This window comes from Dermacentor andersoni, chromosome 7 (genome assembly GCF_023375885.2).
Source record: "Dermacentor andersoni chromosome 7, qqDerAnde1_hic_scaffold, whole genome shotgun sequence".
Lineage (NCBI taxonomy): Eukaryota > Metazoa > Arthropoda > Arachnida > Ixodida > Ixodidae > Dermacentor > Dermacentor andersoni.
The window spans coordinates 28,219,164-28,280,505 of record NC_092820.1 but is presented as its reverse complement, the minus strand read 5'-3'; the positions used below and the strand labels follow the sequence as shown (position 1 = coordinate 28,280,505).

At 44.8% G+C, this 61,342-nt stretch overlaps 1 protein-coding gene across 6 annotated transcripts; it reads left to right on the top strand.

Moving 5' to 3' along the window:
- Positions 1 to 794: 794 nt before the first annotated feature.
- Positions 795 to 53,988, top strand: LOC126535434 (uncharacterized). Of its 6 annotated transcripts, none has more exons than XR_008613415.2 (5): positions 795 to 1,576; positions 32,310 to 32,455; positions 33,182 to 33,279; positions 40,217 to 40,333; positions 42,526 to 42,614. XR_008613415.2 is itself a non-coding variant. In XM_055073122.2 (5 exons), exons 1-5 carry the CDS (start codon positions 1,264 to 1,266, stop codon positions 52,685 to 52,687), a joined length of 717 nt encoding a protein of 238 aa, XP_054929097.1. In that variant the 5' UTR covers positions 806 to 1,263; the 3' UTR covers positions 52,688 to 52,780. The 6 variants fall into 6 exon arrangements, 3 of the variants coding, with proteins under 3 accessions (XP_054929097.1, XP_054929096.1, XP_054929098.1); XR_008613417.2 differs by having other exon boundaries at positions 797 to 1,576; positions 40,262 to 40,333; XR_008613416.2 differs by having other exon boundaries at positions 797 to 1,576; positions 40,259 to 40,333.
- Positions 53,989 to 61,342: the final 7,354 nt, after the last annotated feature.

Genomic DNA, 61,342 nt, shown 5'->3' with positions numbered 1-61,342 from the left:
CAGATCAGGAAGGAAGCGTTTTATGATAACTCAAGAGGCAGTGCCCTACTCTTTGAAGCTAGATCAGGATGTCTTAGAACGCGGAGCTATAAAAAGAAATTTACCGAAGAAGAAGACACATGTACTGTGTGTGGTAAATATGTAGAAACAATGGAACACCTCATACTAAAATGTGATGGTATCAACCCCGATGTCGATGCGGCCACAGTCACCCTTCCTGAGGCCCTAGGGTTCAGAGATAATGATAGTCATGTAAATGAAGGTGCGGTGGAAATTAGCAAAAGGCGATTGGAGGATTGGTGGCTCAAAAGCAGAGAGGTGACATAAGGTTAAAAGGATAGGAAGACGTATTTAAAGAAAATCGAGAAATTCAATAACACACAACACAGATAAAAATAAAAATTAAAGGCAAAATAAAAATCTGAGCATGGTGGCAACTGCCATCGCCCCGTTTCAAAGGGGACGCTCCTACCTTCCATCAATCCATCCCTAAATGATGCTGTCCCTAGGCACCTAGGATCAGGTCACGTGAGAGATTTTTGTACGACAAATAGACGCACGCCGTCTGCGTAACGGTGGCAGAATTGAAAAGTGCATGGGTGCGTGTTGTCAGCTCCGAAGTCTGTTTCGTGTGCCTGTTTCGTGAGTTTCGTGTGCCTCGCGAAATTCGTTGTTTCGGCTGTGTGCCCCGCAACATTCTCTGTTTTTATGAATAGACATCGTCGGTCTGCAGCGAAGTGAGCCAGCGTGAGTGTTTCTTCTCCTGTTGTCTTTTTCAAACCTAGGGTCTTGCGCCCGGCGAAAAGCATGCTCGCACTCATATGTGCTTTTCGTTATTTAACCAATTTTCGTTCATTACACTTATGCTCCGAAGGCTGTTTGCCCACCGCCTACAGTGATATTGTGGTTCCTGTTGTTACAACCTAAGATTACACTGAAGCAGGGTTTGGATACGGGCTAGTTGGTATTCCAACTAGCCCGTTGGAAGTCGGCGCTTGTCATCGTTGTTCTTTTGGTCCCTGTCTATGTACGCGCTGTAAGTGATGTTTGAAACTAAGATTACAAGCTTAAGTGTCCCGAACGCAACCCTGTCGTTCAAGCAAAGCGCGCATGCATTGCGCTTGTTTGAGCAGTCAAATTTTTAATTGGCCTGTGTGTTGAATTTTTTTTTCGATTTGCCACCGAAATTTTGACATTCTGTAGTTTCCGCCCCCTGCGTCATTCCTTACGGTTTAGCGTGGCTCATGTAACTTCATAGCCCGAATGTTATTTCATACGCCGCGCCTATTTTGCCGGCAAAAAATTATTGAGCCCTTCTTTGCCGGCAACCATCATTGTGGGCAAGGCGAAAGTTACCGGCAGTTTCTTCCCGTAGTAGCTGTGCGTCACCACGTGAGTTGTACGCCGGCGCATTTCCGCGGGGGCGCGAAGGGGGCTTCTGCCTCCAAAAGGCAGAGGCTGTTTTCATGTGGCTGCGGTAATCAGTTCACCGTGGCTAGTCACCGCGCATATGGTGTAACAGTCTGTCGCCTGTCTAGCAGCGTCAACATACTCTACGGTTGGGTGGTCTTGAAAGGTGCGTGCCAGTTTTTTCTGCCTTTTAACCGTGTTCTGGAACGATTCAGTTTCCGAGGAATTCAGTTTGGCGGTGGCGTCACATTTGGGCGGTCCGCCGACGTAATGAAAATGAGAGGAAGGACAGAGGCCAATCGGCGCGCAGTTTTTTTTTTTTTCTTCTGGAAGTGAACGTCACAAACCAAGCGAAATTATAGCAAATTGGGAATGCTTCTTGGTTACAGTTCCTACAAATAATTTGTTGACTATGTTGATGAGGTTTGCCTTTCATTATGAAACGTGCTGTAGCACAGGGCATCTGTTTGGCTGCTTTTTATTCCTACCATGTTTTTCTCTCGCAGCCCCTTCGCATTGTGCATTGGCAATTGAGCACTAAAAGTGCCCATCGCGAAATTTTTTCTCAACTAACCACTCTCTTTTTGTGCCTGGGTGGCAGGCATGATGCTTGCTGGCATTAAAATTTGGAAAGAAAAGTAGGCTTTGTTATCAGTGCGCTTACTTGTCTGCTTTTCTGCAGGTGAGACAATGGACCGACCAAAAATGACGCGCAAGGGCTAATCCAGCGTTCATCAGAATGCACACAAATATGGCACATTAGCAAATTCCCTGTAACTATATTCTCAATCAGAAGAGCAACAAAAGGGGCGAGTTCATAAAACACTAATCAAATGCACTAAGTTGGACAGATGATAGCCAAGTGAACATGGCAAGCGTTTGTTAAAATAAATGCACTGAATTGAGTCATATGACCATTAACCCTTTAATGACAACAGGTGTAAACACCTGAAAAAAATGCATATTTTCTATCACAATGTGCAAAAAACATCAAGAATAAGCATAATCAAGGAAAGGAAAAATTTTGCAGCGCCTTTTCCAGCAATAAGATCCACGATGGTTGCTTAGTGGCTGTGGTGTTGGCCTGCTAAACACAAGGTCGCAGGGTCGAATCCCAGCCACGGCGGCTCCATTTCGATGGGGGCAAAATGCGAAAGCGCTCATGTACTTAAATTCAGGTGCACATTAAAGAACTCCAGGTAATCCAAAATATTGCAGAGCCTCCCACTACGGCATGCCTAATAACTAAATCGTGGTTTTGGCACGTAAAACCCCATAATTTAATTCCTTTTTCCCCAGCAATAATAGAGTGGAAGTCAGGCAGCAAACTAGAAGTGGGCTTCACCCCAAGCCACCTATGGCTTTGTTTTGGAATTTGTACAGGCAGTTGTCATATGTGAACCAAAGGTGTACATTTTGTTTGCTTTACATCATGTGTGTAACACCACTTTAGGCAGAGATCTTGCATTGGTATGTCTTCTCTGACCATGCTGTCAAAAGAAAGCAAGTCTTGTGCCAAACTTCTTTTTTTTTTTTTTTTGTATTGTTCCTGCTCAATACCGACAAATTGCACCTGCTGCCTGTCAGTCGGCATTGGCTGAAGACATTAGCTAAAAACTTCACCCTCAATACCAAAACTTGGCAAGAAAAAATAAATTTGTTCTGGTGTGCTGCCCATAGGAAACTCCTTATTGAAGGGTTAATGTGTTCCCTTGCAGCCAGTATGTATTTGATTAGTTCAAGGTTTCTTGCTCAGTCTACTTACTCTGGTATGAAGAATGCTACTTCTTCTATGACTTAGTCTGCTATGGAACTTTTTTTTCACACAAAGAGCCACTAAATTTTTCTTGCACTTAATATTTAACGTAAAACCACACGATTCATTCATTCATTGCCATTTCTTTTGCAGAATGTCAGGCCAATTCAGACAGCAAAAAGAAATGTGATAAACCCACAAATGAACAAGGTTATGTGCCTAGAATTTAAGCGTGTGTATTTCACTGATCAATAGTGAAATTAAAATTGAAAAAAGAAAAATTCACACAGTTTTCAAGGGAGCTATGCCTGTTGACAGTGGTCTTAAGCTTCCCGTTGATGCTTTCTGCGCGATTGTTTGTTGACTTCATGAAATTCCTGCATGACCCCTTGATTGCCATAATCCATTCGGCATGAATATTGTCGCAATCTCAATAATAGGGGGTGTAGAGCACTATTCAGAAAGCACAGCGGCAGGTCCCCTCTTTAATTCTGAGCGCAATCACGACTTCTTCAGTGCGCTTTGATAAAAACTCGTGTATCTGCCTTCAGCAAGACCAAGATGCAGAATGATACAATATTTAACACAGGTCCGTTTTCTACACTCCCGGCGACAAAATATGGGCCTGGATACCCATACGCCATTGTGGACTTTCCAAAAAAACTGCCAAGACTGTACTTCGGGTCGTACAGTGTGAGCCTGAGTGACACTAGTTACGAGGTCATTCCTGACAGTGACAGTAGCTCCAGTCAACGCAAGCATTTACCTTAAGTGGTGCATCGGGTACAGATAAAGCCGTACCCGCCAAACTGTTTTTTTTTTTGCTTTTTTTTTTTCCGTGTTATTCAGTGCTGTTGTACACCGCCCTCATATTCCTAAACTGCGCATCGGGATGATTTTCCTTCGGAGGGACACAAATGCCACGCCTCTTCTCTGATGAAGAGGACAATGCGATTGTGTGACCATTCCTTACAAGGTGCAGTGAAGAAGCCACGGTTGCGCTTGGTATTAAAAAGGCGACCTGCCGCTGTGCCTCTTGAATACTGCTCTACGACCCACGTTTTTGACGTGACAATATCGTGCCAGTTTGAGTTGAGGCAGTTCACAACAACCGGTGGGGATGAGGACTTAAGTGTCTGTACAAAAGGTCATGCTCCTCCTCACTTTGTGCATATACCATTCGCTTGAAGCAGTTCAAGAGCTGTCTCCTGAACCGGCCTTGATATGCTACATCTCTGGATGCTGACTTCTTTTGGAAACGCTTGAATCATTTGAGGAAGGAGCTCATTCAGAACCTGTCATTCTGTTAGGTCTTTGTCAGCTATAATTACACGAACTGAGGGCCAGCTCTTGTTGAGCTCTTCGAATGTATTACAAAAAAGACCAGAGAGTTCAGTCTTCAGTCGCCAACGGGTCAGCAGCCACAATTTCACTCTGCTCATTGCCTCTTCTATGATGACAAGAAAGCAGGACATTCTTATCTCCAAGAGTTTGTGTGTATCTATAAAAATGACTTCGGAGTAGTTTTTAAATGGCGTCCTCATGGCTTCATCCTGGAAATACATGGCTCTCAGTTCATCCTTTTCATCAACAAGGAGGCGGACTGAAGCGCCATACTTGTTTTGAAGCAACTGAGACTGTTCCTCCCAGGTGGCATGCATGATTCTTGGCCTTTGCTGCAAGGTTGTCGCAATATTTCGGCGCAACTGTCTTATGACTTTCTTTTTCGAGCTGCTCTCTGACAAGCTTTTTGTTTGCCTTGAGTTGGAGCATCAACTTTGCTTTTTCCTCTAAATCGGGTGGAAGCTTTATTTGTTAGTGTGTCCAAAAAGAGCAACTGTCATATTGTGGTCGTGGCTAAGAGAAAGGCTCCTGGCATCCAGGTGTGTGCTATCTTTGGTAGCTGCCAAGTAGATTTCGAATGCAGTCCTTCTTGAAGGTCTGGCACTAAAAGCATATTTTAAAACAAAACAATTGAAAACAATGCTCCAACAAGTTGACTGCTCAAGAAAACTACTTGTTTATACATTTCGCATGCACAGAGAGAGAGTTTACCATTGTTGTGACCCCCCGCAGGGGCGTCTGTGTCAGCAGGTGTTTGGTGTGTTGCGACACCACGGACCCGAGCACACGAGGGTTGACCCTCCCGCGTGAAGCCGTGCGCGGCTTAGCCGTGTCTGGGGAAAGGGAGATCCTGGGGGTTGAGCCGATGCTGGGTGTTTGGACCTTTAAGGCCCCCCCCCCCCGGCGGAGGCAACACACCTCTTCGGCCTCGGCTTCACATAGACGGCACCTCCAGACTGACCCACTTGGAGGAAATAATCGGCAGTCGCCTTTTCCTGTCTCTCTCTTCCTACAGCCTTCGTCTTTCCCTTACTTTCCACCTTTCCTGTCTCCTTCTCTCTTCTATTTACTTCCTTCTTCTTGGCGGCAAGGGTTAACCCTGTGTGGTTATCTAACCTTGGGTACACCATATTTGGTTATAGTGGTGGCGAACGACTGGCGTCGTGCAGACTTGCATGCAAGCTCTGCCGCGTCCCCTCGTTGGGCTCCATGGTGGGCGGTCGGCGCTGTTGCCTAATTTTTATATACTTTCATGGAAACTTCTTTCCCCAAACTTCCTGATCGCCCTCAGAAACGAGGGCGCACCGAAGATGTATTTCAGTTCTTTCGACACCAAATCCAGAATTTTCCCCGGTTCCATGTTATTCACTCTCAAAAGCCAAACAAAGCAGTGCGAAATATTTTTCCATTCCTTGTGTCAAAATCCTTGACTGATGTTTTTGGTCCAGGTTACAAGGTGTCCAGGATGGCAAGCGGTGACCTACTCTTGGAGCTCCGCGATTTGAAACAATATCAAAAACTACCGAAACTGGTGTCATTTGGGGAGACCCACATAACAGTAACCCCGCACCGTACAATGAACACCACCCGCGGTGTTGTGTCGGATGATGACTTGCTTGAGCTGACTGAAGCGGAACTCTTGGAGGGCTTCAGCGAACAAAATGTGATCAACGTCAGAAGAATTAAGATGAGGCGAGATGGTAAAGAGATTCAGACGAAGCACTTAATAATCACCTTAGGTTCAAGTGTCCTGCCAGAGTCAATCGAGGCCGCGTACATCAAGCTCAGTGTTAGGCCGTACATGCCAAACCCACTCCGTTGTTTCAAATGCCAGCGCTTCGGCCACAGCTCGCAGAGCTGCCGAGGCCGCCAAACTTGTGCTAAATGCAGTGCCAAAGACCACACCACTGAAACTTGTGAGAACGCTCTCCACTGCGTGAACTGTGATGGGGAGCACGCCGCGTACTCGCGGTCGTGCCCATCCTGGAAGAAAGAAAAAGAAAATATCTCATTCAAGGAGGCACGCAGGCGGGTTGCATACCTTCCTAAGGCCAGCTTTGCCGAAGTGGTGCGTCAGGGGGCAGCGTCACAACGGCCTCCGGCGGCTGTCCGGCCCACAAACAGTGAGTCGGCAGTTACGCCATCTGCCCCCGCGGCGGTTGCAGCTAGTGCTGCTCCGTCAACCGAGGAGAAGGGACCATCGACCCCGAAGGTGGGCGCAGCTGAGGCTGCCTCAACTTCCCAGGTCCCTTCCAGCGCTGGCAACGGCCGGCGCAGCCAAATCCCCCAGGGAGCCCCATCGACCTCCGGGCTCGTGGGCGCAGGGGTCTTGCCCTCCAAGGCGGGACCCTCGCTGGTAACTTCCCGCTCGCAAGAGCACGTGTCCGGCGCCTCACAAGAGGCAATGGACACTACACCCATCCTCAAGGCGCACCAAGCGCCTAAGGAGTGGCGAGGCTCCCTCGAACGCTCCAGAAAGAACAAAACCCCTATTACAGGGCCTCGAAAGGGCTCTGTAATCTAAGGCATCCCTTCCGTTTCCGTAAACACAGCACCAATTTATTTTAAATATGGATACGCAAATCATTCAATGGAACATCAGAGGTCTCCTTAGAAACCTTGATGATTTGCAAGAACTCATCCACAAACACAATCCAAAAGTGCTGTGTTTACAGGAAACACACTTAAAACCAAAACACACAAACTTTCTTCGACAGCACGTTGCTTTTCGCAAAGACCGCGATGATGCTGTTGAATCATCGGGCGGTGTTGCCATTGTAATTCACAAAAGCATAGCGTGTCAACGTTTACAGCTACGAACGGCCCTCGAAGCAGTGGCGGTTTGAGTTGTCCTGCAAAACAAACTCATCACTATTTGTTCGATTTATATACCCCCACATTACAAATTAAACAAACCTGAATTTCAGTCCTTCATAGATGAATTGCCAGAACCTTATGCTGTTCTTGGCGATTTCAATGCACACAGCAGCTTGTGGGGAGACTCTCGCATCGATGCGCGAGGTCGTCTCGTTGAACAGTTCCTTTTTTCTTCTGGAGCGTGCCTTCTCAATAAGAAGGAACCTACATATTACTCTCTTGCAAACAGAACCTTTTCGTCAATAGATCTTGGTACAGTTTCCGCGTCTATACTGCCCGAACTGAAATGGGAAGTTACGAGCAATCCTTACGGGAGCGATCAGTTCCCCGTACTGCTAAGAACATCTAAAGAAAATGAATTTCCCCCACAAGCTCCTAGGTGGAAGATAGATACAACCGAATGGGAGAAATTTCGAACTCTATCTAGCATCTCATTGGCTGATGTCTTCTTTGGAAATTGATGCGGCTCTGGAATATTTTACAGCGTTCATAATAGATGCCGCATCTAAATGCATATCTGAAGGAAGTGGCTTGGCATGCAGACGGCGTGTACCGTGGTGGAACGACGAATGTAGGATCGCTCGTAAGAAACGGAACAAAGCGTGGGGGCTGCTACGCGCTTCCCCCACTGCAGAGAATCTTATAAGCTTTAAGAAAGTAAAATCTCAAGGCAGGAGAACCCGCAGGCAGGCCAGAAGAGAAAGTTGGCAGAACTCTTTATCGAGTAATAACTCGTTTACAGATGAGGCCAAAGTCTGGAACCGGGTAAATAGAATAAGAGGTCGACCAACGTACTCGCTCCCTCTGGTAAATACACAGGGCGATACACTGCAAGATCAGGCAGACTCACTTGGGGAGCACCTTGAGAGCGTGTCAAGTGCCAACAATTACTCGCAATCCTTTCTGAAATATAAACAAATACAAGAATGTAAGCCACTCGTAAGAAAATGTCGACAGAACGAACCATACAACTGTCCTTTTAGTATTGCCGAGTTCAGAGCTGCCTTGAGATCATGCAAAAGCTCCGCACTGGGTTCTGACAGAATCATGTAGGAAATGATCAAAAACCTACACATGACACCCAAGTTACACTACTCACAATTTTCAACACCATCTGGGCTGCATGATGCTTTCCAACTGCGTCGAAAGAAGCAATTGTGGTCCCTGTTTTGAAGCAGGGGAAAGACCCATCCATGGCAGCAAGCTATCGCCCGATAGCTCTTACAAGCTGCCTGTGTAAGGTTCTTGAAAAAATGATTAATCGCAGACTCGTACATTTCCTTGAACTCAACAATATACTTGATCCCCATCAGTGTGGCTCAGAGAAGGCCGGTCGACAACAGATCACCTTGTACGCATTGAAGGATATATTCGGGACGCATTTGTACATAAGCAGTTTTTCATATCAATATTCCTTGACATGGAGAAGGCATATGACACAACATGGCGCTACGGCATCTTGCAGGACTTGTCGGAAATGGGCATCTGTGGCAATATGCTGAAAATAATTGAAAGCTATTTGTTGAATCGCATCTTCCGAGTGAAAATCGGCAACGTATTGTCGCGACCTTTCACACAAGAAACAGGTGTACCACAGGGAGGCGTGCCGAGTTGTACGCTCTTCATCGTGAAGATGAACACGCTTCGTGCTTCGCTACCACCTGCCATTCTTTATTCTGTCTACAATGATGCTGTAAGAAAATGCCACAATGCTGTGATTGTTTTGTATATCTGGCACGTCCTGTGGCAATTAATGCACGGTGTCAATTTAAATAAGTACATGGGCTGGTCGAAATGCTTGGGACTTGAAAAACTAGTTGAAAAACTTTAGATGTGAAGTTGTTTAGTACTTCTGTGACAACCACTGTTTCTTGTCGTGAGTTCTTGCTAAGTGCTGTTAAGAAGAGTTGTTAAACTTTCAGCGAATTCCCTGCCTGGTGTTTCAAGCCGCACGGTAAGTCACATTTTGGAGTCTTTCTTTCACTGTCATGCGCACGAAATCTGCAGGCATTCCAGCATGTAAGATGTCTTGCATTTTACAGCGTCCCATACAAACTCTTGCCAAATGCCACGACAGGATCTTTAGCTCTGAGGGCAAATCCTACTGATGCTTTTATGGCGCTTCTTTTGTGAGTCTCGAATAAGTTTACTCTTGCTGCCCTTGAATAGTTCATTGTATGAACATGGAGCATGTGAGAGGAATTAATGCCGTCGCCAACATGCACTTGTTCATTTGACTTCAGTCATGGAGATAGCAGCTCCCGTTTTCAATGAGACCGCTGCCGCAGCAGAACAGACAAGTCTCATTACTATAAGAAGTCATATTTAGTATCTGTGTGTGAACATGGCTTCTGTAGGATTTCGCGGAAATATAGAAGGCATTTGGAAGAGGAAGACGGTCTTTTCAGCTTTTGGCTAAGATCACTCTATTTGTAATCAAAGGGAATAAAATACATTAAGGCTATTAACAGTAACAGGCATTGAATGCTTAAAAATAACGGGATGAACATTAGCACTCATGTTGTGTCCTCTCGCTTTGTCCTCATTGTTTGAAGTGTTTTGTCTCACTATATGCCAATAAGGCCGAACCAATATCAATAAGGCCAAATACCAACCTTTGTCAGCACTACGAACTTGGGACCCAAGCACTCTGTCCATATATCAGTCTTATACTGGATGTTCTTAACATTAACCTTTTTAAAGAGCTCATCACCAGTTTTGACCATTTTAAACAGACTCGCGCAGCATATCCATTACGCTCTGACGATTGTGTCTAAGTTCTACAGCACCGCGCATCCACAAAAACAGCTGAAATTCCAAACCAGACGTCTCACGCCCTGCCTCTTGAGGAGGCTCCGTGTCCAGCCAGAGAGTCGGGTCACACACGCAACTGGCCTGACATAAGACGACTGCTAACAAGGTGACTCGCCATTATTCGTGGCTTCGAGTAATCGTCCCTTGCAGAAGGCACAATGTTGCCGTGCATCAAAATGGGAGGAGAAAAAGGAATGTGGGGGGAGGCAGGGCTCGACGCGTGAACATACCCGTGGCTCCAGTACAGGAGAAAGGCAGGGAAGGAGCACCGCTTCCTTATGGTACCTGAAGCAAATGGAGTCTGTGTCTTCGTTAGCAGTGACATTTGCCTCTTGGTGGCGTGCTAAAAGGACAGGCAATTTCTTCTATCTCCTGCAATAATGAACTAATTTGAAAAATTTCAGTAGAACCCTTCTCAGATGGAGTTTTATAACTTCCAGTGTATAACCAAATTTTCAATGTAAGGGGTTCATTAAAAATTGTTTGTGGCATGTAGCACGCATCTAATTATCGCGCTGTTAGTTGAAAAGCCAGCCCTTACTTACACTGGTAATGAAAATCCATAACTAATTAGCAAATTCACTGATAAGCTTGTAGAACTTCAGCATACGTATTTCAATACACGAATTGAAGCCAGTGATTTCATAACTCATCCATTCGGGACAAACTAGCACCAGTTTTGAGGTAAGCGCATTCGAGCTTGCGGTAACAATGCACTCTTATTTCACCTACTCTTTTTGCCAAAATGTCTTATGTATTGAATTACTGGATCATCGATCCATTTCGTCGCCATCTTTGGAACACATCTCTCAATGAGTGTCATTATTTGTTCCAATTGGATGTGACTGAAATATGTGCCATTAAGAAATTAGTTTAAAAGTTCATTAACAAAAGAATAAGTCGAATATTTGCTTAGATTTCTCATGCAAGTGATGTCTGAATCCGATAGTAATATAATTCAAGAAATGAAAGGGTGCTACATACCAGCGGTATTATTTAAATATGCTAATGATCAAAGAACAGCCCCTACAAAGAGTTCGTGTAACAAGACCTATCAAAACTGTGGTTTCAGACACCTGCAGATTATCCAGTGGCCAGAAAATCTTTGTTCAGACTGTAATGAAATAAATGAATGTGCATGTGTTAAGCTAGACATAGGTAGTTTACATGTGTTCTTGGTACAGCACACAGTATGCTGATGGTGGAGCTGCTCTGATGGACGCTGTTGGTCCACCTTGCTTGCTAGCTCCAGCTGATGGTGGCAAGCAAGAGCAGTCCATATGGTGTAAACGAAGCTTTCTTTGGAAACTTTTTTTTTTTTTTTTAGAGAAACTTCACCCTCTGCAGCTGTTGTCCTCGTAATTTATCTCAGTAACCAGATTCTTGTTGCTGTGGTTACACAGTAAGGACTTAAAAGCAAGGTTGTTAGAGCAGTGAGCTGTCTAGTGGCTTAGCAGCTTGGATCTTTTGTTCAAATTTGGGGTGGGCCTTGGCATTGCAATTTGATGTAGGCTGATTGACTGCTGTTTAGTTAAATTAAATTGTGGGGTTTTACGTAAAAAAAACACCACAATCTGATTATGATGCATGCCATAGTGGGGGACTCTGGAAAAACTTGGACCACCTGGAGTTCTCCAACGTGCCCCTAAATCTAAGTATATGGGTTTTTTCTGCATTTTATGCCCATCTAAATGTGGCCGTGGCTGGGATTTGATGCCGTGACCTCATGCTTAGCAGTGCAACACCATAACCACTAAGCAACATGGCAGGTTTGTTGTTTTGTTCTCTCTAGCTTGTAAATTTTCATGACCCAGAGATAAAATGAACTAGCATAATAAAATGGGCTGTTCAGTGTGTAAAGAAGTTGGAAAACTGGACAAGCTGTTTTTGGTTCATGGCTCACTGAAAAAAATGAAGGAAGGCATAGACGCAACACGACTGTGTATGTTGTGTCTGCGCTTTCCTTTGTCTCAGTTTTCAGTGTGCTTTTATAGCCACATTCAATATGCTGTAGTGCATCCAGAAGAACCTCTAATCCTTCAGAATTGAGTGCGTAGAGTTAATTGCTTGGAGAACTGTAACGGAGCTTAAAAAAAATGCCAGAATGCAGATGTTAATGCAGAAGTTCTAACCTTTCCCTAGCTTTGTCATCTGCTACAGCTATATCGCAGGCAGTATATCACCTAATACCACACGGCATCCAGTTACAGCAGATCGCACGGTAGCGTCTGTTGCACCAATTGCGTATAGACACCACCATTTAGTCAGTGTGGAAACCAAATGACAGTTGGAAACACCGTATGTGCAACTACAAAAGTCTGCTCAATTGAGGCATGCTCGTACATTTGATGTGTGCATGATGTTGTCCCTGCAGATCATGCTTGACATGGAATGCATTGACAGTGGGGCAAAATGAAAACTGGTCCAATTATATTCCAACCTTTTCTGGTTCTTTTTGGTGGGTACTTGGTGAGCTAACCGCTTTTGATGTGAAAGCATCGAATGGCTCATTAAGCGAAAAAGCTAGCGTACCGAGTCAGTAGCAGCACCTATATTCCCATTGGGCGAGGGGAGAGGGTATTGTTGCAACAGTGCTTGTCTGGGGTATTTGTTTCCTTGCGTCCTTGTTTTATTCGCACTGTTCAACCTCAGTTCTAAATATGAACCAACTAGCCCTTATCAAGATCTTACTAAAGCCAAATCACCTTCGTTCTTGGAAGCCAGTGTTATCTGCACATTCCTTGTCTCCACGCGAACTCCCACCTGCATTGCGACTGTGCGTTGGCAAGGCCAAATCAAAATGCGCCATGCGTCAAAACATGCTCGCTTGCTCGCGAGGAGTTCACATCTCTAAGCACTGCCCAGCGACATTCACTTGGGACATTAACGCTTTTCCATTCACAACTCCTAAATGCTAAGGTGTCCTTGGATTTTGCCATTCAGTACCTTTCACGCATCTCTTAAACAGCAAGTTCCTTTTAGCCTTAGAGAATGATTTGTGAGAGTATTATGAAGTCCTTAAAAACCTTGTTTCTTTCTCTTTTTCATGAGACTTGCTTCGGGTCATAGCTACAGATTGCTGTTCAGCGAAAATCGCACTTCATGGTCACACTTCAGTTGATACTGAAGTACATTCGAAATTGTGTAAAACTTGCATTGTTTACCATCGTGTATATTGACAACAATGATTGTCATTTAGTTCAGTTTAGTTCAGAACACGTTGCCTCAAAAGAATACAAATACAGCCGGCACAGGTTGTTAGAGCGCATTTTTTAGACTTACTCTATCATTAAGGCCTTCTCACAGCAGACAAAGCTTCACTAAACTGCGCATAATGGCAAGTGAAATTTTGCATGCTGTAAATATTTTATAGAAATTGAATATTTTTGTTTATCTCTGGTGCATATAATTCCTTCTGCGAAAATGGAGCAGGGTGCCTATTCACGGGTTGCATACTGGACGATATCTGCAAGTACTTTTAAGCAGTCAACTTCTTGAGTTATAAAACCTTTGAGCCCTTCAGCATCTTATTGGCTTTGAATCCAGTATTATTTAATGTAGGCAGGTGTGAGTGCATGTTGTAAAATATGCCAGCGGGTTCTGGTTGGTTTTTTGTGTTCGACTATATGCAGGAACCACAAGACAGGAAGAGGTGTCTATTCTTTGATCCTGTTAGAGTAAGTGTGCATATTGGCAGTTTCATGTCTTTTGTTATCTGCTCTAATTTTAGTGCATGAATGTGTTTGTGCATAACTGAACCTTCATTTAAAGGATGCTCTTGCCTCTCCTGTCTTTGAATCTTGTGCACCATAACGCGTAGGAATCAGTTAGTCCAGCAACAAGAACAATTGGTGTTTTACTGGTTCTGCAGGCAGGATCAGTGCGCAAGCTGCGCTCGCCCACCAAGCGGCCAGCTGTGCCAGGCTTCGGTGGGCTTCGAAGAAGTGTCAGCACTACTGACATCAGAGAAAACCAGGTGAGCTTACTGCATTTTAATTACATCCAGAGGTGACCTTGCCTACAATATTGTTATGTACTGACAGTGAAGGTCCTGTCAATGCAAAAGCTGCGAGTTACAAATATAGCTCTTATTGGGTGAACTTCTGGCCAGAAATACAAGTAATGCTCAAAACACGCTAGCGGCCAGCACAACTGTCGGGACGTCAAAATTCAATCTATGGATGAAGTGCATTGGCTATTTATGACTCGTATATGCCAGTGCAGTTATTTGTGCCTGCATACATTCCAGAATGTACTCCACTATTTGCTTCGTGTACACAACCTGGTTCAAGTTTCTTTCGCTATAGCTCTGGGACAACCCAGAAAGTTGATACGTGAACATGTGTCTTGTGCTGAGTGGTGAATTGGAAACTGTTGCTAGCTAATGAAACGGTCACCGGAAAACAATAACCAATGTACGTGTTTCAAGGTACGGCAATAACCAATTCATCTGCCTTCATTTATTTATTTACAGTACTCCCAATAGTCGTAGCATTGCAGAGGGCTGTGGTATTGCAAGATTGAAAAAAATCACGCACGGCATGGTTGTAACTAACAAAAAGTATTTAGAATTGCTAACGTTTCCAACAATGGCAAGCATAAAAATGCGATAGTAAAGCAGAATACTTTGAAAAGAGAGAAAAAAAAACCCCCGATACTGTACGTCTTTGTGCACAACTCAAGCAAAGTTAAGTCTGCGTAAAGGCGAAGAATTCATCATATATAAGGTGGGAAAAAGCCCTAAATTGTCAGCCAACATACGACAATAGTAAACAGTAGGTAAAAGGGGGGAAATGGCTCCTCTGTGTGCAAACACTTCCAAACAAGTTTTATGAGATAACAAAGCAGTCATACTTATGCTTAATTTAATTAATTGGAAATAAAATGACACTCCATCCCAGCCCTGCAAAGCCCTTTTCAAGAAAAAAGGAATAAAATTTTGCGAAAAGGACTTGATCATGTAGAGGTAAATATGCAATACCTCCTAGGGCAGTTTTTAAAGTAGTAAAGAAAAAGTGTGAGCGTAAATCTATTGTTTGGCTTTCCAGCTATTACATGTATATATGAATGGCATATTAGCCAGTTTTGCTGGCTTCAGTCGCAAACTGCTTATAAATTAATTTTCTTAGCTCCTGTGGTCTGTAAGCTTTTGCGCTTGAGTGTACATGTCATAGTAAACTAGAGCAGTCTGCTGTGCTTGTTTCAATCCGAGAATGTACTCCAATCCATGCCATCTGATTAGGACGGCCAGTCTAGCTGTGGGGATAACAACGTTCATGAATTCTCGTGTGCAGTGTCTTGCGTGATAATGTGATAGCACTACACTTGAACTTTATTTTAATGAGATGGGATTAATGAAATAATTGATACAACAAAGTAAATGAGATTCCCCTTAATATCCTCATAGAGATCCACGTATTTAAAAGCTTGTTTTAACTAAGTAAAACTACTGCTCATGGATATAACGAACTAGAGTGGTCTCTGATACCAAAAATACTGACCGTTGCACACTGAGCATATCACTGTATGCTGACTTCTGCATTTGTTCAGCGCGGCAGCTCAAAATTCCATCATCGAGTATGGCATCACCGCCGTGCATAGCCACGCACATGTTGGCCTGCATAAGCAACATTTTGTCCTTATCTCGTGACACCTCCGAGTTACCCATCTTAAAGGTTATACCTAGCTGCACCATGTCACATATTGATGCTTGCACATGGCACTGCTGAAAACCAGTTCCTCCACTCGGTATCTCTCGCTGCAGTGTGCCGTGCTGTGCTGACACGGCTTGGCTTGCCCTCTGAGATCGTGTGGAACGGGCACAAGCCGGCCAAGCCTGCGTGCTTGGCATGGTTTGCGAGGCCACATCCACGTTTCTGGCACTGTGCCAAGCTTTGTTGGCTGTATGCTTTGATGGGTTTGCGAAATCCCCTGGAAGGTAATCTCGGAAAGTCATGGAGGTCGCCCGAGAATACCGCCTCGGCTGCGTATATAGTCGGCGCACAGTGTTTTGTGCCACGTGCTGGTGAAACATGTTGGGCTTCCTGTTCATCGCAGCATGCTAGCTGTTCCCTTTGACCACATCATGGTTTCGCCAGTTTCATAATATGAGCGAGGCAAGCAAGAAGGGCCAGTGCAAGACTATTGCATTGCAACATGAGAAGGCCATTGTAACGGCTGTCATGTCAGGTTCTAAAATGTGGCATGTTGCACAGACCAGAGAATCTTTTCCTGTTTTATTGAATTTTCGTTGCTTACGCAGCCACACGTAGCGGTTCGGCAGGCCACGGAGCTGTAGCCTTCTTTGCATGTTTAAAGTTATGCATACCGTTAGGCATGTACTGCAGTGAAGAATAATAGTCGGTACAACGAAGTGATTTCAGGTGCCTCTCCTTCAACTTTGTTATGAGCTTAGAGTGTAATACAGTGAAATCGTGATATAACGAACTTCAGGGGACCGTGGTAAATCGTTCCTTCTTTTGAAGGGTCGTTACAGTGAAAGCCCCAAAATTAAAATTTTTTCCATCAACCCATCAGTTGTCACTTTATGAGTTATCCCGAAAACGTCGCTGTTGGCTCTCGACTTGCGCTGTCGCTATTTTCCGTAGATTCCACCACCACACACAACCGCAGCACCACATATAGAGTGGTGTGCGTAAGAGGTGCTGACGCCGAGAGAAAAACGATGACAAAGAAGCTGTAGGTTGCCTATCAAGCATACAGTTTCTTTTTGCTTGTTTTTCACATTCCTTGCTGTGGACACAATTGTCACTTGAGGCAGACACCTCAACTATTCCGATGTGCAAGCATGTGTAAATGACGCTGTTCGGAAAGTGAGACGGTATGGCATCCCCGCGAGCACGGAGGTTGCATTTTCCCGTGCACGTAGCTGGTACCACAGCAGAAAGAGCGAAAGAGGCGTGCACGGAAAGAAAGGTGAAAAAAGGAAGACGTGCCTCCGTTATAGTGAACTAGAACGCTTTCTAGTGGCACGACCAAAGTGCACTCCCCAGGCTTGCCCCTGTCCCCGCTTGTGGCGATAGTAGCAACAGTGCTGTCATCGCCCACATGACTGGCATGACTTTTTTCGTATTGTGTGCTTGTTCATCCTCATGAAACGGCTTAAAAAGCAGCGTCTGGACCATTGTTATGCGCCGGGTTGCGCAACTGGATATGCGCGTGTGCAGCAAAGTTGTAAGTTATCTCTTTTTAAAGCCCTGAAAGACGAAGAATGATTACTTCTTTGGGAGGATAACCTTCATCGGCTTGACACCAATTGCGCTATGCGCGAGTTGCACTTTGAACTAAATTTTATTGCGAGAGACTACGTGCATACCATCAGTGGTGTTGAAGTTCGAATGCCAAGGGCAATGCCAATGCTTGCCCCTAATGCGGTTCCGACGATTTTGCCCAACCTGGCCGCATATTTGACACGAAAAACTCCGGCTCCGCAAAGCGGCGTTAATTGACATTAATTGCCTTAGCTATTACAATATTGCCAAGAGCGTCGTTGGATCCAATGTTCAAGAGGAAGTTGTAAGCTCTCTTTTCACAGTTCAAGACCAGATTGCTAGTTCGTACAAGCAGCTGCAGTTGATTGGCTAGTCGCTTGATGAGGAACGTCTTGAATGCGCCGAAGGTTTCTTGATAGCAGCTTTCTGACTGTACCGGACCACCCATACATTATTCACCATAGCGACTCACGACTTATTATGTGGCAGGCTTTGTCGCTAAAAAGGGTGTACTGAAAACAAAGTTTAGTGCATGCATGAACCAGCCTCTCCTGCTTACTTCAAACGGAAAGTGCTTAAATGCTGCCATTTTCACGAAATCTTGTGACTTCGCTCTTCTTCTCTACCCTTCACTGAAGCTTTTCATGTTCATCAGTGACCTTGACATTTTCATTGGCTGCTTTAGCAAGAGTTAGCTACATCGAGACAGCATTATGGATGTGTTGGCAGTCATCAACAAGAGCAGCATTGGCGGTGTTGGTTGTGGTGAACGTTAATCGTGAAGTTGATCAGTTTTCACGTCGTCGCACAAATGCATTTCTACAACTGAAGTTAGGTCGATTATAAATGGCTGTGGTGCCATAAATGCATGCTGCCATTCTTGTGCCTATTCTAACGCACTGTGTTAATTTTACAATTAATGTGCAAGTAAGAAACCGTTTTTGAACAGTTTTGAACATCTGCTTTTCTTCCCACGTCAGATAACCACAAGCTGGGAGAAATGAGAAACAAGATGTGTACATGACATGAAGACTGATTTACAGCGCAAACACATGCAACCACAAAGTATAAGGGACAGGACACAAGCGCTGATGTCCCTTATACTTTGTGGTTGCATGTGTTTGCGCTGTAAATCAGTCTTCATGTCAAGTATGCACCAACTCGCCCAGAAAGAAGTTTTAATGAAGATGTGTACAGTAAAGTCTTGTATTTCTTCAATGCCACCCGTAAACCCAAGGTAGAGTGAGCTCCCAAAATCTTCGAGTAGTGTATTGGCAAAAGTAATTATGCATTCAAAACTAGTCTGTTGTCACGTCTGTGACAAGTTGTCATATCAGGGCAGCGGTGATAGCAAAGTCATCATCAGCCTGGTTACGCCCACTGTATGGCAAAGGCCTCTCTTGTACTTCTCCAACAACCCTGGTCATGTAGTAATTGTGGCCATGTCATCCCTGCAAACTTCTTAATCTCATCAGCCCACCTAACTTTCTGCCGCCCCCTGCTATGCTTCCCTTCCCTTGGAATCCAGTCCATAACCCTTAATGACCATCGGTTATCTTCCCTCCTCATTACATGTCCTGCCCATGCCCATTTCTTTCTTGATTTCAACTAAGATGTCATTAACTCGCGTTTGTTCCCTCACCCAATCAGCTCTTTTCTTATCCCTTAACGTTACACTCATCATTCTTCTTTCCATAGCTCGTTGCGCCACCCTCGATTTAAGTAGAGCCCTTTTCGTAAGCCTCCAGGTTTCTGCCCCGTACGTGAGTACTCTCAAGACACAGCTGTTATAAACTTCTCTCTTGAGGGATAATGGCAACCTGCCGTTCATGATCTGAGAATGCCTGCCAAACGCACCCCAGCCCATTCTTATTCTTCTGATTATTTCCGTTTGATGATCCAGATCCGCCGTCACTGCCTGCCCTAAGTAGATGTATTCCCTTACCACTTCCAGTGCCTGGCTACCTATCCTAAACTGCTGTTCTCTTCCGAGACTGTTAAACATTACTTTAGTTCCTGCAGATTAATTTTTAGACCCACCCTTCTTTACCTGTCCAGGTCAGTGAGCATGCATAGCAATGAGTTATCAAGCACTGAGTTACTAAGCAAGGCAATATCATCAGCGAATCGCAAGTTACTAAGGTATTCTCCATTAACTCTTAACCCCAATTCTTCCCAATCCAGGTCTCTGAATAACTCCTGTAAACGCGCTGTGAACAGCATTGGAGAGATCGTATCTCCCTGCCTAACGCTCTTCTTTATTTGGATTTCGTTGCTCTCTTTATGGAGGACTACGGTGGCTGTGGAGCCGCTATATATATCTTTCAGTATATTTATATACGGCTCGTCTACACCCTGATTACGTAATGCCTCCAGGAGTGCTGAGGTTTCGACAGAACCAAACGCTTTCTCGTAATCAATGAAAGCTATATATGAGGGTTGGTTATACTCGTATTCCGCACATTCCTCTATCACCTGATTGATAGTGTGAATATGGTCTATTGTTGAGTAGCCTTTATGGAATCCTGTCTGGTCCTTTGGTTGACAGAAGTCAAAGGTGTTCCTGATTCTATTTGCGATTACCTTAGTAAATACTTTGTAGGCAACGGACAGTAAGCTGATGGGTCTATAATTTTTCAAGTCTTTGGCGTCCCCTTTCTTATGGATTAGGATTATGTTAGCGTTATTCCAAGATAACGGTATTTCGAGGTCATGAGGCATTGCGTATACTTGGTGGCCAGTTTTTCTAGAACAATCTGTTCATCATCCTTCACCAAATCTGCTGTTACCTGATCCTCCCCAGCTGCCTTCCCTCTTTGCATAGCTCCCAAGGCTTTCTTTACTTCTTGCAGTGTTACTTGTGGGATTTCAAGTTCCTCTAGCCTATTCTCTCTTCCATTATCGTCGTGGGTGCCACTGGTACTGTATAAATCTCTATAGAACTCTTCAGCGACATGAACTATCTCATCCATATTAGTAATGGTATTGCTGGCTTTGTCTCTTGACGCATACATCTGATTCTTGCCAATTCCTAGTTTCTTCAGATTTTAGGCTTCCTCCGTTCCTGAGAGCATGTTCAATTCTATTCATATTATACTTCCTTATGTCGGATGTCTTGCGCTTGTTGATTAACTTCGAAAGTTCTGCCAGTTCTATTCTAGCTGTAGGGTTAGAGGCTTTCATACATTGGCGTTCCTTGACCAGATCTTTCGTCTCCTGCGATAGCTTACTGGTATGCTGACTAATGGAGTTACAACTGACTGCTATTGCACACTCCTTAACGATGCCCATAAGATTATCGTTCGTTGTTTCAACACTAAGGCCCTCTTCCTGAGTTAAAGCCGAATACCGGTTCTGTAGCTTGATCCGGAATTCCTCTGTTTTCCCTCTTACTGCTAACTCATTGATCAGCTTCATATTTACCATTTTCTTCCATTCCCTCCCCAAGTCTAGGCTAATTAGAGTTCTTACCATCCTATGGTCACTGCAGCGCACCTTACCGAGCACGTCCACATATTGTACGATGCCAGGGTTAGCACAGAGTATAAAGTCTATTTCATTTCTAGTCTCGCCGTTCGGGCTCCTCCATGTCCACTCTCGGCTATCCCGCTTGCGGAAGAAGATATGCATTATCCGCATGTTATTCTGTTCCGCAAACTCTACTAATAACTCTCCCCTGCTATTCCTAGTGCCTATGCCATATTCCCCCACTGCCTTGTCGCCAACCTGCTTCTTGCCTACCTTGGCATTGAAGTCGCCCATCAGTATAGTGTATTTTGTTTTCACTCTACCCATCGCTGATTCCACGTCTTCATAGAAGCTTTCGACTTCCTGGTCATCATGACTGGATGTGGGGGCGTAGACCTGTACAACCTCCATTTTGTACCTCTTATTAAGTTTCACAACAAGACCTGCCACCCTCTCGTTAATGCTGTAGAATTCCTGTATGTTACCAGCTATGTTCTTATCAATCAGGAATCCGACTCCTAGTTCCCGTCTCTCCGCTAAGCCCCGGTAGCACAGGACGTGCCCGCTTTTTTGCACTGTATACGCTTCTTTTGGCCTCCTAACTTCACTGAGCCCCATTATATCCCATTTACTGCCCTCTAATTCCTCCAATAGCTCTGCTAGACTCGCCTCACTAGATAACGTTCTAGCGTTAAACGTTGCCAGTTTCAAATTCCAATGATGGCCGGTCTGGAGCAAAGTAGCAGCGGGTAAAAGTTGGCAGAGAAGGAGTGATCATGTAATCGCTACCTACTCAGTATAAAGTAAGCTGCAGTTTTTAATATGTAGACATGTCAATTTAAAGCGATGCTAAGATTTTTTTTTATCGAATACTGTTTTTAACGTCGGCCTGGCCAGTTGTGTGCACGGGACTGTTGAAATTAAGGGATGGTACAGCGTGTATGTATTCACTCATTTTGCACAGAGAAAAGAAAACACGACAAAAAAAAATGGGTGTAAGGAAATTTGATAGAATGTCCGATGCATGCACGGCAATGACCACCTGGCCATTCGTACGTGACGCGCGTCCGAGCGCGCTCGCAAGCAGATAGCAGTACTGGTTACTGTAACAGCTCCATTTGCTTATAGCACTGAAGTAATCAGCCAAGCTATTTTAAGTATACTTTAGGCACCTCCCATTAACGAGTGCATCCGTGTGGATGCGCTTTCCTTACGAACAGCTGAACAACTACAGCCGCAGTACAGTGAACTCGCTAAATCAAAGCGCCCCATTTTTCGTTCCTAGCTTTGTACTGATACATGAGACACGCCAGCATTTCTTCGTTCTGTGTGCGTATATGAAAGTTTTTTTCTTTCCTTCTGAAGTCCCGGCTAGCAAGTTTCTCGTAAGAAACCGTATTCAATATAATGCTGCGCTGCGGTAGGCTGCAGTGTGACCGACGGCATTTGTCAATAGTGGTCAACGCCAGCGCCGCCACATTATTCCACGCTGAAAGGCCCACTCCCAGGAAGCCGCTCGCAGTACTGAAAAGCTTCTAGTCCACTGTACCTCCCTTGCTGGTAACACTTGTCTGAGCAGAGCGTACGCTTGCAAAACCTGATGCATCATTGCCTCTGGCGCCGTCTTGGGTTTTCCGAACCCAAGTGCTGCAGCGTCTGCTTTCTGCACCTTGTTTGGTAGCTTACTGTTCAGACTGCCATAAAGGGTACCTGGAAATCCAAGACTCTCCAGATTTCGGAATATTAGTTTGCAGTGCTCGTTAATGGGGGATGCGGCAATTATAGTGGTCAAATTGTCATAATTTTCGATTTTACTAGGTATTTTTTTTTCGTGATTCACGGACCTTTATTTTCCGCATGAAAATATGTGGTAGAAATTGAGAAAACACTTTCCTAAAGTGCTGTCATACAAAAATTGTGAAAAAATCTGGCTTTGGAAGGCCCTGTTGCACTGCGGATTGCCCGGCTATTCGTTGACGCAGCGCTGCCATCTTGGTATCATCGTAAAGAGGAGAGATCAGAGCTAAAAATAGCCGGAGCAGCGTATTTCTCCACCGAAAAATAAACCAGCAAACACAAGCGAAAAAACGGGCAAATTTGGCATTGCAATTGGGCGCAGTAGTCGTGTGGGGCACAGGGTGCACTCCTATTGGCTGTTGTAGATTTGAATTGCTGACGGACCTCTTTCATGTGCTTTTGCACAGCAGCGAGCTGCGCATTCTGATCAATGTGATTGACGACCGTGGCAGCTTACGCACCCTTTCTGTGATGAGCTCCAAAGGAATCAAGTTCCGAACGAGTACGGACGACCACGAAAGGCATGGAAAAGAGGGAGAAAACTATTTGCAGAAGCGGATGCTGGCGAACTTGTTGACAAGGCACGACCGGCGCACGTGGGTGAACGGGAAAGCGCATCCACGAGCGATGGTGGAGGTGCGTCCACACGTGGTCATGACGGTACAGCAACATTGGCGGAGCAGAAGTTTTTGCATCAAATATTCAACTGCGGATTTCACCTCCAACTCTCACCAATGAAGTGTTTGTGCAATGCAAGATAAGAGCGGATGTTCTGAATGCGCTGTCATCTATCTCTGCACGTCTGATGGATGCACGATGATCCAAAAGGCAACTAAGGTGCACGAAACAGCTGCAAGAAAGCGAGAAACTAAATCAAAATGTAAAGAAAAAGTGTCCTCACAGGCAAAGGACTACATCCCAGGCGGGTTTTAGGTGCTCAAAGTAAAGATTTAACTGTTTCTTACAAATGAAACCTTGAGCTCAGTTTTCTCAGCTTTCATTTTTTGTGCAGTTGCTGTCAGTCATCCCAGTGCCATTTCACAACGAATGAAGACAAAATCTTTCTCTTTTGCACTTAGATCCTTAAACATTGCTGAGGGAAATAAAGCTGTCCATTTTTAACTGCACCTCATAAAAAAATTTATAATGGGCTTTTTGCAAAAGTTGTTACTAAGACAATGTGCATAGGAAAATGAAAAAAAAATATTTTAATGCTCATTTCGGCACTGAAAAAAATAAACCAATAGCTTTATTGCACAGAAGTGGCCTTGTGAACATGCGGATGGGAAAATCTCGGTGAACTTACGTGTAATTTGGGGGCGACCATTATAGGCTGTCAATTGTTGTAACTCAAACTATAATAGGTAGCACAAAAAAGTTTTCATTGCCATGTCCCCCCTTAACATAACACGGAAACTTAATAATCCTTATTTTGAAAAGCCATAGCTGCCTGAAGATCGCCTGGACGCTGTAGGTTTGCGTTTCTCCAGGATAGCCGGAAGTCAGGCAATTGCAGCAAGTGCTGCTGCTTGTCAGTCTGAATACCATCTATTTATGTGAATGTACATTCGCGATAGCATAGTTAACAGCGCTGTAGTGGCTAGTATTGGGGCCTGCAATGTCACTGGTACCAGTACCTGCACCAAAACAGTTCAAAGCAGTAATAAGCAAAATTACTGTCCGTGGACTCTAAGCAAACGTTGGAAGTGGCAGGATGTGCCATTGAATCTTTACAGATTTTCTTTGGCTGACTTTGCCTCCAAGCTCGCCATACATTACCACTTCCTCTGTGTAAAGGGATTCGTGCAAACATAGTCATGAGATGTGAGCTGCTGACCTGTACTTGGAATGGTATGAGCTCGTGCTTGCAATCGTTCTGGATCACTAGGAACTTTAAGGGTATTAATTTACTCTTTGGCAGTACGTGTACGCACCTCTATAGTTCTGTACAACGCATTCGCATACCATCCTTGAATTGTGTGGATGGGAGGTGCTTGCCTTTTCAGTCGTGGAGATGCCAATCCCTTGGTCACATGGCTGAGAAAGCACGTTGCAAGTTCATGGAATATAATGGGAGAGCAACTGCTAAAGCCCTTTAAAACTAGCGAGGCTGAAAGCTACAAAAAATGCGTCGGTCAGTGCGAATTGCGAGAGATTGCACAGTTGGTCACACTCTGCCTAGATCAAACCAAACATAGCATTGTTTCGCAAGGACAAACTATCCTTGTAAATGAAGCGCATGAGTCTGCAACTTTGTAGCATCAGCAGGTGTTTGTTATCGCGTCGCTGCTAGCAGTTCTGCTGAGAGGCTTTGCAGCATGTAATTGGGGCAGTATCTAAGAATATCTGCCTCTAAATGATCCATCAGGCTTGCTTCTATGCAAATTATCCTAATTTTGCTAAATAGTGAACGCTAGTGTAGTTTATTTGAGCCACGACCTTTGAAAAGCATTTAAAGAATGGGAGTGTGCCTGAAGCGCCATCTGTTCTGATTTGCCGGAAAGCACTGGTGTCCTCCTCACCTGGCATGACGCTATGGCATTACTTGAGCGTACTGGTGCAAGGCAGGGAGTTTCCCCTCCCGTATAATCCCTGCTCTGTCATTGCCACTAAGCCATATCTGTTCATAATTAACAAGTACTCGGTACAGACTGTTTCATATCAGAAGACTTGCCAACTCATTCAAATTTGTGCGAAGTTTATGAATTGAAGTTTGTTACTATACTTAAGCATGTTGTGTCATGTTTTATGCAAAAAAAAGAGCTTGTCAGCGAAAAACTTTGAAAGGCGTTAAATATTGCAGTGGTGCAAGATTGCAATAAGCAAATGTATACAAGAAATTGTAGCAGTAGACGCCAATATACCAGTTTTGTGCTTTCTTCAAATAAGTTGGTTCAGACAAGTTCCTGAAAGGGGACCTGAAAGACTTTTTGAACATAGTAAGAAAACGTTGTCAATCTGTTAATGAGGCTCCTCTGAACATGTGAGCCAAATATTGTTGCACTGGGAATCACTGTCTCGTATCAAGAGCAGCGAAACGTTGCTTGCTCTCTCTTTCGCAGTGTCGTCATGCAGTATCATCGCAAGCAGTTGTACCCACCAACACCTATGGGCTGATTTTGTGATCGCGAGAACATTCTTAGTAATACAATCATTACTCATTTGAGTTAAATAAATGAAATATATGTGTCTGTGGTTTGAAAACAACAAAAATAATCATTTCATCTTGCCACTGCCAGTCTACACATGACTGTTCTGCGCCTGCTGCGCATGGCATCACATATGAAAACCATAGTGTAGATAAGGCGACTGCCATGGGGTACCACCACGAGCTGGCTTGCTGCTGAGGTGTTCAAATTTTGGGTGTGGCAAGCGGGGCATTGCCCCCTTGTGCCCCCATGCCTCCTGTGTAAATTCCAGTGAAAATTAAACAAGAAAGTCGATAACTAACTTTGCTTGTGCTTAGACAATTAAAAAAGTTTTTGTTGTATAAGATTCGTAAAGTGATGTCATTTAATGGTAATGTCATTCTATGATTGGTTAGAAGTCTTTCGGGGCACCTTGAAGTAGGTGGAATAGACAACAGCTAATCTCGTGGCAACAGTCGCTGAAAGCCAGTGTTGTATTGGTCAGTGATTTCCTTGGTTTACTGCAGCCTGTGGCACTGCATCTAAAATTAAAGGTCAACGATTGCAGATAAATGGGCATACACCTATATTCCACAATAGGGGTGTGCTTGTGCTATTCCCCTTTCTCCACCCACTTATGTCTGAGGTATATTTACGAATATTAAAGTTCACAGGGATGCATCTGTAGTCGGTGCCGACTTGTCATGATGCATGGTTCTAATCAACAATTAGACCTTGTCTTACCTCTGCTCACATCTTTGTTTCACATCCATTGCACGTTTCCACAACGGGTCGGTGTTGCTGACCAACCCAAGAGGGCACATCCTGGTGCAGCCATGCCAGCGCCACTCGGCAGGTTGCATCGGATTGTCGCTAACTCTGCTCTCAACCTGGCAAGTGGAACCGCCAGTGGTGCACGGTCAAAAGGCAAGTCCCACTCGCTGCATCTAATCAGTTTGCATTAAACATTTACTGTTTGGGCGGGTTGCGATCCCTTCTATGCTTGATGCTAAGATTACTTCAACCAGCAGGTGGCTTGACACCATTGTGAGGAAGAGTAAGGAGATTTGTACAGCTTGATTTTAATGCGTTCAGTATTCTCCTGGAGCTTTACACACTTTGTGGCATGTTTATCTTTCTGTAGCCTAGCTCTTTCACATATCAAGAGATTCAAGTTTTGTACTAGCTTGGGCCACGGGGTGTGTACCACTGTGTATAACAAAGACAGGAGGTCCATTTGTAGCCTTGCAGAAGAGTCCATCATAAGTTCAAATGTCGCAGGAGCATTGCATAGGCCAAAGTGCATGACTTTTAACTGATATAAACCACCGGGTGTGATGAAGGCCGTCTTGTCGGGGTCCATTTCATCAACTGATCTGCCAGTAGCCGGACCAAAGATCAATGGACGAGAAGTATTTAGCTCCGTGCAAGCAGTCCAAGGCATCGTCGATGCGTGGTAGTGGGTAGACGCCTTTTTGGGTGATCTTGTTTAAAAGGCGATAATTGACACAAAAACATCGGGTACCATCTTTTTTTTTTTCGCAAGGACGACGCGCGAAGCCCAAGGGCTGGCTGATGGTTCGATGACCCCTTTGCGGAGCATTTTGTCCACTTCTGATTGGATGACTCTGCGTACAGCATGCGATACACGATAGGGACGCCGATTAATAGGATGCGTGTCTCCAGTACTGATACGGTGGTGAACAACAGATGTTTGTCCTAAAGGCCTGTCGCCAAAATCAAAGGTGTCACGGTATGATTTGAGGAGGATACTTATGTCCGTGGCCTGTGCAGATGTGAGGTCAGGTGCAAGCATCTTCGCGAAGTCATCCGTTGGGCAACCAGAGCTGTGAGCTGCAATTGGCGCTAAGAAACCACTCTCGACATTCTGACTTTCAATGTCAAATTCAGAAGTATTAGAAACGCTGGCCAAGAACATGCCGGCTGGAAGCACTTTAGGGCGCAGGCTGAAATTCAAAAGCGGAAGAACGACACCGTTATTAGTAATCGTCACCAGTGTATGTGGAAGAGCAACGTTTCGGTTCAAAGGCACATCGATGATGGGGCGAAGGATATATTCACCGTCAGAAATCTGTGTCTGTGCGGTCAAAGCGACACAAGTGACTGCCTCAGGTGACGAACGCACATCGTGAAGCGAACACAAGTGTGGTGGAGCAGTTCTCGGAGCATCAGTGACTTGAGGCAGTTCCAACTGAAGAACACCGGTCGCGCAGTCGATGAGAGCAGAATGAGCGCATAAGAAGTCCAATCCAAGGATAATGTTGTGAGGGGAGTTGTCGATTACAGTGAAGAGGACAGAAGTAGGGCTGCCGGCTATACTTAAACGCACAGTACACATTCCAAGAACAACCAGCTTGCCACCATCGGCCACACGAAGCACTCGGGCAGCTGCTGGGGCGAGACCCTTTTTGAAACGTCTACATAGGCTAACACTCGTCAGACAGGTGGGCTCCAGTGTTGGCAAGTGCTTGGTCAGGTACACAGTCTACGGTATTTTAACGTCAATTACACTTCTTCGTGGGCACAGACAGGATTTGCTACAGTATTAGGCAAAGCAGCACCACCTCCGAGGGCTGCATTTCTTAGTTTTTCGAAAGGGTGTGGCCAAAATCCACAGGGGACGAAAGGTGACGTGGCTGCGGCAAACGGGAAGATTGGCGACGCGTTTGCGGTGAATGAGATTGGTGTCTGCGCGGCGATGGTGAGTGACTGTACCATGTGTTCCTAACAGAGCTGTCGGCGCTGTTAGACTCGGCGGTGGGCGAAACATTGCGAGTATTTTCATTAAACGGCTCGGGTTGGTTGGTGTGCGAGGTGTTGAGGGCCACGAGTTGCAACAGTATTGGCCGACATGACCAATGCGGCGACAGGTGAGACATATTGGTTCGTCGTCCGCAGTTCTTCACTGTCATGCTGCGATAACGCGGAGAGAAGTGTCAGGGTGGAGTGAAAATAGAAGGGCGTTCGTTGGTGCTGGAGTTGGCGACAGCACAGACAGAATGTAGGCCAATTTTTTTCAATTTACCGGCGAACAATGGCTTGTACGAGGGGAACTGAAAAAGGGGTGGCATCGGGGCTACACGAACACAAAGCTGCAGGCGCCATCGCATCGATTTCACGTCTAACGATTCGCACCACGTCCTCTGATGGCGACGCATGCTGCTGTGCGGGTTGATCTTCACACGTCGACGTTGCGGCAGTATTAAGAAGTTAGGCGAATGGTTGCAGGACGTGTCGGCTTTTGGCCTGCTCGAATCGTCGACACTCTTTGATGATACAGTAAAACCTCGTTAAACTGTACCCGCTTAAACAGTAGTTTCGCTTTAAAAGTAGTAAAGTCAAATCCCCGACTCAGCGGCCATTGAACATAATGTGTTTTGTATCCGCATAAACCGTACCAGCTTATTGCTCGCTCGCTATCCGGTCGCGGTGAGTAGGACTTTCGCGCTTTGTCGCGTGCCCATCGGCATGTTTTGTGGATAGCAACTCGGCTTGCAGGCATTGATCTATGAAAGGTGCAATAAATGCCCTTGTGATTGCTTGCACTACTGTGTTGTCGTTCCTTCGTCCCAAGAGCATGGGTGAGAATCCCCACAATGCATAGAGACTTCAGTAGCTCAGAATAGACCTTTATGGGTAGAATTTCTAGATATCAGGTGAGCCTATGACAGCATAGACAGGGAATCTTTATGGGATATTCTTAAGCACGAAGGCATAGAGGACGATCTTGTGGAGCTGCTGCGAGAGCTTTATAGACAAAGTACAAGTTGTAGGGGAAGGTCAAAGAGGTAATGAAGTGGTGGGAATTCACAAAGGACTCAAGCAAGGGCCTCCTCTGTCTCCATTGTCGTTCACGCTTTATGTTAAGGACATAGAAGGACAACTGGAAGACACTGAGTTAGGGTTTGATTTATCCTAGATGCGTAATGGACAAATGGTACAGCAGAAGCTCCCTGAACGGATGTATGCAGACGACATAGTGCTACTAGGGGACGATACAAGTTTACAGATGCTTGTGAATATGTGTGACAACACAGCAACAAGTCTAGGCCTCGGGTGTAACAGAGAAGTCGGGAATTATGTGGTGTCAATTCAATAGCAAGTCATGCCCATAGTGTCAAGCAATATAAATACATCGGCGTATACATAGACGAAGGAAAGACTTACTGAAGCACCTACCAAGAAAATCTGAAGTAAAGGGCAAGCAGAATGCTGCAATAAAACACGGAGCACTGTGTGGCCACAATAAGTATGGTGTGGTGTGTGGATTCTGTAAAGGAGTAATGGAGCCAGTGCTAACATTCGCACATGCCAATCTGTGTCTAAAATCGGATATCTTGTTGTGTTTGGAAGTGAACCAAAGACCGGTTGGCTTTGGGAGCCCATGGTAAAACAAGCGAGGCAGTGCAGGATGATACGGGTTGGACCTCCTTTGAAGTCAAAAAAGCACAGAGCAAAATTAGTTTTCAAAAAGGCTCGGGAATATGAATGAAAACAAATGGGTGGCTAAGGTGCACAAGTATCTGTACCTGAAAAGCGTGGACACAGGATGGAGGAAAGGTCGAGAAAGCTAGCAACCAAGTACAGAGTAATTGAAACTGTAAATGACAACCAGGAATGATCAGAAAGTGAGAAACGGGCAGTTAATTGGATGCAAAGAATGGAAAGAAAAAGGACTGTGGAGGTTTACAAGAATAAGAAAAATTACTCAAAGGGAATACCTGTATGTATAACACAAAGGGCAGTGTCTTGCTATTTGAGGCTCGAGCTGGTTGTTTAAGGACAAAATTATACTGGAGCAAATATTCGGAACTAGATGAGGCATGTGTTTGCTGCAGCAAAAAACCAGAGACCACTCGGCACATATCAATTAAATGCGAAGAGATTCACCCAATAAGAACCGTGTGTAACGTACACCTTCCAGATGCGCTTGGGTTTAAAGTGGATGGAAGAGTTAGCTGGTCAGCAGTCAAAATAAGCAAGAAACGTTTAGTGTATTGGTGGGAAGAGGTTGTTACAACTGGATCTCTTACAGTTATTGCTAGCAGTACAAGGTAGATTTTGAAAGAAAAAAAACATCATTAAGGAGATATATACAAAAATGCTAGATAAAAAACATTTGTCACTGCCCCGTTTCAAAGGGGATCCCATTAAATTATCATCAGCACGGAAGGTCTCAAAAGCGCTGTTTCAAACCATCGATAGCGAGCTAACGATGCCCAGTGGGCACGGTAGGCAGAGTTAAATGGCACCTCAGTGGCTGGCAAATGCACCTGGTAGACAGTGGGTATGACATGTCCCAGCACATGGCCTCCGAGGTTTTCAATGCGCTGCGACCACCGCCCGATTTCAAGGTCTATGCCTAAGAGCTTCCCTGGTTCAACATTCTGGATCTTGCGCCATCCTTGGCGAGTGGTAATGCCACTGTCTTTTATCTTCTTGTTTCAGTATTGCACATGTCTTTTTTTACAAGCCTATCATGAAGCATCCACTGGTAAATAACATGTAATACTTTGCACAGACACTTTCTTTTGCGGTCCAGTTTCATTGCAGTTGGCTTTAAGTGTGTATTTGCTTGAGTCCACTGTATATGACAGCTCCACTTTCCATTAATGATCGTCGCCTGCTTGCTGGGACAGCAAAGCAACCTGCATTGTTACGCTTCGGTGCTGTTTCCTTAAAGCAGCCTTCTTTGCTGTTTGTGCTTGAACCGGAGTTGGTTGCATCATGTGAAAGTAGCTGTCTAAACTTATAACTAGGGTGTGTGAATATCAATTGAAATAAGCATATTTAGCTTCGACTATCAAATCGAATAATGATATGCACATGCATTTATTAGCAAGTTGGGTTAATTTGTTATTTCAAAACATTGCAATTGCATTTTCAATGTTAGAAAGCTAGGCTAGTAAGTCTTATACTAAGACATTGCGATTTCGCTCGTGCTAACTTGGAAATTTAGTAATTCCTACTAGTTGTCCTCACCAGTCTATGCCTTATAATACCGCATCAAATGCCCGTAAACTTGGATGCACTTGGCCCTGTGCCAGTTTTCGCTCATCGCTCTTGCTGTCAAACAATAAGCTCCGAATTTGGGGTGACGCTGCGAAAAAACAAAGTGCAATTTCACTGCCTGTAGACCCGTGCCCCTTGCTACTGAAACACTGTCTTTCCCATAAGGTTTAGACTTTGTCTCTGGAGACGAAGAAACAAATTTCGCTAGCAGCACGAGACCATTGCAAAATTCAGTACAACATCACCCCAATATTGTTAAATTAGATAAAAACGAATGCCAAGAACCATGCTTGCTCCTGCACAGCCAGCAATATAATCGATTTGACTCGAACATTCAACCATTTTTCAGTATCTATCGAATTGAATACGAATAAGAAAAATACAATATTCAAACTTTTCGAGTATTCGCACGCTCTTGCTTGTAACGCAAGTGTAATCGGGGGTGTGCAGGTGCAGCCACCAGTGGGGCACTGGCAACATCCGCAGCAGGCAAGCGTAAGCCCTGGGATCTTCAGGGCCGTCTGCATGATCTTGAGGAGTGCATGAAAAGTGTGACTGGCGAGAAGGAGCAGCTCAGCCAGCAGAGCACCAGCCGGGTGAGAACCGTCTACCTCCCTGCTTACCTCGCCCTTTTGTTCACTTGCTCAGTTTCATGCTCAAGTCCACAAGCCTACCAAATAGGCTTTGAGAATGTGGCCACTGGATCGCGTGTGTCATTTACTTTGTCGGTGCTTCTCTCTTTCTGTCCCCTTACTCTACTCCTTTACTTATTCCCCACGTGCCGGGTAAACAAATATAATTACTGGGAGAGGTTTGTTAATTTATTTGTGTTAGCATGGTTGCACAGTGAGCATGACCCTGTTGCTGAAGAGAAAGGACGAGGCAGTAATTTGCTGACAGCAGGCATATTGCGCATCAGGTGCAGAGTCTCACTTAGTGTCCATGTGCCTCTCGCATGTCTAATCAGGCAAAATTATCGATCAAGCACTAGGTTATACTTAGTGTAGGTGGTAGTCCAGGAGAACTAGACATTATGAAGTCTGCCACAGTCGTGGTGGGTTCTTCCCTAGTTCTTCCGGACTGTCACCCACACTAAGTATAACTGAGTGCCTGATTGATAATTTTGCCTGATTAGGCATGTGCGAGGCACATACACTAATTATGACTTTGCACCTGATTAATGATTTCACCTTATTGGAAATTAGGCTTCTCTGAGGCACATAAGACATGAAATGTTTCAGAGAAGAGGCTTCAAGAGCCAGTGCCAACACTTGGGTATAACATGTGACCGCAAGTAAAATTTTTGCGTGTTCTTGTTGCAGCTGCAAGAGCTCGAGAAAATCAATGCTGAGCTTCAGGCCGAGCGGAACAAGAATGCGCAGCTGACCACAATAGTCTGCGAACTCGAGTCTGCTCTCAGGTGGGTCATGCTTTCTGCCTGAGTGTGTCCTGATGTTAAAAACTACAGCAAACCTTCGCTATGGGATGCATGCAAGCATTCACTATTTGCACACAGTGTAGACACCATTCTCGACAACAGGTATTTGGCTGAGTGCATTTTATTTGACTTTTTTAAAGCCTTCAGCAGAGTGTATCATACACTGCTTGTTTATAAATTACGACTATTAAAGCTTGATCCCTGCAATATAACCTGGACCGAACGTTTTCTTGTTAACCATCCTTTTTTAGCTTAACAGCATAAATTCTACAGATTGCACCGTTCATTGCGGTGTACAGCAGGGCTGAGTCCTCTTTTCTTCATTTATATTAAGCGTTTACCATCTTGTGTTTCCTCATCTGTTTTTTGCCGATGATGGCACAATTTTCCTAGAAGTAACAGGACCTAACGACGACACTCTTCAGTTTGACATTAACACTTCCCTTGACTTGTGTAGTACATGGCTTATGGAACTAGTAACGCACAATTAGACAGCGTATCTTCATACAAGTACCTCGCAGTTCACATTTGTAGCAACCTAACATGAGCTACTCATACCTCCTGTTGTCTGTGACGTTAATTGTGTGCTTGCATGCTTTCTTCGTAACTTCGTAATCTCACCTTTGTCTCCAAAACTAATGTTATATAAAACACTCATTCGCCCTAAGTTGGAATATGCTGCATTAATTTGGGATCCATATTTGCATTATTTTGCGTTATTTCCAGTGAATGTACCGAATAAGTCTGTGTTTTGCACTCTTAAATTACAACCGAATTGTGAGCGTCAGGTTAATGAAAGGTAACCTTAAACTATCTACGCTTGCTTCACGTCGTGCAATGCTCCAGTTAAGCCCTTTTCGCAAACTTTATCATCCCTACTTGCATGAATTAGTAGCATTTCCTCCCCATTACATTTTGCGCAAACTGGACCGTGCTCATAAGGTGGGCATTCCAGTGTGTAAAACAGTTGTAACTAGAGTCCTACATACCATGCACATGAAATGATTGGAATTGCCTTCCGAAATTGTTACTAACAATTTGAGATCATGAAAAATGCGCCTTTATTAACCAATGCGTTGTAAAATGTGCTTTCTGTAATATCTGTTGACCCCAAGGGCATGAGGGTGTAGCTCTCATGCTGTCTTTACCGCTAATTACATGCTCGGATACTTTTGTCGGAACTTCACAAAATCGCCTTCATCTCTTAAGCTAATGTCATATAAAACAGTGAACATTCAAATAATTCAATTTGCAAATTGAATGTCTAGTGTAATCAATTTCTCGAATATTCGTTTTTTCCAAATACAGTCCTTGCCTGTTAGAGCAGATCGGTATACAACATACTCCTAGATATAATAGCCTATTCTTATCACTCAGTTTGTCTGCCCTTATTGTCGATGCACCGAATTCCGCTTTTAAAGGACCTGACTATAACTTTATATTGCCTGCGAAGGACAAATTTTGGGGCAAATTTTGTCTAGATGGGGTAAACACGACATGCTTTGTGGCCTGCATGCGGTAGTGCTCCGCACACGACTATATCCAGCCGCTTGCGGAAGCTGCGAGACTGCACTTTTCCTTAGAGAACGAATACATCAGCAGGGTGTCTACCAACTGCGAATTCTCAAGGATTTTGAGTAGTCTGGAAATACTCGGGGAATTTGTGCTTCTATCGGAGAAAATTAGCTGTAGTTTTATTGAAAGGGAACGAAAGTCGCTGTAATGCTGGCTCGAGTAATAGTGAGGAATCGTAAGGAATGGTCTTTAAGCTGTGTCGTCGGCTGGAGGAGTTGCCTGTGTATAGTCGACGACAGACTTTCCGGATGCCCGATAATTCAGACGGCTTCACGGCACCACCACGTACCCCATTGGGCCAGTGTATCAGAACGTCTGAAATTTCGGATGCAACAATCCTTCACTGTCAGATCTTCTGGAGATTTTGTCATCAGCACAGGTCCGAAGCGGCATTAATCAAAGCCACCACCACAGCCATTTTTGATTGCCTTGCCGGCTCTAACCGGCGCTCTTGCACGCAAATCCGCTGGCAGCCGTGCGCACCACCATGACGACGCTAGGCCTAGCTGCTTCGACGTTCGCTATTAATAAGCTTCTTGCTGTTCAGTGCTACGGTTTTCATTGAAACAATTCGTCGCTGTCAGCAACGGCACCGCCACCACCTTTGTGGTCCTCGCAATTGGCTTCGAAGCTCGGAAAACACCGCGCCTTACATAATGCCTGTTCCCGAAAGTCAGCTTCACCTCAATACAGAATTGTTACGCTGTAAAGCATAAGCGAAAGTACTTCTGGTGAAGCGTAACAAGCCAAGCGGTGGGAAATGCCTATTGTCACGGGACACAGTATGTATTCCTTACTTATACACGCTTGTACGCGCCATCTCCTGTCGCAGTATGAGCACCGATATGCCTAATAAGTGTACTGGCAGGCCTTCAGAACTTTTTTGGATATGCCTGTGGCGATTTGAGCCCTCAAGGGCAGTAAAAGACATGCATTCATGTTTTAGAACTGCCCACTTTTCGGACATTTTTGCAGCCCCTAGGGACTGTGAAAATCGGACGTTGACTACAACTGTCTAAGAGGATGCTTCAAATGGTCCATGGGGCGAATGCGCGGCGGAAGGAGGACGAGAACACAAAGGAGCTACACATTGAGGAATGAATGGGAAAGGAAGCGTGCCATCGTTCCTTTCAAGGAGCTTGAGCTCAAAAAACAGTGGTGGCTGATGCCCAGATGCAGGTGACCATCATCCAAACCAAATAAACACTTAAAACCAGTAAAACACAACATTGAGGCGTTGTGCGCGGGCTGAGAGTATGTCAAGACAGTTGAGGTTGACTTTCCAGCTGCTAAGAGAATCTCGCTTGTTACAAAGTTCGGGCCTCATACCAATGAGCTTGCTATAAGTTGATAGAAATAGCTCATATTCGAAAATATTTGCTTCAGTATGCATCTCTTTTTATTCATATTTGAGAATGTTCGGCTCGATTCGCAATGTGTTTTGCCATTTCTTTCAAAGATATTTTATTTGCTGTGCACTTTACTAACCTCTCCCTTCTGTTCTCTTTTGGAATAAAATAAACACGACTTCTTAATATTCAAACTGGATTAAGTTGTTCTTTTTTTATTTTTTTAGCATGCTTACTAAAGTGACAGCATCGGGCGACATGGTGGCTTGACATAAAACAGTTCTGTTTCACTCGGGGAATTTCGCAAAGGCACTCGGGGAAAACCTGCAAAACTCGGGGAATTTGGAAATCTCAACTTGGTAGACACCCTGTTCTCTGTATATTACGCAGTCATCTGGAAAGGGTTTAATTTTATAATCAATGATACTTGTAATGTCATTGATAAAAACCAAAAATAACCGCAGACCTATTACTGGTCCCTGTGGGATCCCTGATGTAACAAGCACTGAAGCAGATGGGATGTTTTTGACGACGAGAAATTGTGATCGGTAAGAAGTTTTTATCAATGCAGTAATGGGTCCATTCCCAATCACAGCTGTAATTTTGGCAGTTAGTTTAGTATGGCACACACAATCGAACGCTTTACTGAAATCTAGCAAAAGTCAGTTTGATTATGATTATTAATACTTAAAGCAAGATTGTGTACTACCTCTGTTAGCTGACTGGCTGTCGATAAACCTCTTCTAAAACCGTGTTGAACGTCTACTAGAAAATTGTTCTTTGAAATTTGTGGTTAAGTGTTTGAGAATGTGTTCCAAAATTTTACGTCATGTGCTGGTAAGTGAAATTGGTCTGTAGTTAGATGGAAGGTTAGTATCGACTGACTTATGAATCGGTAGAATTTTAGCAATATTCCAATCTTCAGGTAGGTCTGACATTTAAAGTGACTTGCGGTAAATAAGGCCAAGATAGTGACTGTTGCATTCAGCATATCTTTTCAAGAACTCGTTGGGAATGTTATTGAGACCGTTTGCTTTCTTCACGTCTAACTCAAGTAACTGTTTAAATATTCCGGAGTTGTTTATTGTTAATGTGTCAATAGTGGGGAATGATCACTGTGGCAAATATGGAATTGTGTTATCTATAGTAAAGACTGAGTGAAAGTGTAGGTTAAATTTATGAGCAAATGCCAATTTTTCCTTGCGTGGTCAATGTGGTGTTGCTGCAGGGCATGCACGAAAGAAGTTCCAAAAGCGTTTAGGGTTGTTATTGATAAGGTTACGCAATGTTTCATTGAAATATGTATGCGTCGCGAGCTTATTCTTTAACTTGAACTCGTCGGTAGCGCAGAATAGTTGCGATTCTTTTTGTCGTGTACTTTCTTTTTCATGTTACGCTGCAAGTGTCTTATTCTGCACTTGACGCGAATTGCATGTTATCCAAGGATTGTTTTTTGTTCTTTTTTTCTGGATGTAATGACGCATGCAGTGTGAGGCTATACACTTGAAATGAAGCCAGAGATCATTGACGGGAACAGAACTATCGTTAGCCATTTCGTAACATTCTTGGTATTTGTGCGCTAAATGGGTTAGTGTAGCAGAATCATCTGCTTTTTCAAAATGAGGGACAATAGCTTCAGTACTTTTGGCTGTTGCAGTGCATCCGAGGGCCAGCTGGCACTTTGGTATGTTGTGGTCCGAGATACAGTTTATGATCTCCGAGTGGAGTAGATCTAGGGGGAAGTTGTCATTAATCAATATTAAATCTAGGATGTTATTGCTTGTTCTTTGTGTTTGCGTAAGAGAGGTTACAACTTGATGAAGCCCAAAATTTAGCATCAAATCAATGAGCTAATTTGATGAGAGTGAAGTGTGATGCATGGTATTCCAGTCAGTATCAGGCAAGTTGAAGTCTCCCATAAGAATAACTTGGCTGCTAGCATGCTTCTGCATAAACTCCTGTACAGCAATAACACTTTCGGGACCAGGAAGAGGACTTCCGTAAAAGCAACCAGTAAGTATTGCAAAATCATCGCACATAATCCTGCAGAACACAGCCTCAACATCTGGAACATCGGACATCAATGCAAAGGGTAAGGGCTTCTTAATAAGCAGAACTACGCCACCGCCTCGAGTTGGTCGATATTTATGGATAACTCAGTAATTTGGGGTGCTTTATCGTGGCTGTATATTTCTGGTGAAAGCCATGTTTCAGTAATAGCAACAATGTCAGGGCTGTGCTTGAGTAACAGGTTTTCTAATGCTTCAGTTTTATTGACAATATTTCTCGCGTTCACATTTAACAATGTTATTTCTGTGAATGTTTGTGGCTTCGAGTTATTGGTCAACTTCCTTCGGAATTTTTTTTTTCTGCAGCTCGTGTTTCTTTCGTCATCCCAGACAAATATGCTGTCATTTATGTAGTCCATTAAAAAATGTATACTTTTTCTTCTCTCTTACGGTTTGATCTAGTACTTTCCCAGAGTTTTTTTCTCTTTTCCCGCACTTTACCACTGAAGTCTTCACCTATGGAGTAGTTAGTGTGCTTGTGTTCGTAGCCTTTCTTCAGTATCGTTGATTTGTTATTGAGGCAGGTAGCTTTAAGATGACCAGTCTGTTTTATCTTTATTCGTCCCATGGCAACTGGCTCCAAGCCAAGGGTATCCTTGATGATCGTTTGATTGACTCTGTTTCAATACAGAGCTGTTTTTGCCCTCAACCTCTGACAGTCCGTAAACAAGATTTGATCTTCCGCTGTGGTTTTCCAGATCATCAACCGTGCTTTCGAATCTTTTAAAGGCTCTTTCCAACTGCAATATGTTGTTTTCACATGAGACTACTTTTTCTTGAAGTTTGGAGAGGGCGTCTATCTTCTTCAATTTCGATTAGCCGATGTTCTTCGATATCTTTTATATTCGTTGCGATATCCTTTCGTTTAGCAATCTGGTTTAACTTGGGGCCTGGATTGTCTTCTATATCCCCAGCTACTAAAAGAAGTTTCCATAACAACAAAACATTGGGGACTGCAACAAGCTGCAGGCACGGTAGCATGAACAAGAAGGGGTTACTAGATCTAAAACATTTACCGTGTCTCCTCCTCACTTGCATGAAGGACAGCAGGTTAGACGTCTGCATTCTTGTGGTACAGCCGTGCCCAATACTCCTGGCAGTGAAGGAAGACCATATATAGCTGGTAGTATAGGTGGCGCTCGATGCCGGTCATGTGTCCAGCAGGGTGCGTCAGTCGCCGAACCACATGGCCAATTGTTCCAGCACTGATAGAAGGAATCATCTGGTGCGTGGAAGCCGGTGTTGATATGCGTTATGCTGATCATTTCCGGCAGCAGCCCGGTGCGCACATCTCCACCGATAAGGAGTATACTGACGGCGAGCTGCATGAAGGACAGCGGTTTAGACGTCTGCATTCTTGTGGTACTGCCATGCCCAATCAAGGAGGAGACTCTTTATATAGCTGAAAATTGGGCCAAAGAATCTTTTCACCTTTGTTTGCTCCAGGTTGATGTGGAACATTTCTTTTTCCTAACATGCGAATTGTTTTTCCTCATTTTCTCAAAGCAGCATTTCTGATGGTCTCAGTTTCTGAGTGGTGATATCCCTGGTTCTATTTGTCACAATAAATTTTTTTTTTGTCAAAGGTAGACAAGTCGGACTTTTCTGCCTGCTGGAGAAGCAGCAGTTCTTGCGTAGTCTAGTGAATGTCTTCCTATACGAGAGCATGCTTGATACTACTAAAGTGTATAGCACCAAATTGAAGAAGAAATTCTGATACTAGTCCCAAACATGTTTATTAAAAATTTTAAAAAGAATGTTATATAAGAATGTCAATGTTGCTTCACACAGAGAGAACTTGAAAAAATTCTAGACTTAAGATTTTAATGCAAGGGACCTGTGCAATATTCCAGCAAAGATCAGCTTTCTATGTAAAGAATTTCTTGATGTATAAAAATGCATTAAACTGCCGAGGTCAGCTCCCAGCTGTCTTCTCACGCGAAAGTCTACTCCCTGCATGGCCGCCAGTAGATGATCCCAACCGAAGGGTGCTACAACCTGCAGATAAGGACGGCAACCCTTAGACCATGCGGGATATCTTAGGTAAGCACAGAGCAACTTTCAAATGATTCATTGAAGAAAGCGAAACTCCGTTATGAAATCTGACACACCGAAGGTGTCGCCCGAGTCAATGCTGCTTCAAAAAATTAAACTCTCGCATAGGTGCATTACAATTCATTGAAATGCGACCTTTCCGTGGATGAAGGGTGCACGATGCGATCTTGGAAACTACAAGTGCTCATTGCTCTGACCATGCCCATTCTCCGGGTGTGCTTTAAAGATTCAAATCTGATAGGAAAAGAAATTGGAAAAATGAAACTTAGTAGTACCTAACACTATAGATGGTGCTTGCCGTCCAAGAGTGGTCGAAAAGGGGCAAAACAAAAAATTTGCAACCTTAGATAGCGGGTGGTGTGGGTAGGAAAGTGCCAGAGGGCAGTAGGACTGTAATTTGAACAAATATTGCAATAATCTTCAGAAAGGAAGATTTTTGTCTTGGGTATTAATACAGTAAAAGCTCGTTAATTCGAAATTTCGGATAATTCGAAGTAGCCGCCGTGGTCCGTCCAACAATGCGTTGTAAGCAATGTGTAACGGATCCCCCTAATTCACACTGAAATCTGCACTGCTGCTGATAATTCGAACTCTGCGTTATCAGGAATGGGGAGAGTGCTAGTGCGTGGGAGCACGTTGGCGGCGATTGTCACCACAAGGCTTTGCTCTTTCCATCTGTGGCCATCTGTTGCGGGGTGGTTCTCTCCCTCTCTCAAGATCTTCCAGGCTGCGTGATTTTATTTATTTATTCACTTTATTTATTTATTTATTTATTTATTGTGATAGCAATTATATGGACACTACAGGCGTATTTCTGCTGTCGGCGGGGGTGTCGGCGTCACCTTGAGGTTCCGTATGAAGTCCTAGGGCGATAACACCGTCACCGTGTGCCCTACGCTGTATGTGCAAGTGAAGGCGTGCGAGGGTAGCAGAGTAAAGGGGCAAGTTGGCTGGAAGTTCATTTTGTAATAAGGAGGTTACTAGAGCTGACGATCGCGGCTCAATCTCGCCCGCGCGATAGGGATAAATGCGAAGAAGCACGCCATCTTCTCTCGTGAGCGAGGCACCCAACGTTGCGAGGGGCCCGTTCTCTTTGGCAGCAACTGCGTATGCGGCGGCTGCATGCGGTTGCGCGGCCATATCTTGGGAGCGATCTACGTTGGGGACAGTCTAGTTGCGTCGGTGGCTCATAGCTTTCTGCGTGGGGTGTGTTTTCTGCGCTCGATTTGCATTGAAGCGATAGACAGCACGAATGTCGCTTTGCTCGCCACTGTTGCCATGTTTCCTAAGGCCAGCGTTTTGACGAGTGTCCGTATTCATTAGGTGGGATGTGTTCATGTTTGATGTCCGCGCTGACACCATGCTTAGTATTTTAGTTAGCAAGCGAATGTTTGCAAGTTGATGCGGCCGATAAAAGTACTATTTTTACTTCATATGGCTGTCTGATTTGCCATCGAAATCGATGCTTCGCCTTTTGGGCGAAACTGCCTCTTTCTTTCTTTTTTTTCATGTCACATCTTGGACGTTGTGCTCTTTAACTACGAGGTTTCCTGCCGAGAAGCGGCACCACAAACGAAAAGGTGTAGGGGGTGCCAGTTATGGTGTACCGGGCTACACCCACTCGCTACGCGGTTCAAGGGTGCACTGCACCGCAGCGGCACCTTGCCTTGCACCATGTTCAATCGAGCATGGAGGAGTTGAGCAGAAAATGCATGACTATGGAGGAGGGTAACTTGTAATTGTTCGTAGCTCTCTTAATACAAGACGCTTCACACAAATTGTGGTGCGAATGATTAACTTTAGCTGTACCCTATGCGTCTACAAAATTTGTCTGAGTCGTTTCAGGGGCCCTTTAAGTGGAGTATCCCCCGTGAAGCCGACCTTGTGAAAGTCAGAATCGCTGCAAGCAGCGACGAAGGGAAACATTAGAATGTGCGGATTGGTTTGACTGCTTTTTCTGGTCTCCGTTCATTCAGACCACTGTTGCAAACAATGTTGACGTGCTGTTGTCGGGGGTCCCACATGGAGAAACTAATATGTGGCTGCTGTTGCGTCATCTCATTGCTTTATTGCACACTCCTGCAATGTTTGCTTCTTGTTATTACTCTCCAAAGAAAACGAAAAGTACTTTTGTTGATCAAAACAAATTTAGTACTTCTATGTTTATTGGCTCTGCGCAGCTCGTGGGAGGCCGGAAAGCAGTCGGCTTGTGCGGAGAGGGACTCCCTGTCCCTGCAGCTGCGCTCGGCCACGCAGCAGGTGGCCACTCTGGAGCGATGTCTGGCCGATGCCACAGGAGCGCTTGCTGGTCTTCGATGTGAGCGTGCTGTCCTCATGGTACGAGAGATTCGACTCTTAAAGCAGTACTTATTGCCCGCTGCAGTTGCTCAGTGGCTATAGTGTTGGGCTGCTGAGCATGAGGTCGCGGGATCGAATCCCGGCCATGGCGGCCGCATTTCGATGGGGGTGAAATGCGAAAAAACCCGTGTACTTAGATTTAGTTGCACGTTAAAGAACCCCAGCTGGTCGAAATTTCCGGAGTCCTCCACTACGGCGTGCCTCATAATCAAAAAGTGGTTTTGGCACGTAAAACCCCATAATTTAATTTAATTTTAATGTAGTACTTACGCCTCTGTTAGTTCAACCCTGATTGGGGTTTCGTGTCGGTCAGCATGACGGCAACTTTTGTTTAGGCCGTTGTGTGTGGCATTGCACATGCGGTTCATGTCCAAAACGTTTTTGAGCACCCGAAATTTCGGTTATTATTTTAGTGCTGGGGTAGGCGGTGGTGCTGCGTGGAAGGCCGAATAATGGCGCAAGTCTGAAAAATTTGGTATGACAAATTTATCGACGACTGTATTTTGCATTCTTGTTACATTCTTGTGTGGTTAAGCTTCTAAAACTTAGAAAGTGCATCAAAGTCTCTTTATTATGTCATCCAGTTTGGTGACATTGCAACTTGCTGTAACTTTTGAATACAGTGGAACCCCGTTCATACGTTTTTCACCGGACCGGGCGAAAAAAACTTAACAGCCGGGAAAACGCAACAGTGAAGAAAGCTCCGAAAATTAATGAAAAAAGTGCAGCTTCAACTATAGACAATTTATTTCCACAGAGTGCGCTTAGGACTTAAAAAAGTCCAGAATGGTGGCTTGCCGTTTCTTTTGCTCGCTATAAATCGCCACACGTTTCTCAATACCCTGGAAGGCCGCATTGCTGTCAGCGTCGCTGTGAGGTGCGACGTACCTGCGGAGGAGGTCCAGAGCCGCGACGGCTTCTCCAAAGCTAGGATTTGGCAACTCCCCGGCATCATGCGGCTCGTGCTCCTTGTCGTCACCGCGCCACGGCAATGGCAACGGACGAACGAATACACGCGGGAAATTTTGCCCTCTTTGGCGTAATCGTGCTAACGTGCTAACGATTGTTTAGTATTGCTGCGGAGCGCGCGCGTCCGAGCAGCCCGGTTGCGCGCAGCGCGGCCTGGGAGAAACGTAAACAAGAGAGGAGAGCAGGCCCGATAGGCGGAGCAACGCCACGAGCAACGCCAACTTCCGGTTTCACTTTAGCTTCACAAAGAGTGACGTCAGGGCCTCTCCCGAGTTTCCTTCCTCCGTGAGTCGACCCGTCCAACAACCAAGCGGTGACCGTAATCACAGTGATGATAGTAAGATCATTTTTCACGAATGGCCACTTAGTGGCGGCCTCATGCGGCCTCTCGAACTGGCGTGCGGCTTCTTGCAGCCAGTTCCATAGCCAAGCCCGGCCAAGCCCAGCCAAAACTCGTCAAAAGCCAAAATGGCGGTTGGAGCGCGTTGTCTACTTTAGCCCAGGCGGGTTCGGGGTGCTAAGTTGCGACGTATCATGCGGGAACGTTTTCACAGCTACAACGTAACAGCGGGGTTCCTTATACATTGGATCCTATGGAAGCTATGCCGGGACCGGATGAAAACGACGTAGCAGCCGGGAAAACGCAGCAGTGAGGAACGTAACAGCGGGGTTCTACTGATAAAAGCCAGTGTGTGCAGACAAGGTGTTGCAGAGCGTGACACTGCTAAACTTCTTGCAGGCAAAAAACAAAGTTGCTGCCCTTCATTTTCTTAAAACAGAAGATTAACATTTGGCGAGATTTTTGTTTGGAGAATCAACAACTTTGGGTGTTTCCAATTCACTCCAAGCATAACTGAACTGTTGATTTTAATCAGTCTGCGTATTGCAACATGATCACACGAGACATCTGCTTAGAGCAGGAGTGGGACTCCTGAGCCAATTACGCCATTTTGATACAAATGCAAATTGCGCCAAATGCCGGAAATTGACCAAAATTGCACCACTCTATGTCAAAACAGCTTCGGCATGTGTGCTCTGGCCATGGCCACCGCTAACAGTGAGCAGATCCGTTCTTCAAAAGAGTGCAGTCGGTCACAATCCGCATATACACGACGGCGCTTCCTGCACAGTTTCTCATAATTTTTGCGCTTATAACGCGACTTCTCGGTGCACGTGCGGCCACTCCCGGCTGTCGTCGCTGATGTTGGAACGGCTAGCAGAGGTATTCTGTAAGAGTCCACCTAGTGGACATGTCCATTTTGTCTGCTGTTGAAGTTCTTATTGGCTGGGCTGCGCGTCCGCAGCAGCAAGGCGCCACAGCCAATCGATACTTCAGCAGCAGACGAAACGGACATGTCCCCTAGGTGGACTCTTACAGAGTACCTCCCCAGGATGGCTGTATATAGGGTGTACTAGAATATGGTTCAGCGGGCTAAGTGGTGTGGTGCTCCCTAGCTGAGGCGCAAAACAATGGAAACTGGGCTGATGGCACTGTGAGTGAACTAGATATTAGGGAGGCGCACACTGGCAGTGGGTTCTGCGGGTGGGCGTCTGTGTCCCCAGGGCCGGTATAATGTAAAACTATTCCAGTCCGTTTTAATGCCCATATGGGTGCAGCCTGAGCCATTTTGACCTATCGTGAAGGGCTAATGGCAGATTTGGAATAAAAAGATTAGAATAATTTGACGTTATACCAAAAAGTTGGAATTGCCCTGGTTTATTATGTAAAAATGGAAGGATAGTAGTAAGAATAGTAGTTTTATCAGTCGTATTAGCCTGTAATCCTTTGCTTAATAACTAAATTGACAAGCACTGTCACGCGTCGACAAGAAAACGTGAATGCATCTCACTCGATCACCACGCACACTTGCTGTCAAAACACTGAAATGAGAGAGCACGGTAGCAGCAGCAAACGAATTTACTTTCGCGCTGGCTCTCGCTTCAATGTGAATTAAGCAGCAAAAACGGCAAACACGAAGCTATCAGCACTCGGTGCTTGCATCCTGTCTCCATCAGATTGCTATCAAGATAGGGCGCATGCGGCCATGTAGCCGCATCATATGCAGTAGTTACCGGAGTAGCAGCTGCCTGTGCGTGACGAGACTGCGCACTTCCTCCCTGCTTTCATCCCTTGTGTGCGCGAGAGATTGAGCCACCATCGGCGGCTAACCTTGGCATGCTTTCAGTCGCATATACGCCATAGGGCGCACGGCAATATTGCCCTTGAACTTTATATGAAACATCACGGCAATGCTGCCGCCGGCTTAAGTGCGCCTGGAGTGTCCATATAATTGCTATCGCAATAATAAGCCACAGTAGTTCATAACTCTAGCCTCTCGTTGCGATCTGTTGGTGAAGCACATTTACAAGCACTTCACCCCAGGCTGTTGATACATTGAGAAATTTATTTATAAACAACTTCTTCGACTAGACTTTGAACTTTCAATCACTATTGCAGATTGCATGTTTTTGTGATTGCTGTCACTAATTAAAAATCTACAGGCACTATTACCAAAATTTTCATGCAGTAAACAGTTTCAATATCGGAGTAATTCTGCTTAAAAATTTAGCTTAAGACGGTTACACTACAGTGCTTGTGTTGTTTTATTCTGTCTCTTCGTGGTTTCAAAGTGCACTGCCATATTCCATTATTTCACCAAAATTCAGACTGGCCTGCTCCAAATTGCTTCAAAATGAAATTTTATGTGCTCCAATTTGCTCCAAAATGAAATTTTGTCTGATCCAGAGTGCTCCAGAATGCAATTTTGCTCCAGAATGACTTTGGGCAGTCTCACCTATGTTAGTGGCATCCAGTTTTAACAGCAAAGCAAACTGAAACGTTCTGAAAGTAAAGTGATATTCAAGACTGACAGTGCAACTTCCGGTGCCTGCAGTTGCTTCCAGCATGAGCACTGCTCAAAATCAAGGCCTTTGAGATTGCTTTCCAGTATCCTGGGAGCCATTGCTGGGTGCACAATGTAGTCAACACCTATCGTACACATGAAGGAAGGAAATACTAGGGTGAGCATCACGTAACAACCTCTTACTCCCACTCACGTGTTCTCTAGATGGTTTGTGCTACTCTGAACAAGTGGCACAGCAAACAGATGAACTTGGCAATCACATAGAAGTTGTAACTTTTCAATTCATTTTGTTAGTCATGGTCATGCCACTGTAATCATTTCGTCATCCCAATGCTCGCGTGCTGTTGTCAAGCAATCGTTGTCATTCTGGCATTGTTGGCCTTTGTCGGGATACTGTTGTCTTAGTGCCATCATTTCAGCAACTTCATTCCAAGGTAATCATTCCGTGGTCATCATTCCTGGTCATCATACTGTGGTCGTCATTGCATAATCTTCATGCGATTGCCATCATTGTGTTGTCGTTTTATCATCTTCATACTGTCACTTTGTCTTCATGCCATCTTCTTTTTGCTGGCCGTCTTTGTGCCATGGTCGTTTTGCCGTCTTCATAGTCTTGATCACGGCATCATGGGATTATGATCATTCCATCACTGTTAATCCATTGTTTAAGACTGCATCCAGCTGATTTGGTGTTTGTTTTGGCATAGCTTGCGTGATGTGTTGTGTATGAACAGAAAAATTGCAGTACATTCATCTGGTAACTTTTGTTGTGGATAAATATAAAGATTGTAGGAGATTACATGTTGCGCAGAATTACTTGTGCATATTGTTACATTGTAGTGACATTGAAAAACACAATAGCTAAACTGAATTGTGAAACTAACTTTTTATTGGGTAAACTTTTGCCCACGAAAGCAAGTGACACTCGAAGCATGATAGTGGTGAGCACAGTCGCCGATCCATGAAATATGAGCAGCGGGTCAAACGCGTAGGATACATGACTTGTCAAACGTTCCAGCATAATTGCTGCTGCCCACACTCCTTCCAAAAAGTACTACACAATTCTTGTTGCGCGTACAGTCTGGTTGCACAAGGTGTGGTGACAATTTGTTGATTGCAGCTTAGTCAAGCTGTAGTATCCACAGCTTTTTCGCCATCTCCCCTTTTTCACAGATGTTTTGTTTGGTGAAAATAAAACACTGACTGAATAGACAATGGATAGCACCATCGATAACATTCAAAATATTTCTGAATCATACAGGTGTGTCCTCTGCCGAGTGATAATGTTTAACATTTAACAAAAGCGGTGACAGGAGAAGGATGAACAAGTACATGTGTCAATATCGCATTCAATCAACCACTTCACTAAAGCTTCGCTTTGCATAGATTCCAACGTGCAGGTTGGAAAAGCATAATTTTGGTTATTTATTTACTATATATGGTAGAATCCCTTTGATATGCTTTTCAAGGAACTACAGAAAAAAATGTAACAGCCAGGAAAACATAACAGTGAAGAAGGCTGCAAATCACCACAGCAACACTAGTAAAAACTCAGTCAGCACAATTATTAGGTTCCTCGGCATACATACTGTCGCCAAGGGCAGTGTGTGTGCACATGTGTGACTAATGGACGCTTGCTATGTTCTGTGACAGCGGCCCCTTCCACTCTAGATGTGCTTCACCACAATATCCTGTTTGCTTCGCTGCATAACCCAGCTTTATTGGCGGCGAGGAGTTACGGAGTCTCCATCTATCGGAAGCGCCTCGCTGGCGTAGTATGAGAGATCACGCAGCGCGCTCCTCATAGGTTTTGCTATCAGCGCTCACTGAAAACACAGAAACGTCCGGGAGAGCTCGCACGTAGTAAGTACTTTCGAAACGAGAGATTTTACTGTCTAAATAATAATGTTAGGCAAACTGAAAGCACAGAATCTTTTACAGATGCTATCTCTTTGCCGAATATGTACAGTGAACGCCACTGCACGCGGTCGCCACGATGTAGTCTTCCGAACCGGCTTCTTGTGTGAAAGGTAGTAAACGCTGAGAGCAAACTATGTGAAATATGTTCTTGCAGTGTTTGTATAACTAAATGGAGCGTAATAGAATGAAGCCTCATTGCAGTGATCGCACAGATTCGCAGCGACCAACTGCGCGTCTGCATGCTTGTCTGCGCACTCTTTCGCTTTCGCCGCGTGCGCGTTTTCACACCGTGCCACGAGCTTTAGGCCGCCGAATATGACCATTTGACAGTATACAAGCAACCATTGTTGCGTGGGCGCTATCAGAGCTGTTCAAAAATAATTCAATGTAGAGACTTCGATGCCTACAGGGACTGTGATGTGCCGTCGTGACGAATCAATCCATTTTTCTTCTAAATTCTCGGACGCTTCAATATTATTTCTCGAGTTGCGTCGCACTGTATGTTTATCGGTGTTCTCAGCGTGTGATTTCCCGCTCCTTCATTTTTGTAATCCTGTGTATTAAATCATCACACAAACATGACCATATGCCATCTTTTTTTTTAATTTGCTTCTTACCGCTTCCTTTCCACTTCAGTGAACTTGCCAGTATCTATAGCATCGACAAGTTCTTAGGCGAAACCGTCGTGACATCAGTCGGGCAGTGGACTCGGGCGAGAGTCTCGGTGCGCATTTACCGAACATCGCAGGTCCGGTGCCGTAGCAGAAATCTTCCTCGCGTCTGTTCTTGCTGCATACCCGAGTTGTAGCCGATCACAGTTTGCCGATGTTATGTTTCGCGAGCCATGCTTCACGTAGCTTCTTGTCCTGCGGCTACGTGTGAATAAGGCTGACACTGGGGCCCCGTTGCGTATGTTCGGCACTGCGGCACTGAGCAGTAGTCTGCCATGTTGCGCGCCTTCAAAGACAGCCACTACCTATTGTAGTGCTTTCAAGCGTTGTAAAGGAGACACTCAAAGTGGGAATGTCTCGCCACTAAATGAGATCCCCAGCCTACGAGGGAATTTAAACTCGTTTTCGGCGCTCTCGAAGCAGCTGACGCGGCCACTATGTCCACGTGATTCCTAAGAGCACGTCATGGCGACGGTGGCGCCAGCTTTTCCAGTAGTGGAGCTTGAGGCCAATTGTGGTAAAGCAGACTAAAGTGAACCGGCGATTATGCAATGGCAGCAAGACCCTTGCCGGCCCCAAAATAAATGTAGCTCGGCGCCGAGTTGATTTGGCCCAGTGTGCATGGTCCCCCATAGATTTTAACTGATGCCCACTTCTTCAGGTGCTTCATCACCTTCTCAGTGCATGTTATCTCCTGTTATGCTTGTCTAGCATGTTGTCTGGCTTGTGCAACTTTGGCTGCTCGCTGGATTGTGTTGCGAGTCATCCATGACTTCCTGTTCCAGGAGTACATCGCAGAAATACTGTTGCAGTTGGTCATGCACCTGGGCATTTGGAACTTCCTTATCATAAGACTGCAGCATCGTGCTACCATCCATATTGGCAGCCGGCAGAACTGTTATACAAACCTTGCTTTGCTTGTTGTGGGTGGTATTAAGAGTGTTGCAAGAAAGCCTGCCACTGGTCACCGGAGTGCATATGGTCAAATGATGCTTCTTGTGCGATAAATATGTGCCTGTGGCCTAGAGTGTAGAAGTCGGAAACGCCTACTGCACCACCGCTATGTTCAAATGTGTTGCGGGAAAGCCTACTGCCTGTTGTGAGAGGGCACACAGTCTGGGGCTGCGGACTTCAATTTATCCATTTTATGTCCGGCAACATTTGATACAGAAAGTTGAAAATGCATGCGATTTTTTTTCTCTGATATGGGAAAAGTTCTATATAAGCAACAAATCAATATATCCGTATTCGATCAATCAAGCTTCTACTGTATTTATTTGTTGATATGGTTGCCTCAATAGTGATTTTATGGTCAGTTGAAGCTATGCAGTGCATACAAATAAAAAAACATTCATCTGAGGAAGCAATTCTCGCACGTTAACAAATGCCAATTAGAAACTGATAGTCATGAAAGCTACACAAATGCTCAGAACATTGCATTCTAGTCAAAAGTGAGATAGCAGATTGCAGAGAAGTCGCATATGCAACTGAGTAAGACGGGGCAATGACGAAATTTTGACACATAATGGCATTCATTTTCGCCCTTGGCAACAATGTTTGCTCAATACAGAAATGTTTATGAACAGATTGTAGTTGAACTAAGTGTCGCAAGGTGTTGCTGTCTATGCACTCTCTGGTGCTCCAGTACAGTCAAACCCATTTACAACACCTGCCGTGATTGCTCAGTGGCTATGGTGTTGGGCTGCTGACAAGGTAACGGGATCGAATGCCTGCCATGGTGGCCGTATTTCGATGGAGGCAAAATGCGAAAACACATATGTACTTAGATTTAGGTGCATGTTAAAGATACCTAGCTGGTCGAAATTTCCGGAGGCCTCCACTACGGTGTGCCTCATAATCAAAATGGTTTTGGCACGTAAAACCCCATAATCAAAAAATACCATTTATAACAAACTTGATAGTTCCGCAGGAAGTGGTCGTTATATCAGTAGTTCGTTGTATACGGACTCTCCCTTAAACACGCTAAAAAGTTGACGCTGAAGCTGGCGATGACAGTAACGATTCAGCAACACTAACTGCTAATTTCATTTAGAAATGTGCATCTAAAGAATGAGACGCATCATATAGCTTTTCCAAAAGCGTGCCTGGTTCCAATCTCCCATCATTGCGAAACTGCGAGCACAGGTGCCATTTTTTGAGAGCTTGTGATTTATTCTACTAGCAATGGGACATGGCTGTATTCTGCACACGAGAGCAAAGTATTCTAGCTTGCTGGAAGTGTAAACTACAGAAACCACTGCGGCATGCTGCCATTCTGCGAAGGTGTCAGCATTACGACTCCTAGTCAATTGCACAAGAGCCGTGAAATTACGTTATCTATGTCGCTTCGGGCAAAAAAAGTGCAATGTGCGAAAGGTCAAGTGCTACGACAAACTGTTAGCAATTAGCAACACGTAAATCAAGTGCTGCCGGAACGTGGTCTCCTGATAATGCCGTAGTAACCGTCGATCCTTGCCAGTGGATGCCCCATGCCCTGCTATTCTTGCTGTATGGCTCCTCCCTGGAAACGCACCTTGAAAGCGTGGGACCTTTTTCGTGGTTTTTGAAATCTGCCAGCAGTCTCTCGCTGATCTCGAATGCCGCATCATCATCATTGCCACTGGACTGGAACAGGGCACGCGCTGCTATGTGCCCAGTTCGGTTGCACTTTCATGCTTTGGTACCTTGCGTGCGTCCTCTTTTTTACTGTGACAGGGTTCGAAACATTCGTTGTATTATTACGGCAATTTAATGAATGTTCATTATATCTGGAAGCAATTTCAATAGGCAGGGTCTGAAAATCGTAAGTGCACTTAAACAGGGTCGTTATAACCTATAGATTGTTATATCTGGGATGGTTATAAGTGGATTCGGCTGTATTTTGAAGCAGCTATTGACGGGCCATAACATGGCCTTTCAACTAGTAACAGTTTGTCGTAACTGACAGTTGAGTGGAGTGAAGAAATGAAGGAACCGGGCTCTCGTTTGCTTTTAACTCAAAATTTCTATTTGAAATTGCTGCCCTTAAGCTTCTCCCACCGAGAGCAACAGCCATTTTCATGTGGCTTGTATGACATCAAGTGCAAGGGCCACTGCTGTGTCATCTGCTTCAAAAAATTTGGAAATCATGGTGTAACAAGGACATTGCCATTACATTGAGCATGCAATTTCTCCACTGGTGCGATACAAACGGCACAAACCAGAGAACACCTGCAGAAACTATCTCTGGCTTATGCTGTGACGCACATGCGAAAACAAAACTGCTTTTATACTGCACACATTTGACCACACAAAATGCACTTCAATCTGTCGGTGTTGCCAAACTGCTGTACGGTTCAATTGAGATATAAAAAAATGCTAATTTTGGAAAACGCCAAATGGGTTCAGATATCACCAGCTAGCTGTAGGATGCGTGCTGTTGAACATGCAATGATGAAGCTAGAAAACTTGGTTTCATGGCTCCTTTAAACACAACAGAAGACATCCGCAATGCGCCACATTTGGGTGTCTGAAAGCACAGCTGTGTTTGTTTGGCAGGCACAGCTGGAGTCTGTCCATGAGCTCCGTGCCAGAGTGGCAGAGCACGAGGAGCAGATCAACGCCGCCGAGCTGGACGGCCGCAAGTTACACAACACGCTGCAGGAGCTCAATGTGCGTTCTGTAACAGGGGCCATATTCACAACCACCTTTAACTTGTGACTTTTGCCCTCTAAACTTTGAAAATTCTGCGAAATGCTAGAGTGCTTCAAAAAATTACTGCTTCTGTCAAGCACTTCTTGAACATAGTAAAAAAACTTCGCTTATTTGTCATAGCGGCTTCAGTGAACTTGCGCGCCAAATATTACTGCACTGCATGCAGCAGGGACTTTACAGTCTGGTGTCAAATACAGCAAAAATCGCTTGCTTCCACTTCCACAATGCCATCATTCAGCATTGTCTAAAGCATCTGGACCCACTAATGCTTTTGGCTGATCTTGTGATAGCGAAAGCATTCTCAGTAGTACAAAATTGCTAATTTTTAGGTAAATGAAACATGCATATCGCTGCTACCTCAAAAAAAAAAAAACAGGAAAATCATTTCGTCTTTGCACTGCGCGTAGCTGTGCCTGCTTTGTGAGGCCTCTGAGATGGCAGCGAGGTGCTGTGACATTAATCTTTTGACTGGGGCTTGCCCTCTTGGTTTTTGTGCTGTCTAGCTTCCAGCACGATAGCGGAGACGAAAAGAGAAAGCAGGGTGTCGATGCAGTAACTCCACTAGTAGTTCAAGGATTAAAAAAATATTTGCACCGTGAGATTCATCAGGCGACATCCTTTAACAGTGAGATCATTCTATCAGCAGTCGGATAAGTGTTTCAAGGACCGTTTATTTGACCCTGACGGGACTGACAAAATTGATCAAGTTATCTGGTGGGTCAAATTAAAGAAGATATAGAAAAGCAAAGCATCAAAGCTATGTTCGCACCACTGAGCAGCAAGACAACATAGTGAACTTTCTCCAGAACAACTGTGACGACAGTGTCATACGTGTGGAGTGCCTGTTTACTGGATTCCTCATCGAACACAACCTACCTGTTAGCGTCAGCGACTACGTTAGGCCTCTTCTACGGAAAATGTTTCCGAAATGCGACGAGGCGAAGCGTCATGGACGTGGACGCCACTCTGAAACACAACTCGGAAAAATGCAGAGGTGGCCAACCTGAAATTTGTTTCACAGGCATCGCTCTCAAGTCCATTTCCTTATTCAGAGTTTCCCTCAGCTGCAGCCCCAAGATTCCAATGATCTGCTGAAGATTCTTTAGATGCTCTCGAAGCTGAGTTTGCCACACTACAGGCATAGTCTTCAAGAGCATATTCTGAATGAAGGTTGGCACGCAGTGGTCTATGGTTGGAAAAATGAAAAACACCGATGTGAAATATGTTTCATCGTGTTGCTCAGGTGATGCTCGATTTACTCGCGATACTGCATAGCAAGGCAGAGTGTGAGAGGATTTTAGCCCGGCGCGAGAAACTAGAACTGACTTCCGCTCATCAATGTGCAACACAACCCTCCAACACCTACTGCTAGTGAAGGGCCGTCACTCTGGACCATGTTTTGAGCAAAGCTACTCCGACAAATTTTTGAAGTGAGCAAAGTCTGCTATTGCAAGGTCCCTGCAAAAAGACTCGTCGAACACTGCCTGAAAGTTCGACCTCCCCCCCCCCCCCCGCGTTAGCGCACATAAAAAGGTATCCAGATTTTTTATCTCGCCAGGTCGGCAGGTATGTATGTGCAGATATGTATGTTTTGCTACGTTCTGAGATTATTTCACATCAGCAATGCGCTGTTTTTACAATATCCGAAGCTATAGCAGCGATCTGAAGCTGGAGATGTAGATGTAAACAAATGAACCGCTTTGACAAATCCAACGTTGGAAGGCTGTGCTCGCAGGCTTCTTGAATATGCAAAATGTTAGTGAATGTCTAAAAGGAATACAAAAAGCGATGCCCAAGCACAGACATTAGCGACAACGAACTCCAAGGCAGCGCGTCGGCAGGCGGAACTCGGCGTGCCTTTATTGGCCGCACTGTTACGAAAACAGCGCACTTGGGCCTATTAACCCAGCACAGTCAACGGGTGAACGACATGCTGCTCCGGAGAAACCATTAATAATTAATCGCGATCCATGAAATGTGCAACCAACGAACGCTCAACATGGGCGCAGGTACACAAATTAATCGACGAAATCCCCGGCACCCTTCCAAAACGTTTCCAGCGGCGTGCGTCAGAGGGCAGCACAGGAACATGAAAGAGGCGGATTGACGCATTGACTGTACCTTAAGTAACGCCAAGACAGATGCTGCCACTAATTGAGTCACCACTGGGAATATCATTGGGGCTATGTGCGTGTGTGATCACCGGTGAAGTCAGAATTATCTGGCAAAGGCCAATTTCAGGATCAAGATGAGCTTGGGGCCCATGGAATTGTATTGGCGGGCAGCCTGGACCGTCGTTCGGGATCAAATGGCCGAAAAAAATTTGCCAGTGTCTAATTACTGGAATTCTGTTCTACTTGGATTTATCTTGCTAGAAGTTGCAAGTGTAAGCTAAATTTTCCCCCAAAGTTTTGTTTCTTCTGCATTGCTCAATTTATTGGACATCAAAAAATTGCGTTAAAAACAGTTGCATTCTTTCTTTTTTGTTCTGGAATTTTTACTGTGAAAGTTGTTGGAAAGTCTGGGAATTTTCAAATACAAGTTTGCTAGACATCTTCTGTTCGATGCTCCTTTTGCTTTCTGCAACTGTTTGTCATAGCATTGTATTTTGTAGAAGTTTGTGATCGGCATCTGTAAAAATTGTGGTCATTTAAAAAAAGGTACATTGTGCATGACAAAAGAATTAATGAACTTTTTTTCTGCTTACAGGTAAAACAGTGTCACATCGGGACTGCACGGACAAACTTGTAAAGAAAAGAACCAACAAGGCGGTCAAGATTCATTACTTGCTTTTAAATTTTGTAACTTCATGCTCTGCATCATGAATTTTAACGGCCTTTCTAACTTTTATAACTTGATACTCTGCATGATGAATTTTAATGATTGCATGCTGCTTTTTAATGACAGTGCAATCATTTGCACATTTTTTTAAATATTGTGATGTGCACTGCCATGCTTCAGAAATCTGGCGCTAGAAATGGGGTGTGTGCACTTTGCATTTAATAGCTTCGTTCATATCAGATTTATGTGTTCAGCATGGAAAGGAATACATTGCCTGCCACCTAGCGTGTGACATTGCTGAGCAGCTTGGCAGCATGCAATTTACCGTTAACTTGTAGCTCAAGCCCATGGGGAAACTGTCTGTAAACGATGGCTGCGTGACGAGTAGATATATTGCGGCAATGGATAATACCCTGGTTAGCAGTTCATGGTGTCTTGCTATTACATAACTATTATGTACAGTTTGTCTGCTTTCTTTTCGCCCGTGTTTTATAGGCATGCAAGCATTCAAATTGCCGCTGTCTCACAAGCTGCAAGATATCCAGGCTTTTGCATTTCACGAGGGCATGAACAGCGACTTGTCATGTACAATGTAAAATTCCTCGAAGTATGCGTTTTAGCATGGTATACATGTTGTACTGACAATAACATAAATCCTTTTGCTGCTGTACCCTGAAAGTGGGTCGCAAAGTGGCACACCTTACTGGCCTCTTCTTTGGGCACAACAGCCGGCAGTTTGTGTTCCATTTTGGTTGTCGGGCCACGTTGGCGATTTCCCATAAATGTGTCATGCGAACATCTTGTGTCATTTGTAGAAGCTTACATCTGCCCTCCAATGGCACTGGGGCTGCTGCCCCATTGTGAAGAATATTTTACCTTTGTTTTATCGTGGAAAAATTTTAATGTGGACTGGATTAAAACTTCCTGGCCTAGTTCGCCGCGTGGCTAATTATGCACTCCACATTATGCATCTCTGTGGGGCACATAATTAGCCACAGGGCGAACTAGGCCTGTAAGTTATTGACCGGATGAAAATGGTGCAGAAGATGGCGTGGTTACCGCTTCATGTTAGTGACCACACGTGGCATTGAAGTGCAAGAAGGCAGACCAGCATGCATCAGCGCCAACTTCCAACAAAATTTCATTGAGCTAAATAACGCAGTTGTGTACACGATTGCCACTACAAATGTGAAAAAAAGCAACCATCAAACCGTGCGCAACTTGACACTACTGCACGACGCATGAAGCATTCATACCCAAGAACGACTCATTTCGCAGTATGGGGAATAGTTGCCATGCTAACGTGCATACAGTGCATACGTTGAATTCTTGTGGCCAGTTTGATTTCACTTGTGCATTTGCATGTCTTTTGCCTTAAACATTTGTGCTGTTGTGATTGCTCTTTATTTGCTTGTTTTGAGGAGTGCTTTTTAAAGGTGCCATAAGTGGTTATTGTGGAGACTTCGAAGATGCGCTTGTCACAAATTTTCATTACTTCAAGTCGTAAAATAATTACTGTACGTACTTCCATCTGGATCGAAAGCATGTAATACCATTCTTACTTGGTGCTGGCTGCACGGTTTCCAATTGCTACAGCACTGTACATTTTTTGCCTTGGTTAGTCTTCGTTTGTAAGCATCATTGTTGGCATTTCCATGAATTTTTCTGCTGGAATGTTCAGAATACTGTAGATTATCGTTTGAAAGCTGCATGCCACTGAATTTGTTCAGGATAACTTCTGCATTTTTGCTATTTAAATAAAATGTAAAGAAACTTTGAGCAAACGGAATGTGTGCAAATTCTTTATCTGCCAAACATTAATTGGCAATATAGTGACTTAACAACATTTAGGCATCCTTTTCATGTCACTGTTGTTGCGTTACTGCACAAATGATGGCAAAGTAGCTGTCTGTTTAAATACACTAGAATCTGGCAATTGAGACTCCCAGGAGACGAAGTTTGAATACACCAAGAGATACTCTCGGGGCTATTCTTTTTCGGAAATACTACATTTTCGTGCTATTTTGAATGACTTCTTGCGTACCACATCTACAGTCGAACCTAGATATATCGAACAGTGCAGTGATCACGAAAAAGTTCGAGATAGCCAGAATTTGATAAAGAAAATTGCCTAAAAGAACGGGTCAAGAACTTCTGCAAATCAATAAAGGCGCAGTAAATACTCACTCGAAGCTTTACACAAAGTATTTATTTGGCTGAAAGTACTGCAGCACTGTAGTCTGCTTCATATGGGCAGCTGCGCGGTTAAACAGAGTCATCAACATAGTCTAAACAATACACAAGCGATAGGCGGTGCCCTCTATTGAGCCGCAGTAGCGGCGGAGAAGGGCCAAAGCTGCACGAGACGTTCATTTGAGGGATCTCCACTCGTTTTTGCGCAGGCGCGAGTAAGAGCGGGCGCGAGAGAGAAAATCTGGGGGCTTCTGCTCCTTCACTCTTAGAAAAGTTAACATCTTTTGGGGTGTATCTTGTCCCACAACAATCGTCATCTGTCTTGCCGGAGTTTCCTTTCTTTAACACTGCGAGCCCGGTACTTCCCAGTCACGAACGGCGTGCGCGTTATCAGCGTGACGCAGCATTCTCGACAGGAAAGTAGCGGACGCCGGGTTTTCAAGAAAGGAAACGCAAGCAAGGCAGATGACGATTATCGTTGTGGGACAAATACGCACATTGGGGGCGAGCACCACCACTGGAAAAGCTGGCGCCACCGCTGGCGTGACGTGGCATGAGGGATCACATGGACACAGCGGCCGCGTTGTCTGCTTCGGAAGCGTCGAAGCGATCTGAAAACGAAAGTTGAAAGTCCTACCTGCGCTGCGGTTCTGATTAAGTGGTGAGGCTTTCCCGCCTTGGGTGTCTGCTTGACAACATTTGAAATCACCATAATAGGTAGTGGCTGCCTTTGGAGGCGTGCAGCATGGTAAGCTGCTGCTCGGTGCCGCAGTGCCGGACGTACGCAACGGAGCCCGGTGTCAGCCTTATTCACACGTAGCCGCAGGACAAGAACCTCCGTGAAGCATGGCTCGCGAAACTTAGAACCGGCAAACAAACATCGGCTACCACTCGGGTATGCAGCAAGCACAGACGCGAGGAATAGTTCTTACGGCGCCGGGACTGCGATGTTCGGTGAGTAGCAGAAAACGCGCACTGAGACGTTCGCCTGCGCTCCCTCCACGGCTAATGTCACGACAGTTTGGTCTATGAACTTGTTGATTCTAGACGCTGGCAAGTTCACTGGAATGGAAAGGGAGTGGTAAGAAGTACATTAAATGAAGGCATGGCATATGGTCATGTTTGTGTTATGAATTAACGCACTGGATTACGAAAAAGCAGTGCGAAATCGCCAGCTGACAGCATACAGTGCGACGCAACTTTAGAAATAATATTGAAACGTCCAAGAATTTAGAAGTAAAAAAGCTATTGATTCGTCGCGAGGGCACATCACACTCGCCATAGGCGTCGAAGTCCCTTGTTAAAATGAAATTGTGTTTGAACAGCTCTGATAACGTCCATGCAACAATGGTTGCTTGCAGACTTAAATGCTCATGCTGCGGCCTAAAGCTCACAGCTCGGTGCGAATACGCTCTAAGTGAAATCTAAACATTGTGCGCGGACATGCATGCAGACGCGCAGTCGGTCGCCGCAAACCCGTGTGATCGTATGCATTGGGGCTTCGTTCTGTTATGCGTTATTTGGTTATACAGACTGCCCACTGTAAGAACACGTTTCACATAGTTTGCGCTCAGCGTTTGCCGACCTTTCAGGCAACAAGCCGGTTCGGGAGACTCCATCGCGGTGACCGCGCGCAGTGGCTTTCACTGTATTCGGTAAAGAGAAGCGTCTGTAAATAATTCTGTGCTTTCAGTCTGCCCAAGATTATTATTTCGACAATAATAAAGTTCCCTCGTTTTGAGAGTACTTGCAGAAATGTACAGGAGGGCTTCCGCGCGGTGTTCTTATTAAGCGCCGTAAGCCAAACCTATGAGGAGCGCGCCGCGTGATCCCTCATACTACGCATGGGAGGCGCTTCCGACAGATGGCGACTCCGTAAGTCCTCGCCGCCAATAGACGTCATACTTTGGTGTTTCGCAAGACGTGTAGCGCCACCTGCCGGTACGAAGAGGCAGTAATTGAGTAGTGCGAAGCCCGACTCCCTTGCTATGTTGCATATGTGACTAGCGACTGCGAAACAACGACTGCTACACGGCCTGTGTGAATCGGCTACCGTATGTTGAGACGCTCTTTCGTGTGGTAGAATGATGCATGGTGCGCGTTTATTTCTGTACTGTCGTAAAAAGCATTTGTTTATTCACTCAATACAAATGTACGGCTTCTTCGCCGCAGTACAGCTTAGTTACGCGGTGAAGCATACCAGAAGTGGGAGGGGGCCACTATCAGCCAGCATAGTCTGTCCACTTGGGTGACCTGAGAGGCGGCGGGTGCGCGAGTGTATAATTATTATGTCCGGTGACAGTGGAGACCATTAACTGTAGCACCAAAGTAGTGGACCACTACCAGAACAAAGGCATGTAGTATGCCCATCTCAATTCTTGTGCTTATGCCAGTCTTATTTTTTACAGCAATAGCTGCTATGAGCTAACTCCCCTGGTTGTTCTGATGTCTACTGGTGTTGTCACCGGAATTCCCGAATTTCTTGCTAGAATATTGCAAATAAAGTTCTCATTGTGCTGCGAGGATTCAAAGATACGATCAAAAGAGTGGCAGTCCACAATTCTACATTTCAGCCACTCTGCTGAAGGTACAGTCGTGGTGAATACTGATCCCGGAGAGCGTGATCTAGCCAACAGGTGCCTAGATTGGCTAACCTGCTCAATGTCTGCATACTGTATATAGAGCTGGCATCCACACCTTCAAGTTCTTACACATCACCTTCCCACTTGTGAAGGCAGTCCTATGTTAAGTTTTCTTCTTGCATGTGATGACAATGATTGGGTGCATCTGCTTCATTAATCTTCTTCTAGTGCTTGGCTTCTCAGATTTACTGGATGGAGCTGTTGGTGTCTTGTTTTCCTCAAGCAAAGCGCGAGACATAGCAATGCGTAGCCCAAATATAGATTTGAGAAAACCAAAACGAATTCAGCAGTAAGAAGCTAAAGGGTTGTTTTGGTGTAGATCAGTGGCTAAGTCCGGATATGAAAGAGAAGGAAGAAAAGCAGAGTCTTTCCACTTCAACACTGAGGCACAACTCCCACAAATAAATAGGACTCTTACTTATTTTACTTTTTTAAGGAGATTACCGACTTGCATTGGCAAGTGTTCACTTCAGCAAACACTGCATGAAGCTTCCTGTGCATATTTCACCAGCTACTGCATCATTGTTTCACATTATGAGTGAAACTGCAATTTTCTTTATGCCGCAACTTGCCCAATTTTGTGTTTTGCAGTGGGATGTTAGCAGTGCTAATAAGGCACCTAAATACTCATGAATAGTAATACAGAGAAAAAAAAAAGTAAGAAAGTAGTGGCTTTTTGTGCGTAGACTATGCATACCCCTGGTGCTCTTATTGACACGTGTACTTATCTTTATCGGGCGACCACGCTTCGCCGCCTAACAAATGCTATCACACAGAGGGGGACGCGCCTGCATGTATCCGAAGTTTCTGGAAAGTTATCGATGCTTCTATCCGATGTTGTCGCCGAACGTTATGTTATCTGATTTCATCACGTGACGCGAATGGTGTAGAACTTTGTGGAAGGCA

Excerpts from the sequence above, each read along its gene's own strand:
- LOC126535434 (XM_055073121.2), top strand. The coding sequence starts at position 1,264 with ATGTTATTTCATACGCCGCGCCTATTTTGCCGGCAAAAAATTATTGAG. Across the intron at positions 32,456-33,181 it reads GCCAGCAGAGCACCAGCCGG|CTGCAAGAGCTCGAGAAAAT; the intron begins GTGAGAACCGTC and ends TTCTTGTTGCAG. Across the intron at positions 42,683-52,664 it reads GTGAGCGTGCTGTCCTCATG|GCACAGCTGGAGTCTGTCCA; the intron begins GTACGAGAGATT and ends TTTGTTTGGCAG.